The sequence below is a fragment of the Taudactylus pleione genome, unplaced genomic scaffold, assembly GCF_031769625.1.
Source record: "Taudactylus pleione unplaced genomic scaffold, aTauple2 ptg000102l, whole genome shotgun sequence".
Classification (NCBI taxonomy): Eukaryota; Metazoa; Chordata; class Amphibia; order Anura; family Myobatrachidae; genus Taudactylus; species Taudactylus pleione.
The window spans coordinates 88527-160615 of NW_028284504.1; the positions used below are offsets into that span (position 1 = coordinate 88527).

A 72089-nucleotide genomic window follows, 5' to 3' on the forward strand; every position below is an offset into this window, starting at 1 on the left:
CTCTCCTCTATAGCTGCTTTATATAGTAATCCAACTGCTAAGGGGGATTTATGGGGATTCTTACCCGATAAAATTAGAAGGATGATCAGGTATCACCATGAAAGTGTCCGCTATCTGTTATACAGTCCGTCCCTGCCGGGATTGTTGTGCGCTGTAATAATGCTGTGGCAGAGATTGCAGGTGTAAGCGGCTGCTGGAGGTGAACAGCTGAATCGGCTTGCGGCTGTGAATCGTGCAGAGCAAGTGCTGCACAAGCTGTGCTGTGATTAAATATTATCTATCACAGAGGTGACGGGTATGATGCCGGTAGTGCCGTGAAATATTGGGTGAGAGTCCAGATGGACGGGCAAGCTGTCTCGATGGAGTGGACGTGTGCAGCCATGAAAGGTTGACAGTCTCGGTGAGAGTGAAAGTCCTCACCGAGACAGTCAACCTTTGATGAGATACCTGCATTTGACCGGTGCACATTGGGGCTGCACATGTCCAATCCACCGATACGGCTTGCCCGTCCATCTGGACTCTCACCCGGCCGAGACGGACTGTATAGCAGATAGCGGACGCTTTCATGGTGATACCTGATCATCCTTCTAATTTTATCAAGTAAGAATCCCCATTACAAAGCCATTTATACTCATCATAATATATTTCAGCACACATCGACGGTACATATCATTCCCTTATTTGGGGATACAGGTTTTCCTAAAGAACTATTTTTTCATGCATATTTTTTTATTTTCTTCACCTATATATATCTAGGATTTATTGATTGTTTTATATGTGTCACATATGTGTTAACTTGTCTCAATTGAATGTATGCTCCAATCAGTAGGAATATTAAGGGTAACCATTTTATCTATTTATTTTAATAAATTTTGATATTATTTTAATCTGAATAGATTGAAGAGTCATTTTCCATCAGTCATATCAGTGTTTTTCATCAGCGCTCCTTGGTTTTCTGTTCTTTATTCATATACGCAGGATTGGCCTATCCTTCTAGGTGAGTTGCTTTTCATCACACCCATTATTTCTGGAGCGCCCCTATTTGTGTTTTTTCTTACGGGTTAGCCATTGAGCCCCTAGCTGCTTCTATCCGAAATTTGTAATGTTTCCCAGGAATTTCTGTAGCTTCAACGTTGCACAAACTATGTTTATTTGCTGATGACGTTTTACTATTTGTTTAGCAGCCCGGAGACCTCTTTGCCTGCCTTACATGAAGTTATAGATGGGTGCATCTTTCTACAAATTATACATCACCAAGACAGATTCAATACCCTTTTATATTTCTCAGATGACACTTGCCTATCTTCAAAATATTTATAAATATCAGTGGAAGAAGGAATCTCTCTTCTAACTTGGTATTCATATTCCAAACAATGATTCCAATTTTGCTAAGACTAATTTTTCTCCCATTATAATATATGTTGCTGATCTCTTAAAAAGTTGGATGGGCTTTGAGGTCTCCTGGCTGGGTAGGTTGGCAGCATTTAAGATGATGATTCTACCCAAGTTAATGTATCTGTTCTGCACAATCCCTTATTTGGTTCCACAGCGCTATATATCCCAAATACATAGACTTATTTTAAAGTATATATGGAAAGGAAAGACTCCACGAATTGCATATAGTTGTTTAACGCGTCATAGACATCGAGGCGGCCTAGATGTCCCAGTTGTCTTAGCATATCACCATGCATGTTTGGTGGCCCAGATTAGTGATTGGGCGCTTCCTAGCAACTCGAAACCTTGGGTTGATTTGGAGAGAGCTTTGTTTCCTCATTTCCAATTGGCAGAAATGATCTGGACCCCTAAACAACTCCGTCCAATCTCGACAGACTCTCCTAGAGCAATATTAGACTCCCTTACAGCGTGGGATGCCACTATAGGAATTTCTCGATGTATGATTTTACCTACCCATAATATATCTCTTTTGGCTCTTTCACGCTTAATTCCAGATTTGCGTATTACAACATGGCGCTCTAGTGGTATAAACACAATTGCAGAAGTACTTAGTAATAATTTTGTGTGTCCCTTTTCATATTTACAGACACAAAATAATTTACCCTCAAGTGAATTTTTTACTTAATTACGTTTAGACATTGGGTCTCTGTTATGTTTCGAATTACTGGTTCTTTAGCTCTACCTCCTTCCTCTATTTTAGCTAAATTGTCATCTGGTAATGCTCGAGGTGCTATTAGATTTTGGTATTCCCTATATATACACAAGATAAGACCCTTACTAAATCTTCTGCACAATTACAGTGGGAATCGGACTTACAGATTACATTCACTCCCCAGCAATGGGAAGTAATTTATTTAACGGCTCACCAATTCTCTAAATGCTCTAATCACTTAGAGATGCACTTCAAGTTGTTACATAGGTTGTATTTTACACCTGCTAAGCTACACAAGATATGACCTTCCCAGTCAAAATTTTGTTGGCGGAATTATTCGGAGCAGGGAGATATCTTTCATATATTTTGGAATTGTCCAAAAATACGAAAACTTTGGTATGAAGTATTTGCATTAGCATATAAAGTTCTTAATGCCCAGTTTCAGGAGTCGCCTACCATAGCCCTTTTTCATATCTATCCCTCAGAGATGTCCTCCTCTGACAAATATATTTTAGGTCATATTTTGATTGCCAATAGAGCGGCTTTTGCGCAAAATTGGAAAAGCCAGTCTCTCCCGTCCTTACATAAAATTTAGGTTAAATTCAATACACTTTCCAAATGGAGACTTTAGGTATCCCATACTCATCTGCGGCCTCCTCCCCCTTGGTAAAATAGTTTAAATGGCAGGAATTTGGTTGGTGAGGGCGCCACACTGCTCCTTGATGCTAATTGTTTCTTATTTATAGGCTGGCCTTTATTATTATTATTGTGTGTCTGATACTTTACTATTTTCTATACTGAGTAAATTGTCGATATTGGGAGCTCGCTGTATTTTGTATTTATATGTTTTTTTTCTATGCAATATTGTGAAGATATGTAGTTATTTTTTTTTTCCTCAATTCACTGTAATCATGATGTTTATTATATTGACAGCGATGTCTGATTCCTTCCCCCCCTCCCACCCTTATACCTCCCTTTTTTTTTTCTCTGTATCCTTCCCTTCCCTTTCCATTTTGTTGTTAATGGAACAAAACTTTAATAAAAACTATTGATAAAAAAAAGAATGGCACACATATACTTCATCAAATAAAAGTCTGAAGTAATGATGAAAATTGCAGACTACAAGAGGTTGGTGAAAAATCAAACTGGTACACTCATAAATATATGAATGATTATTATGACACAGACAAAAGTCAACTTAACACGTATGGTGCACATCCCAAAATTGGCAGAATACACATGGGTGCACCGCACCAAAAAAGGTCACTATTGTGTACGCCAACTACAGCTTCAAAGAAGAACACTACTAGAATCTACCTCTGACTATGACAAGGTACCTTTCTCTTTCAGCTGTACTCTCATCAGGGGCTTCTGTGTCTTCCCTGTGCTGCAGCTGCATCAGAACATTTCACTGCACACAGACCTGGCAGCAGATACACCGCTGATACGAACACTGAGCCTTTGTGCCTACCCGCGCATGCCCCCTCCAATGCTTTGGCAAACTGGAGAAAGTAGCAGTCAGAGACCTGTAAGACCTCAGTCTAACTCTGAAATGTAGTAATTAACAGAGCATCTAATTAGAATAGGCAAAGACTTTAATCCAACAAGTCTGATCAGTACATAAATCTGTTACTACCTTGTCAAATTACAACACAAATGTTTTATTTGTAACCATTATTAACAGTGTTTAACTTAACTATGAGCTACCAGCATAAATATATCCGAGATATAAATAACCTATTCTCATTTTTTAGTATAGTTGGTATTTGTAAATTCCAGCAAATGAAATGTCTACATACGTGAATATGCATTCATACAAGTCTGATGGTGGGGGGACTGCGCATGACCCATTAAGGACATGTACAGAACAGGTAATGCATGGTCACACGCAGTGCCCCCTAATCCACAGCCTGATTGACAAGCTGCGGCCGTTTGGAGGCAGGGACGGGGTGGCAACAGCCAGGAAACCGGTGAATGTCACCCCTGTTTTCTGGGAGTGCCAAGGCCAGGGTCTGTGTCCTCAGATTAATTGGCCTTGGCTATGGTTCTGAGACGGCCATCACTCCTTGCACATTCGGCCGCACAGATGTACAACAAAGAGTTTGCGTCTGTATTTGCATAAAGTCGTATAAGGGCAACAGCCAAAAGATGCTGCTGCGTGCGCTTCTGCGTCCAACTCAGAATCAGGCACATTATTGCCAAAATAACTACATTTTTGACTCATCTGACCACAAAAATCTTAGCCCACATTTTACCTGGGTCATTTTAATATTTTATACTAGATTTCAGATGTGCTTTGATGTGGATTTCTTCAGTAATGTTTTATTTCTCCCATACAGGCCAGTTGTATGCAGAGCTCTTGAGTTGGTTGAATAGTGCACCTTCACTCCACTCCGAGCCACGGCACTCTGTAGCTCCTTCACAAGTCTCCTTATGACATCGGCCTGCCAGCACCATCCATACATGTTTGTCACTATGGGACTTCATCAGTGGGTGTGTCTTGGTGTCTCACTAATCCATTTATAAATCTACTAGTTAATTGAATTGCTCAGTTCATATAGCACAAACATTATAAATAGGCTGCATTTATGATCATTCATTATACAATGATAAAACACAATAATCACAAGTGTCACGATTATAACCAAAAAGATAGTGGCGTCCAAATAACTTGCCTGTTTGCAAATTTAAATGATTAAAATAATAGTACTGACCATGAGTAGACCTCTATATGCAATTTTAGAAGGTTGTAATATTTTGATTCTGTTTTATCACTGCAAAATGAATGACCTTAAATACTGCCTGTTTAGAATGTTCATTAAAGTTTGTGATATTCTATTATATCATACTGTAACAAAAGAACTTTTTCCTGCTGAAACAAATATGTTGGCGTACTTCGAGCCAGTGTACGACCCCTTCACAAGGCCAGATACTTGTAAAATAACAGTGAAGAGAGCGCTGGATTTAAGAGTATATATTTAATTAGTAAAAGACCAGAAATGTATATAATTAAAACATCATTCAATATATATGTAAAAAACCAGGTTCCTAGAAAGCACAATAGAAACAATAATGTTTGTTGGATCGTCACTCTTAGACTAATTAATTAATGCAAATGAGCAGTCACACAAAGGCAGTCCATATCAATGGTAAATTACAACCGGCAGAACTTAAACTGGTTAGTATAAGCCTATATGTTCCTTTTAATCTCCACGCATGAAGCCGTTCGTATAGGGAGCATTCAGTAAAAAGCCACATGAAAGCGCATGCAGAGTCTGTGCAACAAAGCGGTTAATGAGTCTTATAAAAGGGAGAATAGGAAGGGAGAGCTAGTGCTGCCGTGGAGTTGTGTTGGTCAGTATCTTTACAGATAGATCAGCTTGTCCTGATGCAGCGGCTCTGAGTCCTGTAAGTGGGGGATTAACAGGGCTAGGCTGCGGTGCGCTAGCAATGTGGCTGCTCAGCGCCTCCAAGCTCTTCACGTCTTGATATGAATCACATAAACAGCGCATTTCACGACCTATCTCGTAGGACGTTCCATCAGGTGTGTAAAAAGTATTCGCCATCATCGTGAAAATAATTACGCTGCAGCTTTTATTCAAAGAGGTCCAAAATAATGCACGTTCCAAGCATTTGTATATCCTGATAGAAATATACAAACTCCTCACATCAAGTATGACCTGTAATATTTGCAGTATTAGGACTAGACTAGTGAAATCTTTGAGAAGTTTGTTCTTCTATAATGCATGGCTTTCTAGTAAGTGTGACGCTGGTAGATAGAGGGACTCCCTGGAAAAAATGATGGATCTGCTGGGGGCCATGATGGAATACTTATGTATCTTGGGAACAGAGTCTAATATAGGAGTAATTGGAAACTCCTGTACAAGTGCACCAAATAATTTATTACTTATGGAGACCTTGCTAATCAAGTTCCGTTTTGAATTGCCTAGTGGGATCACTAATCAATTTTTTATAGATTGTTTGATCTGCTAATTGATTGTTTATTAGCTGTCAATTGCAACCCCTTTATGCACTGGATAGATGACAATGTCCTTATGGCGGCGCAGGTGTTTCAACGCAAAATGCTGGTGTTAGGTTGAACTAAGTATTTTGTGTGGCATTTAGTTATAGAATCATCTAAAGAATCTCACAAAAAGGTAGTTATTGATGCAGTATTGGATCGAGTGTCATAATCTGAAATGCACTTACAAAAAGGTGCTATAAATGTTATCTTCATCCTTGAAAGTGTTGAAAATGTACTTTTAAACATAATTTTCTAGAAAAGAAATGAAGATATATGTTCCAGCCTAGATCACAGTGTACTGTATATTGGTGGGGATGAAAGATAAACCTTTGTTACAGGACGGTTTTTCCTCAGATGTTAACACTCATGAGGAGTGATTAAAAATCAGTTCTTTTTCCAGTGTGACCTTTTAGTTTGTTAGCTTGGGCCCTTGTATGGACTCCAAAAGGGATTTTCCTGTTACTAGACATCAGAGTCCATGACCACAAAACCACTATCGCTATTTGATTGTGGACCATGATACATGTTTTCCAGTCTTGGTCTCCACCGAGGTTTGGATCTTTGAAATCTGATTGTTTTTCTGTTGGGACGTGCCTTTGAGCCATCTATACACTCAAGTGTCCTCATACTTTGCTGTTACAGTTTGTAATTTATTTTAAATTAACTACTTATATATTTCACACTTCACTCTAATCCTCGAAAGCCAATATGTATTGATGTCATCATCCAATGTTGCCTTATGTTCTATTTTCAAAGGCTTGTGTTTTGTTGCATTACTTGTCATTCTCTTCCTACCTCCTCAATGACTAAATGCAATAAATCAAATGTACATTTATTAAGTATCCCTACCCAGTGTCTGCATAAGCAGCATTGTTTCTGCCTATAGTAGGCATGGTTCATATACGGAAGCCACAGGGGGTATTTTTTTTTTGTGTATACTAATCAGAGAAGGTGGTACCATATAGTAACATGAAGAAAAAAAAACAGGAAATCAAATACTTAATGAGTTGATACAATTCTTTTAAAGAATCATTAGTAGAAAGGGTTAAATCCTCCTTACACAAAATAGACACTGCTTCATTGTCTGTGAAGCTTAATATGTCCCCTTGTGGCAAAATTATGGTACTACAGCCCACGTACATGTTAGTAAGATGTTTGGGGCTCTCAGTGTTAGGAGAACTGAAATTGTGTACTAAAGATAAATACCAAAGACATTACTTGCTTGACTGCCAGAAAGTGCAAAAATCCGATGTGCTAAAAGGTAAAAGTTGTTACAATCGATTATGATAACTAAACTGGGTGCCTGGTCACAGCTGGATCGTTAAATGCTGGTAAGTGAACAATGTCAATAAAATATAAATCAGAGAAAGAGTGATGCACCCGAAAAGGTTTTTGGTGCCTTCCTCCAAATATGTGTAAAAAGCCATGTTTCCACCAGGTCTCAGCATAGAAACAAAGAAAAACTGGCTATGTTATTATTGGATATGTAAGGAATAAATACTATTGGTGTTTTCCAAAACAACCCTAGTGAGTGCCCCTCTTATTCGGTCTTTGAATTTGGATCCTTAACAAGGTCACAGTGGGTTTCAACACAATTGCTTATTTGGAATCTTATAGTTGTGAGTGTAGACTCTTTTTACCACAGACGTATAATATCCATCTAGAAATATATAGAGGGTGCAACCCTGACTACTGAGACAGTAGATCCAACTGGAACGGTCAGGAACGGAAGCTGACGAACTGGATGGCCTTGATCTTCCCCAAGAGGTGGATACAATGGGTGAATTGACTCCATTTGTGGTTTTAAGAACCACTCTGACCAATTTCTAACTCACCTGTGCCTTGTCCACTGGAAGAAGTGTCCAGAATCATCCCCAAAAACTGGAGGTGTTGGGGCAGCACCAGGTTGGACTTTTGGAAGTTGATGAGCAAGCAGATTCTAATGTGTGAGGGACACCTGATCCAGAAGCTTTTCCAACCGACAGCCTTGATCAGGTAAGGGACAATAGTCACTCTCACAGGGACCCCATATCAGTACCGCAATCACCTTGGTAAAAACCCTGTGTACAATCGCCAGTACGAAGTGCAGAACCCAAAACTGAAAATAAGACTCTGATGGCAAATTGGAGGAACACCTGATGCAGTTCCCAAATTGGAAAATGCAAGTAAGCATCCTTAATGTCCAAGGTTACTAGAAACTCCTCAACTTCCAGACCTGCAATGACAGAGTGTAGGGATTCCATCTTGAACCGGTGGAACGTTAAGTAAAATTTTAGCAACTTCATATTCAAAATAGGCCAGACTGAACCATCCGGCTTCGGAACCACAAATAGTTTTGAATAGAATCCCTGAGAGCGTTGAAGCACTGGGATCAACACTTCAGAGGGCAAAATATTGGCAATCGCCTGTTGCAACACGGCTTGTTTCTGCTGTGCAACCGGCAGACCTGTGGGAGGATAAACAAACTATCTTGTATACGTAAGATACGAAATTGCAAACTCAAACATCGAAACACATCCAGCACCAAACCTCCCTGAACTGAAAAAGACTAACACGCACTGTGGACCCCCCCAGGTGGGACGGAAGCCCATCGTGCCACCAGTTGTCGGCAGGCTTAGGGTTCGAATGACGGGATGCATCGGGTTGGCAACCCCTGGTTTGTCCACCTCTTACTGCAGATGTGGCACCTAAAGTTCTTCCTCAAAACTTGGTGGGGGCCCGAAAGGAGTCATGGAGCAGCCGCAGAAGAGGGAAAGAGCGTACTCTTGCCACCTGTGGCCAGGAAGATCAATTTGTCCAGCTCCAGCCCAAATAAAATAACCCTAGTGAACAGGAGGGCTTCCACAGCCTGTTTGGAGTCTGCAGCGGCCTGCCAGACCCGAAGTCATAGGGTGCGGCAGATTGCAACTGCTAAGACCAAGATTTTGGAACCTTACCTGACCAATGTCTCTGGAGGTATCACCCAGGTAAATAGCGGATTGCCAAATATGTTCAGCTAGGGGGATCAGATCAGCTGAGCGTATTAGACCTCAGACCTTCTACTAACTGTCCTGCACAGCTTTGTTTAACCAAGAGCAGACTAAGGCTGCCTGAGTAAAATACCAGATGCCGTGTACATGGATTTGAGTGTAGTTTCCAACTTACGTTCCAAGCCCTCTTGGAAGTTTGTGGCCCCTGGGACAGGCAGTGTCATCTTCTTTAACAGCTGAGAGACCGACTGATCCACTGGTGGTGGAGTCTCCCATATGACTCGTATCTGCGGAAAAAGGCAACAGGGAAAGAAAACACCTGGACATCTGAAACTTCTACCTGGCCGTTTCCATGCCACAGCCAACTGCTCGTCTAATTGGAGAGAAGTGAGAACTGTAGTAAATGTACCGCTAGTTGTTACTTTTAAGAGTTTTTAGAAATGGAGTTGTTGCCCATAGCAACCAATCTGGATTATGGCTCCAATAGTGCTCACTGGAACATTCAGAATTTTAGAAATCCTTCTGTATGCCATCATGTTGAGAGAGCTCTTTGCTTCTCCCTATCATGAGATGTTGAGTTACCAAGGTGTCACACAAGAAACTAGTGTCTTTCAATGCGTTTTTGCACCTCCATTTCTTCATGTGTTCCATACTATTTCCCTGTGTCATTACACATAAAACTTAAATTTATGGACATATATGGTTTGATTTCTTTGCATGTGTGGATTGCATGGGTTGTTGCTGACATTTGGCAAAAATTTCAATACAATAGCCCCATTACAAATGTATTTACTGAGAAAAATGTTGGTGTTCAATACTTATTTTACCTGCTGTATGTGGTGTTAAATTTAAACTTAGTGTGCAGTGTGTCAATATATTTCAGCTGCATTCCCCCCACATACATTAATTAGGAGACACTATATTTTGTAACCTCCAGGAATTTACCAAATAGGCATAGACCACGGTAGGAGAGATTAAGAGTATTCAAGGTCTCCATACGATAGTAATAAAAAAAATTAAAGTATGTGGATATTTGAAGTTTAGATATTTTTCAAGAATGCTTCTATAATAGTACGAATGGAATCGGTATAAGATGCCGGTTCAAATACAGATCGTGAAAGGCCGAATGGTGAAGATTTCGACAAGAGGTGGTAAGTAGCCTAACCCTCCCTTCCCACATCTTAAATGTAACCCTCCTGTGAGGGTGACCTAACCCTCCCCTGGAGGTAGAGAATCCTAATCCCCGTCCCAGCATGCATACTTACCGCCGTCCGGGATGCCAACACCAGTATACTGACATCCATCAGGCTATCGGCATTGTGCCGGGCTGCGGGATTGCGGCATCGGTATTTCATCTGCATCCCGTACCCACACCAACAGTACACTAGGATATTGGGTTAGTTGATTTGAACTACATAACATGGGGTACAATATCTAAGGAGCCATTACCATTTCTTGAGGGACACCTTCCTCAATTTAATATATAGGAAGGTCACTCTAGTTTGACATTTATTTTAAATGATTAGAATAAAGATTAAGTTTTAGCTTTTTGTCAATTCATATAAGAGAGTACACCAGAAAGCAAGCATTCTTTGGTTGGACCGATCTTGGGGTCCTTCACGGTATCAGAGTTCCTGCCTGTTTATATCTAGTATTCACTAATTAGCCTGAAACCATTTATAAACCCTGATTGTTTATGTAATCATTGTTAAGTGTGGATTTTGTTTCCTCTTGAAAGAGTAACTCATTTTTATAGGTATCCAGTTGACTGAAGTTTTTCACACCATATTTTTCAGCCTCATCAGACGTCAGTTGGGGAAGACTACTACATTCCAATTTGCCAATCTCCTCGTGGACTTTCACCAACTAATTACCCACATCCTCGGCTAACAGCAGGATTAGATCTGAGGAGCATGTATGAGAGTTAATTGGATTGAGCCCTAAATGTATCAAAAATGCACTAACAGGGATTTCAATGTTGCTTAAATAAGTGTAATATCTGACCAGAAATCAAAATTTAACCAGCATGACAATACAAAAATAGAATAACATGCAGAGATTACCTAATACACTCTACAAAAATATGAGATATGGTAAGAACTTACCTTTGTTATCTCTATTTCTACGAAGTCCATAGGGTTCCACAGGATACCTTGGGGTATAGGTGATGACGTCAGGCATCGGGCACCATAGAGTTAAGTTTTCAGCCTCCCAGGATGCACTAGGGTCCCTCTCCTATACCCCGCCCCCAAGCCAAGGCATTTCAGTTACAAACCAAGCCATAAGCCGGAGAAGGAAGAGAGAAAAAAGATCTGGACACAAGAATCACATTCCCACCAGAGAGAGACAGAAAACCCGGTGACCAGAGTAAAGCCCATCTGCAGCACAGGTGCGACAGGGCAGGAGTCCTGTGGAACCCTATGGACATCGTAGAAAGAGATAACAAAGGTAAGTTCTTGCCATATCTCATTTTCTACATCAGGGTCCATAGGGTATCCTTCTTTGGGGATGTCCCAAAGAAGTATCCTTCAAGGGTGGGGATGCTCCTGTGCTGAAAGGAGAATCCGCCGCCCGAACGAAGCATCCAGAGAGGCAAAGGTGTCAAAACGCATAATACCTCACAAATGTATGGCCAGAGGACCACGTGGCCGCCTTGCAGATCTGGACTGCAGAGGCACCACGTCGAGCTGCCCACGAAGGACCCACAGACCTAGTGGAATGAGCCCTCACAGAGGATGGAACCGGAAGGCCTTCATGAAGATAAGCTTCTGAAATTGCCATACGAATCCAACCTGCCAAAGTTTGCTTTGAAGCAGGCCAACCCATTTTACGGAAGCCATAGAGGACAAACAAGGCTTCCGACACGAAGAAGTGCGGGCAATATAAATCTTTAAGGCCCGCACAACGTCCAAAGTGGCCTCACCCACTGAAAGGTCAGGTGAGTTAAAAGCCGGCACAACGATTTCCTCGATATGAAAACGTGAAACAACTTTGGGAAGAAATTCAGGACGAGTGCGCAGCACTGCCCTGTTCCAATGAAAAATCAGGAAAGGGGGTCTACAGGATAGAGCCCCTAAGTCAGAAACACGTCTGGCCGAAGCGATGGCCAGAAGGAAAATTGATTTAGCTGTCAGCCATTTAAGGTCCACTGAGCCCAGTGGTTCAAACGGCAGTCCCTGGAGAGCCCTCAGGACCACAGCTAAATCCCAAGGCGCCACCGGTGGAACAAATGGCGGCTGAATTCGAAGAACACCTTGCATAAAGGTGCACACATCAGGGATTGTGGCAATCATACAATGGAACCAGACAGGGCAGACACCGGCACCTTCAAAGAAGCAAGGCGAAGCCCATGGTCTAGTCACGCCTGTAGGAAGGCTAACACTCTAGACAGACGGAACTCCCGAGGTGCATAACCTCTCGGCTGACACCACTGGAAGAACATATGCCACACATGATGGTATATTCTTGCAGAAGATGGCTTCCGAGCTCTTAGCATAGTTCGTACTACAGAGCTGGAAAACCCCCTGGACCTTAACATGGCCGCCTCAACAGCCACGCCGTCAAAGACAGCCGAGTCAGGTCCGGGTGAAGACAGGGACCCTGAGACAGTAGGTCCGGTCATAGCGGCAACCTCAGAGGAATGTCCACGGACAGACCCTGAAGTCTGAGAACCAGTGCCGCCTGGGCCACGCGGGAGCTATCAACAGGAGCGTCCTTCCTTCTTGTTTGAATTTCCGGATTACCCGTGGAAGAAGGGAAAACGGAGGAAAGAGATAAGCAAACCGGAACGTCCACTGGACGGACAGAGCATCCACCAGAGACGCCTTTTCGTCTCTTGTGCAAGACCTGTACACCGGCAACTTGTTGTGCCGTGACGGAATGAGGTCGATCTCTGGAAGACCCCCACCTGTCCACCAGAAGTTGAAAGACGTCCTGGTGCAGAGACCACTCCCCCGGATGAACATCCTGGCGACTGAGAAAGTCCGCCTCCCAGTTGAGGACTCCCAGGATGAATACTGCTGATATGGCCGGGAGATCACGCTCCGCCCAGGACCAGGATGCGGGACACCTCTACGAGTGCCACCCGACTTCAGGTTCCTCCTTGCAGATTTATGTAGGCCACGGTGGTGGCAGTGTCCGACTGGACCTGCACGGGGTGACCTTGGAGAACCCAATGTGCCTGCTGGAGAGCATTGAAAACGGAGGCGTTCCAAGATGTTTATTGAAAGCTCCTTTTCCGCCTGGGTCCATCTGCCCAGGAACAAGTGTGAACCCATGACCGCTCCCCTGCCCCGAAGGCTGGCGTCCGTTGTCAATAGGACCCAGTTCGCCACCCAAAACGGACGACCCTTGTTGAGATGGGTAGTCTGCAACCACCAGGCAAGGGACAGGCGAACCTCCGGAGTGAGCACCATCGTCTGGGATTTTAGAGTCTGAGGCAATCCATTCCATTTGGACAGGATCAATTGCTGCAGAGGTCTGGAGTGAAACTGGGCATTTTCCACCATGTCGAATACTGACACCATGGAGCCCAGTAACCTCATCGCCGAGTGTAGAGACACACGGCAACTCTGCAGACAACTGCGCACCCTCAACTGCAAGGCAGAGATCTTTTCCCCCGTCACAAAGATCCTCTGCTGACTGGAGTCCAATAAGGCTCCGACGTGTTTCCTCTGAGACGGGATCAGGGTGGACTTATGCCAGTTTATCAACCAGCCATGCCGTTGCAGTACTGCAATCGTCAGATCAAAGTGGTGTAGAAGGAGCTATGGAGACCCTGCTACCAACAAAAGGTCGTCTAGGTACGGCAACATGCAGACTCCCTGCAGCCGCAGGAACGCCGCCATGACCGCCATAACCTTGGTGAACACACGTGGTGCTGTCGCCAGGCCAAAAGATAACGCCCGGAACTGAAAGTGAGCATTGCGGATTGCAAACCTGAGGAACTGTTGGTGACGCAAAAGAATAGGGACATGCAGGTAAGCGTCCTGTATGTCCAGCGACACCATGTAATCCCCAGGTTCCAGCGCCAGAATGATGGACCGTAGGGTCTCCATCCGAAACCGCGGCACCCACAAGGACTTGTTGAGGGCCTTGAGGTTGAGAACCGGACGGTACGACCCATTGGGTTTCTGCACCAAAAATAGATTGGAATAGAAACCCTGGCCACTCTGGGAGAATGGAACAGGCACTATAACTCCAGCCTGGAGCATAGTGTGCAAAACCTTCCGCAGTTCCATGGCTTTGTTCTGGTCTAAGGGAAGACCCGTGGTGAAGAATCGGGACGGGGGCCTGTGCCGAAAGGAGAGGGCATACCCGTGAGAAACCACCTCATGAACCCAAGTGTCTGTCGTAGTTGCCGACCAAAACTGGGCGAACTGCAGCAGGCGGCCTCCCACTTTGGGATCCTCCAAAGGGAGGCCCGGACCGTCAGGCCGCAGGCTTGTCATCAGACTTAGGGGCCGGACGCCTGGTACTCCAGGCCTGTTTCCTGGGCTTGGCCGATTTCTTGGGGCCAGCCTGTCGGGGAAAGGACTGTGCTTCAGGCCTATCCTGGGCCCTATAAGGTCGAAAGGACGACGTACCCGAACTGGAAGGGACCACAGCAGACAGGAGACATGCAGACTTGGCTGCCGCCAGCGTGGCCACAATTTTGTAAAGATCCGGACCAAAGAGGACTTCTCCATTAAAGTGCAAAGCTTCCAATCACTTTTTGGAATCAGCGTCCGCCTTCCAGGATCGCAGCCATAAGGTGCGACGAGCAGCAACAGCTGCCGAAGAAATCCGAGATGTGAGGGTACTAATATCCAAGTCCACTTCATTGATGTAAGTGGCCAAATCCTGGAGATTGGCTGAACAGGCCGAGTTGGTAGGCAAACAGTCGGAATCCAAAGACACCTCCAAAAACTATCAGCCCAGCGCTCCATAGCTCTGGCAACCCAACATACGGCCATAGCCGGTCTGGATGCCGCCCCCCCCCCCCCGCGAGGGAATAAATGGACTTTAGGCAGATCTCCACCTTACGGTCCGTAGCATCCTTCAAGGAGGGCATGGGCAATGTGGCACTTCAGACTAGGCGTGTCACATGAGAATCCACCTGAGGGGATTCCCACTTAGAAAATTAATTGTCCGCAAACAGGTAAGCCACCGCTAAGAGTCTTTGAGGCTGATACCGTTTACCAGGGTGTTTCCACGTCTCCTCTAAATGGTCTACTAACTGATCCGAAAGAGGAAACACTGTGGCATCACCCTTAATATCCTTGAAAAAGGCATATTTGGACTTGGGACACCGGAGGATCATCATCCTCAAAAACTAAAGCTGCGCGGACTGCACGAATAAGGCCAGGAATATAAACCTTAGACTTAGCGTCCGACTCTTTAGTATGGAGAGGTTCTTGGTCAGAAAGATCCAGAATCTCCCCATCGGTCGTCACGTCATCCTCAAAAGGAGCGGACAGAGACACCACCGGCCGCTTGTGAGGCCGCAACACAAACTCCCTTTGTAACACGTCCGACAAATGCTGTACAGAACTTGTCAGTGAATTAACCCACGCAGGCTCCTGAGACCTCAGGAGGGGAAATAGGGAGACTGTGGGGTACCATCAGTTGTCTCGGGAACCCCTGCATGGGTGACACCACCACTGACTGCTGGGACAATCCCATCTGTGAGAACGCTAGTTGCGGAGCTAACTGGCCCACTAGGGTTGTAAGCGCTTTGGCGAAACAAGTCCAGGGCGGTTCCTGTACCGGAGCAGTGACAGTAATTGGTTGCGCCAATAAAAAAAACACTGCCAACATAGCCCCTCCGCGTTACCCTCCCCCTCCGCTATTGGTACCTTGCACGTAGTACACAGAAGCTGGAGAGGAAATTCACTCTCAGACATGATGGTAAGTATGTGACCCCTCTCACTGATACTTGTTTGCAGGGTGGTTCTCCCACTATACTATCACCGCACCGCAAGGGCTTTAGCAGAAGAAGAGCAGGGAGTGAAATGGCTGACAGTAGAAAGTGAAAGTACAGGCAGCAGACGCTAGCAGAAGTCACATACGATGCAAAGAAAGTAATCCCTGCACTATCGGCGCTGATCCTCAACTACGCAGAGCCTGGTAGGACACAGCGCTGCATACACAGACCTGTTCCAATGGAGAGGTATGCCGGGGGACCCAGACCACGATGCCACCAATCAGCAGCTTCCAGCAGCGTTCACCATGCTTCTGCAAAGATGGCCACCGAGGAGCAGAGAGGGGGCCGGCCTGGGGGAGGAGCGCTGCCACAGGGCCAATCGGCAGGTGCAGAGAGGGCTGTGTGCAGCGGGGGAGGCGCCGGCTGTGTACAGGGAAGGCGCGCTCCCCTGGCATGCAATTAACCCGTGGGACGCAGCAGCGCTACCGCCCAGCTGCGGTCCGCTGTCCCAGGGGGGTAGTGGAAGCGCAGGTTGGTTACCTGGCTCCACGCTGCAGCCAGTCCCCAGGAAGGCCCCTGCCTGTGGACTCTGGACCATGTGTTCAGCGGGGACCCACCGCGGGACCCTGCTGCTTACCTGCTGCCCCCTTGAATCCGGCCATGGTCCAAAACTTCTGGGGTCACAGCTAGCTGTGACCCCCAGATGCTTACCAGCAGCCCCGGATCAGTACCGGAGTTCTGGTACCGGCGGGATTGTAGGGAAGACAGCATGGACGTCAGTAGTGACTGTCCATGCTGTACTTCCAGATGGGCAGCCACAGCTGCCTTGAAGAAAACTTCAGGGGCTATCCTTAGCCCCCCTATAAACAGGTGCTCCGACTCCGAGCCGGGCACCAACGAAACAGATGCCTTGGCTTGGGGGCGGGGTATAGGAGGGGGACCCTAGTGCATCCTGGGAGGCTGAAACCTTAACTCTATGGTGCCGGATGCCTGACGTCATCACCTATACCCCAAGGTATCCTGTGGATACCCTATGGACCCTGATGTAGAAAAGGAAAATCTTAAACCTATGATTTTTGCACAATATGTCCACATATCATTACTACAAATTAAAAAAAAAAAATGGGTGTCAGACCTGGAAAAAAGGGGGCACTCAAAAGGAATCCAAGGACAGCAGAAATGTATTCCTTACATATGAAGAACGATATCAATGTTTCAGTCAGCATGTGACTTGTCAAGAAATACAACCTTTCACCAGGGTCAGCAAAACACCAAAGGTTCCAAACTTGCCCTGTACCAAACAGTCCCTCTCGGTGTGCCTAGTACCATGTGACTGCTAATGCCAGGCTTCTTTTTTGGCTGAAAATACATCTAAGTCTCAATGCAATATGACTAGGATCAGAGGTGGGGCTGCAGGAAAGTTCAAAATTCAAATAGGGGAGCCACAAAAACTGTCCTTCCAAACATCGCCGTCCGAGACTCACTGGCAGTTGCTGTGGCTCCTCGATTTGAATTTTGGACTGCGTAGCAGCCCCACCTCTTGGAGACTGTGCTAATTGATTTTCATATGCAACACTTGTAAATCACAGTCTCTCTCAGAGTGCTACGATGCAGCGGACACTGCTCTCTTCAACACCAGTTAACTCAGTTTATACATACACACACACACACACACACACACACACACACACACACACACACACAGGGCCTGATTCAGGCAAAAAAAAGTGGAGAATTGGGCTTTAGGGGTACATGCTCAAAAAAGAAAAAACCTGCACCCCAGGGAATGGTCCCTAACATCTGTTTACAAAAAAAAAAAAAAAAAAAAGACACCCCAGAAAAAAAAAAAAAAAAGATAGGGAACACTTCTAAATTAGCTGAATGGAGTCCAGAGGGGTTCCCTTATATGCAGCAGGTGATTTGTTCATTGTAGGAGTAGCGGCAGGTGCATTTTTGCTGAATTTAAAAAAAAAAAAAAATCATTTATATGGGACTTAAAAAAATATGCTTGCACCCATTTTCAAGTACCCCAAATTTGATGGGCATAGTTATTTCCCCCATAGTTATTTCCCCCCCCCCCAAAAAAAAAAAAAAATTCTAAACACTCTTCTGCATCACCTTCTTCAAAGCCACACCTGCCAGGGCTATTTAAAAACCCGACTTTCTTCTGCAGGCAAAAACGGGGGTACCCGTAGTGATCCCCCAGGTCTGAACATCTTTAGGGGGGGGGGGTCCTACATTTCCCGAAAATTCCCATATTATTCGCCGATCAAAATTTCACCTATTCCAGATTTTGCCTACTTTGGAATTGAATACGGGGAATAGTGGACACGCGCGATACTTGTCCGCCTGGAAAACATGCAAAAAGTCTGGACTTTTCGCCTCAAACTGAATACGGGCCTCAGTGCCCAATTCAGGTGCACGTATTTCCAATGAACATACATCTCCAAATTTTCTGTGTCTGCACCTGCGCAGGACTCGTTCTGCATGCAATTATGCTTGCAGGCTCCCCCAAGCCACAGGATGATTGACATGCTACAGCATGGCTGGTCACTGTTCCCGGAAATGAGGGGGTGTTGCCCCCATTTACCCGGGAGGGACGAGGCCAGGGTCTCAAGTCAGGGGAAGCAGATTCCTGGTCTCTTACGTGACCAGCACCCGGTCAGCCTGACCAAAGGAGCAACCATCGTGACAATCTGTCACATGGCGATTCCATCCTGCAATGTCGGTTGCTGTGCTGGGATTGCAAATGCAGCAAGGTGTCCGACACCACCTTCTGCATTTGCATCAGAGATGGACGAATTTGCACAGCAGCTTTTGTGCGGCTCTGCAAATCCTTCCATCTCTGAATCGGACCCTCAGATCTTGAAGTTGGTGTTGGAAACAGGAAAAAATAGTTGTAAGGATAGGAGAGACTGACAAGAGTCAAAGTGTAATGGCTAGACCACTTGGGGTGGGGATGGGTACGACTGTCTCGCTGCTGCACGATGCAAAAATATGCAAGTGATCTATGAAACGTCTGGGGACAAAAGACGCCTATTGCCGACATCGCAGATCCAAGAGCTGTGTCCGAAAGACGCAGCAACAGACCATCATTGCGACCATTGTCTGTAGCATTGGCCATTTCAGTGAACCTAAGGCTACTCAGAATAGCAGTCTCCGCTCCATAGCGAAGGCCAGTAAAGACACTTTCCTTGCCACTCACAGAAAATGGGACCAACACGCCCAGTTTTGACAATGCTGGCCGTCACCAGCTATTCCCTATAGGCCTTAGGGGCAGTGACCGTAGTCGCGGAAAGAGTTCTGCACATACGCAGTGCACATCCTGCACGAGCATATCTCCATAAAAAAATAAAATTAAATACGTAAGCAATCTGGTTTGCCCACATCTCCGAATCAGGTCATGGGTCAGAGAATTTCCAAAACCGCAGTTCTTGTGTGTTGTTCCTAGTATGGATGGGTTAGTACCTAAAGTGCTTCAGAAAGGGCAACCAGTAAACAAGAGACAAGGTCATGGATGTCCAAGGCTCACTGATAACCGTGGGGAGCGAAGGCTAGCCAGTCTGGCTCTAGCCATCAGAACAGCTACTGTATCAAATTGCTGAAAATGTTAATGCTGCTATGATAGAAAAGGTAAATATAGGGAAAAAGGGAAAGGGGGAACCCCAAGCACTGGTATGAACTGTGATTAATCTGTAAATGAGACAGACAAAACTCCTACAATATTGAGGAAGTCATATAAAGGGTGAGACATACCCAATAATTCTGAGGGAAGGAGGTGCACCCATGAGAGCAAAATATACAGCAAAAAGGGAGAAAGGTACTCTCTTGTTTCTGGGGCACAGAAAAAGCTGTCTATATAGTTTATAAAATGTAACTTTTAATTAATACAAGAAAAACGAATCATCATATAAGAAGGACTAACCACATAGAACACCACACAAAAAATAATCATGAGGAATACAGCTGGTATTGGAATATGAATCTCAAAGTTCCAAAGTAGTAATACCTGCGCTTTTATAGCTCACCATAGAGAAATTACCAAGTGAACTAATTGGTACAGTGGTTGTTGGAAACAATCTATATGTTACGAAAAAACTAACATCGGTTCACCGTAACATGTAATAATCACTCAATCATCTATATCATAGCTTGATGTAATAAGGTTTAGTGAATAAACAAGTGAAGAATAAAGCACCAAGTGAAATAATGGGTACAATTGTCGTTTGGAACCAATCTATATGTTGAAAAAATGCTGTAGCATCGGTTCACTGTAACATGCAGTAATCAATCATCGATATCATAGCTTGATGCAATAAGGTATAGTAAATAGACATATGATGATTGAGGCACTTGTACCAATACATATATGCTGACAGTTCTATATAATGTAATCTCTCTCAATAGATAGATGTAATGATGAGCCGATATATCGGTGGAATAGTCACTGAATCATATTATCCACATAAACATATAATCATCATTAATAAGACATGGTAGTCATAAATCAGTGCAATCGAGATTTGCAGGTGAAGAAAATTTTAAAACAACATATACTAGTAAGCAGATAAATGTCAACAGATAAATTTCTGAAAAGAATATATGTACTGGAACATAAGTCCGCCATAATAGCATGCAATAATCAAATCAACAATGTTACTCATCGCAAGATGTCAGTTACCCAAATATATAAAGGTAATGTATTAGAGTAATAAATCAATGTTTTTCAGCAAAGATGGATAGAAATAAATCATAGCACTCAGTGGATAATAAATCAGGTAGAAGATACCACTCACTTAAAAGGTAAGGGCATAGGTTGCTTCTGTATCCCATTTACAGTTGTATTTAATGGGATATGAGCGGACCCACCACATGTACCATGAGGGTATGAAATAATATAGAATTCGGCACCCACTAATCTCCCGTGTTCATCCACACATCAGTGCCCTTTGTGTTCTTTTGGGGTCTGGGATAGACCAGAATAGTTTCCTAAAGCCCCTCTCCCTACACTCTTTCACCACAGTTGTGTTCCCAGACAATCTTTTTCATCTTTGAGTCAATGCCTTGATGGTCAGAGCTGTTTTGGCAGCATGAGGGCATCTACACAATATAAGGCAGGTGGATTTAAGCGCTTCTCACACAATGGTTTAGTGTGTTGTGTGTAATGAATTTACTGTGTTTCAATCTTTAAAACTGAAACAGTGTGCGGCAACCGTCCTAGTCAGTGGTTACCACGGCTGTAAAATGGCGACCTTGCAGTGTGGAAGTTCTAATGCATTTGTAACTTCCGCTGAAGAACAACGGTAAAAAAAAAAAAAAAAAAGGTGTTTTTTTGCCGGACGGATTAAACAGTTGCGTGTGAAATAGCCCTTAATGTTATGGCTGATCAGTTTATAGATATAGGGCAACTCTGCTCTTTATCAATGTAGAAAATAATATCCTCACTTCCAATTCAAGTTACCAAAAAAAAAAAAAAAAAAAAAGGTGCGCGCTTTTATTCAGAATTTCCAAAGGTTATTCTGGTCAGGAGTGTGGTATCTTATATTACAGATTGCTTCACATTGTATAGAACTCAAATACAATTAAGAGTCTCACAAACAACGTTTACTTTTGTTTTTCGGTTTTATTTTTTTTTTGTTTTTTTATGTTTTTTTGTTGTTTTTTTTAAAGTTTGTTTTGTTCTCCTTTTTCAGGCAAATTTATAACCCCTTCACGGCCAGAGGGAGGCATGCCAAGCACTGCCTTGGCCCGTTGGCTGAGAAATGGTTGAAGATTTCCTCCAGCAACAACAGATAAGAAACATAACTTTTACACAAATAAAGAATGAGAAATGAAAGGGAAGACATAAAAAAGAAAAAACCTTGTTGAGGAAGAAATGCAATGCCAGGAAAAGTTATGAACTGTAGCCAAAGGAGTGGGATTGGGGAGAGCGGGGGGGGGGGTAGAAATGAGCAAAAAAAAATAAAAATTAAAGAAAAAATGTTTTAGAATATGGAGCCCATGGGATCTTCTATTGTTCAGCATCTCCTCAACCCATTCAGGAGATTACCAGGGATGAAAAGTGGCCCTGTCAGAAAGGGTTGAGAGAGACTAGTCCGGAAATAAAAGCTACCCATTCCCACCCCAATTGACCCCCCTGCTTGCCCCATGCCTATGTCATCTACCCCCCTCCGCTCTAGCTCTTCACAGGATTCCCACCACAGCAGGGAAAAGAGCACAGCTAGGGGGCAGCTCGGCTGACGTATCAGAGGGCTCAGGAGGACGTGCTGGTCTCTTTCTGTGTTGGCTGGATTGGGTTTCTCTGCACCCCCTTCTGACTTTCCACATCTCTAAAGTGTTTCTCAACCTAGAAAGAGAAACTAATTGAATACAAAATGTTTGCAAAATACTAAAGACCATCTACATTCTTATATAAAGTGCGCACACAAGCTAATTTACCGAGAGATTCAAAACTCTGCTTAAGGAAGGGGGGGGGGGGGGGATGGTACCAGTGATTAAGAAGGACCTATATTATACTTAGTAGAAGTAGTAGAAATACAAAGTTAATACAAATTTCAAAGGGAATTTGAGAGAATAAAATGCAGCACTCACTATTTTCCGAACATGGCTTAGTGCACTGCCCTCTTTTCCTTTGCAATTTTCAACCTGGTACGGGGGCAAGATAACTACTTCCTCCATAACTATTATGTTTTTCTCTTGCCATTTACAGTCCTTTATCCTGAGGAGAGAATACATAGTGACATGGACCATTAGTGAATAAGACCACAGATACACACATCATGGCCAGTTGACATCACTGATAAATACACACGCTCAGTGGCTACTTTATTAGGTACACCTTTCTAGTACTGGTAAGGACCCCTTGCATGAAGTCAAAACGGTGCTGAACACATTCCTTAGAGATTCAGGTCCATGTTGACAAGATCGCATAATGCAGTTGCTACAGATTCCTCAGCTGCACATTCATGCTGCAAATCTCCCATTCCATCACATGGTGTTCTATTGAATTGAGATCTAGTGACTCTGGAGCTCATTGTCATGTTCATGGTACCATCTTGAAAGGACATGTGCTTCGTGACAAGAGGCATGTTATCTGGCTGGAAGTAGCAATAATATGGGTAGGCTGTGTGGCCCTAAAGGGAAGCACATGGCCACACAATGCTAGGGTAGGCTGTGGCATTTAAACAACGAACAAATAGGCATTTAGAGTCCTAATGTTTGCCAAGAAAACATCCAACACAATTACACCAGTCTAAACCACTAACACAAAGAAGGATTGAACCATGGATTCACGCTATTGACAACAAATTCGGGTTCCTACAATTTGCATGTTGCAACATAAAACAAGAAACAGGCCAGTCAAATGTTCAACTGAATTGTGCATTCAGAGATGCTCTTCTGTATACAACTGTAGTAACACTTATTTCAGTTATTGTCGTCTTCCCGACAACCTAAACCAGTCTAGTCAGACTTAGGTGTTACACACAGGACTGCCTCTCACTGGATGTTTGGGGCATTATTCCCCGTAGACGCTTGAAACTGCCGTGTGTAAAATTCATGGGAGATTAGCAGTTTCAGATGCTAAAACTACACTGTCTGGCACCAACAATCATTCTAGTCAGTCATTGGTCACAAGGAGTACAGTGTGTGTAAAAACAAATATACACACACACATATATATACATACATACACAGGGTAAGTATTGACACTAACATTTCTCAGTAAATAACCCATGCATTCCACACATGCTAAGAAATCAAGCCATAGAGGTCCATAAATTAAGTTGTGTGTAATCATGTGAAATGACACAGGGAAAAATTATTGAATGCATGAAGAAAGGGAGGCATGGAAAGCCATGACATCAGCTTAAATCTATCAGCAATTAGAAAGCAATCTTGCCCCTTGTCAGTGCAAATTAATATAAGCTGGTTCAGTTCCAACTGATGACCTATAAAAAGGTGTCTCATTATCAAGGTGTCAGACAAGAAACCTCATGATGGGTAAAAGCAAAGAGCTTTCTCAAGACCTTCACAACCTTATTGTTGCAAAACATACTAATGACATTGGTTACTGAACGATTTCTAAACTTCTGAATGGTCCAGTGAGTTGGGTCCATAATCCAGAAGTGGAAAGATCATTTCATCTTAAATCTGTCACGACCAAGTGCTCCTCGCAAGATTTCTGACAGAAAGAATGATCAGAAGAGTTGTCCAAGAGCCAAGGACCACTTGTGGAGAGCTTCAGAAAGACCTGGAATTATCAGGTACAATTGTGTCAAAGAAAACAATAAGTAATGCACTCAACCGCCATGGCCTGTATGCACGCTCACCACACATTGCTGAAGAAAAAGCAGGTTGAAGCTCATTTAAACTTTGCTGCACAACATTTGGACAAGCCTGTGAAATACTGGGAGAATATTGTCTGGTCAGATTAGACAAAACTTGAACTCTTTGGATGCCATAATACACACCATGTTTGGATGAGAAATGGCACTGCGCTTCACCCCAAAAACACCATACCAACAGTGAAGCTTGGAGGTGGGAACATCATGGTGTGGAGCGGTTTTCCAGCATACGTTACTGGCATACTTCATATGATTGAAGGAAGAATAAATGCAAAAATGTACAGAGACATTCTTGATAAAGATCTGCCGCCATCTACCAGGATGCTGAAGATGAAACGAGGGTGGACATTTCAGCAAGACAATGATCCCAAACACAGCCAAGAACACTCAATTGATTTCAGATAATGAAAATAAAGCTGCTAGAATGGCCCAGCTAATCACCTGCCTTGAACCCAATTGAAAATCTATGGAAAGAATTAAGGAAAGATGCCCACGGAACCGTCAAGATTTGAAGACCATTTGCGTGGAAGAATGGGCCAAAATCACACCTGAGCAATGCATACGAATAGTTTCTCTATACAGGAGGAGTCTTGAAGCTGTCATTACCGACAGAGGCTTTTGTACGAAGTATTAAATACATTTCAGTAAGCGTGTCCAATACTTTTTCTTTGTGTCATTTCACTTGATTACACAACGTAATTTATGAACATCTATGGTTTGACTTCTTTGCATATGTGGATTGCATGGGTTGTTGCTGACATTTGGTGAAAATTTCATTACAACAGTCCTATTACAAATAATATGAGATATGGTAAGAACTTACCCTTGTTATCTCTATTTCTACGAAGTCCATAGGGTTCCACAGGATACCTTGGGGTATAGGTGTGACGTCAGTCGCAGGGCACCAAAGAGTTAAGCTTTCAGCCTCCCAGGATGCACTAGGTCCCCCTCCTATACCCCGCCCCCGGGCCAAGGCACCTCAGTTAGTTACCAAGCCATAGGCCGGAGGAGGAGAAGGAAGAGAGAGAAAAAAGATCTGGACACATACAAGAATCACATTCTCACCAGAGGGAGACGGAAAACCGGTGACCAGAGCAAAGCCTATCTGCAGCACAGGTGCGACAGGGCGGGAGTCCTGTGGAACCCTATGGACTTCGTAGAAATAGAGATAACAAGGGTAAGTTCTTACCATATCTCATATTTTCTACTTCAGGGTCCATAGGGTATCCACAGGATACCTTGGGGATGTCCCAAAGCAGTATCCTTTAAGGGTGGGGACGCTCCTGTGCAGAAAGGAGAATCCGCCGCCCGAAGGAAGCATCCTGAGAGGCGAAGGTGTCAAACCTGTAATACCTCACAAAGGTATGGACAGAAGACCACGTAGCAGCCTTGCAGATCTGAACTGCCGAGGCACCACGTCGAGCTGCCCACGAAGGACCCACAGACCTAGTGGAATGAGCCTTCAGAGAAGGAGGGACCGGTAGGCCTTCATGAAGATAAGCTTCAGAAATAGCCATACGGATCCAGGCTGCCAAAGTTTGCTTTGAAGCAGGCCAACCCTTTTTACGGAAGCCATAGAGGACAAACAAAGCGTCCGACTTCCTAAACGAAGAAGTGCGGTCAACATAAGTCCTTAAGGCCCGCACAACATCCAAAGAGGCCTCACCCACGGAAAGACCCGGTGAGTTAAAGGCCGGAACAACTATTTCCTCATTAACATGAAACTGGGAAACAACTTTGGGAAGAAACTCGGGCCGAGTGCGGAGCACTGCCCTGTTCCCATAAAAAACCAAGAAAGGGGGTCTACAAGAAAGAGCCCCTAACTCAGAAACACGTCTGGCCGAAGCAATGGCCAGAAGGAAAACAGTCTTAGCTGTTAGCCATTTAAGATCCACTGAGCCCAGTGGTTCAAACGGCGGTCCTTGGAGAGCCCTCAGGACCACAGCCAAATCCCAAGGCGCCACAGGTGGAACAAAGGGCGGCTGAATGCGGAGAACACCTTGCATAAAGGTGCGCACATCCGGGATTGTAGCAATCCTACGGTGAAACCAGACAGATAGGGCCGAAACCTGTACCTTCAAAGAAGCAAGGCGAAGCCCATGATCTAGTCCCGCTTGCAGGAAGGCGAGAATCCGAGACAGACGAAACTCCCGCGGTGCATAACCTCTCGGTCGACACCACTGGAAGAACGTATGCCACACGCGATGGTATATCCTCGCGGAAGACGGTTTCCGAGCTCGTAACATGGTACGCACCACAGAGCTGGAAAACCCCCGGGACCTCAGCATGGCCGTCTCAACAGCCACGCCGTCAAAGACAGCAGAGTCAGGTCCGGGTGAAGGCAAGGACCCTGAGACAGAAGGTCCGGTCGTAGCGGCAACCGCAGAGGAATGTCCACAGACAGACCCTGAAGGTCTGAGAACCAGTGCCGTCTGGGCCACGCGGGAGCTATCAACAGGAGCGTCCCTCCTTCCTGTTTGAATTTCCGGATTACCCGTGGAAGAAGGGAGACCGGAGGGAACAGGTATGCGAACCGGAACGTCCACCGGACGGACAGAGCATCCACCAGAGACGCCCCTTCGTCTCTTGTGCGAGACCCGTACACCGGCAACTTGTTGTTGTGCCGGGACGCCATGAGGTCGATTTCTGGAAGACCCCACCTGTCCACCAGTAGTTGAAAAACGTCCGGGTGCAGGGACCATTCCCCCGGATGAACGTCCTGGCGACTTAGAAAGTCCGCCTCCCAATTTAGCACTCCCGGGATGAAGACCGCTGATATGGCCGGAAGATTGCGCTCCGCCCAAACCAGGATCCGAGAGACCTCTACGAGAGCCGCCCGACTGCGAGTTCCTCCTTGCCTGTTTATGTAGGCCACGGTGGTAGCGTTGTCCGACTGGACCTGCACCGGGCGACCCTGGAGAAACCGCTGTGCCTGCTGGAGAGCATTGAAGACCGCACGGAGTTCCAAGATATTTATTGGAAGCTCCGCTTCTGTCGGCGTCCACCTGCCCTGGAACAAGTGTGGACCCGAAACTGCTCCCCAGCCCCGAAGACTGGCGTCCGTTGTCAACAGGACCCAATTTGGAACCCAGAACAGACGTCCCTTGTTGAGGTGGGTCGTCTGTAACCACCACGCAAGGGACAGGCGAACCTCCTGGGTGAGCACAATCGTCTGGGACTTCAAAGACTGAGTCAGCCCGTTCCACTTGGACAGGATCAGGTGCTGCAGAGGTCTGGAGTGAAACTGGGCGTATTCCACCATGTCGAACACCGACACCATGGAGCCCAGTAACCTCATCGCCGAGTGTAAGGACACCCGGCGGTTGTGCAGGCAACTGCGCACCCTTGACTGTAAAGCAGAGATCTTGTCCTCCGTCACGAAGATCCTTTGCTGTCCCGAGTCCAATAAGGCTCCAAGATGCAGAATCCTCCGAGACGGGATTAGAGTGGACTTCTGCCAGTTGATTAGCCAGCCGTGCCGTTGCAGCAGTGCAATGGTCAGGTCCAAGTGGCGTAACAGGAGCTCTGGAGATCCTGCCACCAATAACAGGTCGTCCAAATACGGCAACATGCGGACTCCCTGCAGCCGCAGAGAAGCCGCCATGACCGCCATCACCTTGGTGAAAACACGTGGTGCTGTTGCCAGGCCAAAAGGTAACGCCCGAAACTGGAAGTGGTCGCTGCGGATTGCAAACCTGAGGAACTGTTGATGGCGCCAAAGAATAGGGACATGCAGGTAAGCGTCCTGTATGTCCAATGACACCAAGTAGTCCCCAGGTTCCAGCGCCAGAATGATGGACCGTAGGGTCTCCATCCGAAACTTCGGGACCCGCAAAGACTTGTTGAGTGCTTTGAGGTTGAGAATCGGACGATATGACCCATTGGGTTTCTGTACCAAAAATAGATTTGAATAGAAACCCTGGCCCCTCTGGGAGAATGGAACAGCCACTATAACTCCAGCCTGGAGCATAGTGTGCAATACCTTCCGCAGCTCCATAGCCTTGTTCCGGTCTGATGGGAGACCCGTGGTGAAGAAGCGAGCCTGTGCCGGAAGGAGAGGGCGTATCCGTGGGAAACCACCTCCAGAACCCAAGTGTCTGTCGTAGTGGTCGACCAACACTGGGCGAACTGTAGCAGGCGGCCTCGGACCGTCAGGCCGCAGGCTTGTCATCTGGCTTGGGGGCCGGACGTCTGGTACTCCATGCCTGCTTCCGGGGCTTGACCGATTTCTTAGGGCCAGCCTGTCGAGGAAACGACTGTGGTTTGGGCCTGCCCTGGGCCCTAGATGACCGAAAGGACGATGGTCCCGAACCAGAAGGAGCAGCGGCCGACGGGAGACAAGCAGATTTGGCTGCCGCCAGCGTGGCCACAATCTTATCCAGATCCGGACCGAAGAGAACTTCTCCGGTAAACGGCAACGCTTCCAGACCTTTCTTGGAATCTGCGTCCGCCTTCCAGGATCGCAGCCACAAGGTGCGACGAGCAGTTACCGCTGCTGAAGAAATTCTAGACACCAGAGTACTAATGTCTAGAGCCGCCTCGTTGATGTAGGTGGCCGAATCACGGAGATTGCCAATCAACTCCGCCTGATCGGCCGGACAGTCGGATTCAAAAGAAGCCTCTAATGAATCCGCCCAGCGCTCCATCGCTCTGGCAACCCAGCAAATGGCCATAGCCGGCCGTGCTGCCCCCCCCTGCAAGGGAATAAGCGGACTTCAGGCAGATTTCTACCTTGCGGTCCGTAGCATCCTTAAGGGAGGACATGGATGGCATCGGCAATGTGGCACTACGGACAAGACGGGTCACGTGAGAATCCACCTGTGGAGGGGATTCCCACTTAGCAAAATAATTATCCGCGAACGGATAAGCCACCGCCAGGCGTCTCTGCGGCTGGTATCTTTTGCCAGGTTGTTTCCACGCCTCCTCTAAATGGTCCACCAACTGACCCGAAAGAGGAAAGACTGTGGCATCGCCCTTCACATCTTTGAAAAAGGCATACTTAGATTTAGCCGCTGGGGGAACTTCGTCCTCAATCACCAAGGCTGTGCGGACCGCCCGAATAAGTCCAGGAATATATACTTTGGACTTAGCATCAGCGTCCTTAGTATGGAGAGGTTCCTGATCGTAAGGATCAAGAATCTCCCCATCATCAGACGTCCCTTCGTCATCCTCATAAGGAGCGGACAGAGACGCCACCGGCCTTTTATGAGGCCGCATCACAGACTCCCCTTGCAACACATCCGACAAGTGCTGTACAGAACTCGTCAGGGAGTTAACCCACGCTGGCTCCTGAGAACCCGGGAGCGGGGAAATAGGGAGACTGTGGGGTACCACCAATTGTCGTGGGAACCCCTGCATGGGTGACGACACCACAGACTGCTGGGACAAACCCATCGGAGTAAACGCGGGCTGCGGATTTAACTGGCCCACTAAAGCTGTTAACGCCTGAGCGAAACAAGCCCAGGGCGGCTCCTGTACCGGTGCTGTAACCGTAATAGGCCGCGCCATGGACAAACACTGCCGGCAAAGGCCCTCCGCGCTACCCTCCCCCTCCGCTAACGGTACTTTGCACGTGGTACACTGTAGCCGGAGGGGAAAATCACTTTCAGACATGATGGCACCACGTATGTGACCTCTCTCACCAATTAAGTATTAAATAGGCGAGAGACCACCCTGCAGCACCGCACCGCAAGGGCTTTAGCAGAAGAACAGGGACAGTAATAAAGCTGACAGTGTAGAGAAGAAAAGTTACAGGCAGCAGCGCTAGCACAGTCACATACAATTCCTGCACTAACAGCGCTGATCACTCAACTACACAGACACAGGGCTGCATACACAGACCTGACCACAGCGGAGGAGAGGTATGCGGGGGGACCCAGACCACGATGCTTCCGTCCAGCGCTTCCAGCAGCGTTCACCATGCGTTCTGGAGAAGATGGCCGCCGAGGAGCAGAGAGGAGGCTGGCCTGGGGGAGGAGCGCTGCCACAGGACCAGTCGGCAGCATGCAGAGAGGGCTGTGTGCAGCGGGGGAGGCGCCGGCTGTAAGACAGGGAAGGCGCGCTCCCCTGGCATGCATTTAACCCCTGGGACGCCGCAGCGCTACCGCTCTGCTGCGGTCCGCTGTCCCAGGGGGTAGTGGAAGCGCAGGTTGGTCGCCTGGCTCCACGCTGCAGCCAGTCCCCAGGGAGCCCCCTGCCTGGGGACTTAGGACCATGTGATCAGCGGGGACCCACCGCGGGACCCCGCTGCTTACCTCTGTCCCCCTTGAATCCGGCCATGGTCCGGAGCATCTGGGGTCACCGCTAGCTGTGACCCCAGACGCCCACCAGCATCCCCGTATCAGTACCAGCGTTCTGGTACCGGCGGGGTGTAGGGAAGACAGCATGGACGTCAGGACTGACTGTCCATTCTGTTCATCCAGATGTGCAGCCACAGCTGCATGAAGAATAAGCTTCAGGGGCTCTTCTAGCCCCCACTCCAACAGGTGCACCCGACTCCGGCCGGGCACCAAACTAAACTGAGGTGCCTTGGCCCGGGGGCGGGGTATAGGAGGGGGACCTAGTGCATCCTGGGAGGCTGAAAGCTTAACTCTTTGGTGCCCTGCGACTGACGTCACACCTATACCCCAAGGTATCCTGTGGATACCCTATGGACCCTGAAGTAGAAATATTTACTGAGAAAAATGTTGGTGTTCAATACTTATTTTACCCGCTGTATGTATGCATGTATGTAATGCAGAGCAGGACAAGTTGTGCGAGTAGGACTTACGTTTTATGTATGGTTTGGAATAGCTGTTGTCCATCCACAGAAACTCCAGCACTAATGGCATAAGCCTGGCTCATCTTCTCCTCCTTCTCCAATCGAGCTCTGCTTGCCAGCTGCAGATAGAAATGGTGTGCACATTATCTATGGGAATGTTGCAGCAGTCTTTACACAACAAGCAGACATTCTATATATGTAGGGCTCCACCAAAAATGAGAACAGTGCAGACTGTCTGGATTGTGTTACATACATTAACATATAAAGGCTAAAGACAAACCTGCTAAAATGTAAAGGAAATATGGTCTAGGTATTCATAAGAGACATACTACTAAAATTTGCAGCAGACAACGCCAATGGTCCCAACTAGGTTACAGCAAAGACGTTTCTAGGTCATGGATCAATTAAAAGGGTTTGCACAAAACTGGAAAAGCAAAAAAAAAAAAAAAAAAAAAAAAAAAAAAAAAAGGTGTTTGATCACATCTGTCTCAGGCTACTTCTATTCTTTCGGCTGGAGTGGCTACAACTATGGCTTGCTTAGGTACTAGTACTCCAATCAGTTGTTTCTCTCTCTCCAAGATTTGTTAAATATCTCCCTTAGAGAGGTTTGCTACAGATAGCCCCACTTAGTGCTCCAGGTCCTGACACACGGCCACTCGGAGCATCTGTCTCATGCAAAACGTGCATCTTATTTACATAAACAAGCTAGGAGCGGCACTACATTACTAGCTTGCATTGATCAATTTGTTGTGCCATAGAGTAGAAATTTTATATTATAATTGAGAGATATATCTATCAATCAATATCAATCAGTGTAAGAAGGGCTCTGACGCAGCTTTATTTCAAATCATGTTCCGTTGTGCTTCATCTGACTTTGTACATTTTAAAAACGAATTCCTGTGCAGTTAAAGTCACAGCCCAGCATCTATAGTACACCAAGTGGTGTTTCGCTGCTTCTGTAATGCGAATAAAAGGTAACTTAACGAAAAAATACGGTACTACTCTGAGCATCTGAGACGCTAGGTGTATGAGGACACATCCTGTACCTTCATGTGTTTAGTAGGATAACCTCCTTCGTCTTTTACCATTATAACCATAGAAAGAAAGGGCAAATGAGTCTTTAAACAAATAAAAAACCATAAATCCTACTTTAACAATTAAAAACATTAAATGATAACGTGGAAAAACACCATTAAAGTTGCATCATCCCTTAGAAAAGCCAATTTCCTGAGATATCCCTTCCTCCAATACAGAGACCATAGGCTCCATTCAGCCATTTCTCTAGGGGCTACACCGCTTCCCTCACAGCCTCCACTGAATGCTTAGGAGTAGAGGGAGAGGATGTGAGCAGGAGTACCAGTTACAGCTCCACTCACAACAAATGCCAAAAAAAGTAAAACAATCTTTTGAAAAAGGCTGCATGTAGCAGCTAATCACTGTGTGTGAATACTGCTGGACAGAAAAGATGGTGAGAAAAGGAAGATTATAGATTTTAGTCAAGGTTGGGATGAGCACAGGAGACAAAACAATTGATTTGTGAGGACATAGGAGCAAAATGAGAGGTAGTAAAATAGAAAGAGTACTTTAAGGTTGTTGGCTGAGGAAGAGGATACCATTTCAGGACAGATTTTGTCATTGAAGTTGGAAAATAGAGATACATTATATTCTAACCAAACGCCCGTTTGGTATTGGTTTATGAATAAATACGAGGGTTGTTCAAAAAGTAATGCCTAAATGCTCATAACTCAAATAATATGCAACATTTATTTGAAACTTTTTCAATTTGCAGTTTAATATGTCTGCTAACTATATATGTAGTTTTGTTTAGGTAGTCCAAGAAATATCATGGATCCAAGATGAAACAAAGAGCAGTCATTGAATTTCGGCAAAAAGAAGGCTGCAGTGCTACAGAAATAAAGTATATGGTGAGCGTACAATTGACTATAGCAATGTCAGAATGTGGATGAAGAGTTTTCAATTGGGAGAATAGTCCGTGTGCGACAAACCTCGTGGTGGCAGACCATCAACTGCAGTGACAGCAGAGAACTGACACAAAGTCGATGCCATGATTCAGAAAGACCATTGTGTGACCAGAGATATCAGTGATGAACTGGAATGTAGCCATGGCACTGTAAAAACACTAATCAATGATTTGGGATATCGTAAAGTGTGTGCTAAATGGGTTCCAAAGCAATTAACCAGGGATCATAAGGCCCAGAGGGTGGAAGTGTGCAATGACCTTTGACCCACTTTGAAGCCAAACCTGAGACGTTTTTGGAAAATGTCATTACAGGAGATGAGACCTGTGTATTTCTTTATGACCCAGAAACAAAGGTCCATTCAAAGCAATGGAAACACCAAAGTTCACCTAGGCCAAAAAAGTTTAAATCACAGCGATCCGTAAACAAAGTCATGGCCACATTCTTCTGGGATTGCAGGGGTGTTATTCTCATTGATTACTTGGAACAAAACCAATCAATCGTGATCGATACATTATTACACTTAAGAAGCCATCCGCAAAAAAAGGTCAACAATTTCACTGTCAAATGTCATCTTACACCACGACAATGCCAGACCTCACACTTTGATGGCAACATCTGCGGCCATTGCCAAAATGGGGTGGGCAATAATGCCATACAGTCCTGATTTGGCCCCTTCTGACTTCCATCTGTTTGGCCCTCTCAAAAACTGTTACCGTGGTCAACATTTTGATGACAGAGGTTGTTAAAAACGTCATACGTACCTGGGTCAAAACACCAACCACTGGAATTTTTCCAAAGTGGATTCACAGCTTGGGTTGAGAGGTGGAGAAAATGTTTGAGGGCAGATGGTGAATCAGGCCAACTTCGGGGCTAATTGGATAGCCCCGGGCGAGGTAATTTACTGCAACAAATTGGATACCCCCCCAATAAGCTTAAATCTTTTGAGCAAAATATGAACCATTTCCTCGTTTTCCCTTTGCTAGATACAGTTTTGCAGTATAGATTAGCGCTGATATTACCTGTTCTGTTATTTACATATGGTATTATTGCTGTGCAGCTGATACTATATCCAAGTGCTGGCATTTTTGTTATGTTTGTTTATTATTCAAAATGTTGTCCTGGCTTCTATTTTTGAGGCCTTTACAAAAGGCCTATATGGCTGTGGCAAGTCATACCAAGTCTTTCGGGCATATTCAATTAGGTGCGAAAAGTCCCGTACTTCTCGCATGCCGGACTTTGCTGACATTGTTGGTTTTCCATGCGGAAAAGTATCGTGCTCGTCCCCGTATTCAATTAGAAATCGTCGAAAACGGGACCTGGCAAATTCGGATCTGCCAAAAAGTCCTGTCAGATTTGGGGAAATCAGCCTGAGACCCCCCCAAAAGTTGCACTGACTTTGTGGGATCACTATAGATACCCCCGAATTGGCCTGCTGAAGGTATTTGGGGTACTTAAATGATCTCAATAGCTGCTAATTAGCATCTTTGTAAAAGTGTTTAAGAATAGCATTTAAGGGTTTTTTTGTAGAAAATTAGTCACAGCAAATTTGGGGTACACGAAAATGGGTGCAAGCATATTTTAAAGTTGCTAAAGTGAAGTTTAAAAAAAAACGTTAAAAATCCACCTGCCGCAAGCACCTGCAATTTTAAAAAAGGACCTAGGGCATACTTAGGGACCCCCCTGGAGTCTATTTCGCTAGTTATTAAGTTTATCACCCAACTTTGTACTTTTTTGCCCCCTTTTTCAAAGTCATTTTTTGGGGTGTTCTTATGTATTTTTTAGACTTTTGACAGTTTACCTTTGGGGAGCTGTCCCAAGGGTGCAGGGTGGTTCCTGCAAGTTTGCACCCCAAAACCCCAATTCTGCACTTTTTTTCGACAGCTTTCATGGGCGAATCTTTATTGCCTATTCCAATGCATTGACTTTTCACAACAGCGGTCTTTGGAATTGACTACGGGGTGAAATGTCGTCACCGGCGATACTTTTCTGCAGAAACTGACTTTTCACACCTAATTGAATATGGCCCTATATGTGAACCTCTGAATATGAGGAGAGAGCATTTTACTGTAATTCAATAGTGTTTTAAGCAAATATGATCATGTAGGACTTGCAGAAATGAGGAAGCAGTGATGTGGCCTACAAACTTAAAGCTTTTGATCAATATTCTAATTACTCATACTTTCACTCAGCTACATACACCCAGCTTTGTATTGGGGCTAAGCACTGACAATACTTCTTGTTCTGTGCCTCCATTAGGTTAACGGTTCATTTGGATGAATAACTGGTGTGTGTAAAGAGTAAGACACAGATACAGTTGTGTCCTTGCACAGGTCTGCTGCAGTCGCAACAAACCGCTCCCCTCAGTGCGCCTGGTCCCATGAGTTTGTTAGATGCAGAGAAAAAAAAAAAAAAACCACGGCCGGCACCAAATCGCAATGCGATGTGGTCCAGGAGACTGTGTTGATTTGATATGAGACAGTTGTCTGTGTGAGACTGAGTCTCTAAAATCAGCATATGAAGTACTACGATGCAACAGCCACGAACAACCGTTGACAAAGTCTACCTAACAGATCTGCTTCTCCAGTCCTTAGAAGACATTTGCACCTGCACAAGTGGTGAAGGAAGCCCACTGGATTTCTACCCTAGGCAAACTTGTTAAAGAAAAAAATACCATTATGAGTGTAGCTGTTCTTTAACTGTCAAGCGATGGTCCTGCCACAACATGCAGATAGAATATGATAGCTATTGCTAGAACACAGTGAGCCAGGGCAGGCTGCAGCCTTCATAATGTGGGTACAACAGGGGTGGGGAACCTTTTTTCTGCACAGGGCCATTTTGATATATAACATTTGCGGGCCTGGTTTAGGCCATGCCCTCTCTTTGTGATGTCACATGTGGCGGGGCCACAATCGCCGGTGATTACAGCAATGCCCGGAGCATCCTGAGGATGTTTCGGGGAGCTGTAAGGGCAGCGGTGTGACAGTCAGAAGCACCCCGAGGACGCTCCAGGTAGCACTCCTGCATAGATACTGGCTGCAGTATGCCATTCTAGGCACCCTACTATCCAAATGAGGCTAGCAGAAAAAAGCTCTGAGGGCCAGACCAAATGATACAGAGGGCCTTATAAAGGGAAGGAGGTTCCCCATCCCTGTTTTAAAACAACCCAAATGCTTGTTAAAGACTTTATGCAGTACCTACACAAATGTACAGCTGTTTTTTTTTTAATCTTTAGATTTCCAGAAAAAACACAGTTTTGCTAATTTCTCCTCACACAACAAAGAATCTACACAAAAAGGCCAAAGTGCTCTTTGTCTTTTTCTTGCTATGAAAAGCAAGGAAAAAGGGCACAAAAAGCAATGATGAGTTGCTTTTTTTCTAACCAGCATCAGGAAACACTTTGGCATTAATCCACCTTTCCAAAACAGCAAAAAGCTGTATTTTACATAGAAGTTTTTAGGGAGAAAACAAATCTGCAGTTGAACAGAAAGTTTTTTTTGTATGTTCTTTGAATGCAAAGTAGAAAATGTTTAAAGAATAATATGAAAGACCAACAAGGCATACCATTTTGAAAAATAGACAACCTATTGCAGCATCAAATAAGGGCGATCCTGTTTTTATTAGTGCCAAAATGGGGGGAGATCTTGCCATTAGAATAGCTAGACATCCTAATGCTTACTGGGAGGGAATTCAATTGTTTGTGCGCGCCCGATCATCCGTCTGACCTGACTAGGCAATATTCTCGTGTCAGTTTCTTTGTGCATGTAGCACCCAAATAGACCGAATTTAGACACTTCAGGAGGCTGCAAGCAGAAAATTAAAGTTATGGTAGACTTGCCTAGATAACTATTTCTTTGAGGTCCATAGGGTCCACAGGGCTACCATGGGGATTATGATGGTTGGAGACCAGGCTCCAAACAGTTAAAGCAGCTCCCAGGATGCCTCGGGTCCTCCTCCATATATACCCCACCCCTAACCATAGCACTTCAGGTTAGTTAACAAGCCTCAAGGCAGGAGAATGTACAAGAAGGAAAGGTTATCGTACACCAGGAACACAAAATGAGGGAACCTGTGCCCGAAAGAAAAATGTATCAATGCAGCCAGGTGCCTCAGGGTTGGTGCCCTATGGACATCGAAGAAAAGGAGTTATCTAGGAAAGTACCATAATTCTATATTTCTTATTTGGGGTGAATAGGGATCCACAGGGATACCATGGGGTTGTCCGAAAGCAGTTACCCTAGGGCGGGGCAAACTCCTGAGCAGAAAGGAGAACTCGTTGCCCAAAGGAAGTATCCTGAGAGGCAAAAGTATCAAAGGCATAAAACCTAAGAAAAGCGTGTACAGAAGACCACGTGGCTGCCTTGCACAATTGTTCAGCAGAAGCACCACAACGAAATGCCCACGATGGCACTACAGACAGTAGAATGTGCTGTCACCGTGCTTGGGCCAGGGAGATCAGCCCGTGTGTACACCTGAGATAGTCATCTGTAGCCATCTCGCCAGAGTCTGCTTATTAGCTGGCCATCCTCGTTTGAGAAAAACATAATACAAAAAAAGCATCTGATTTTCTAACTGAGTTTGTGCGCTCCACATAGATACGGAGAGCACAAGCTACATCCAGGGAGGCTTCAACTACAGAAAGATCTGGAGCCTGAAAAGCTTGAACTACAATTTCTTCATTTACATGAAAATGGGACACTACCTTAGGAAGGTAACCCTCCTTTGTATGAAGTACAGCTTTATCCTGGTGAAAAATGAAAAAATGGAGAAAGCGCTGCCAAATCAGAGACTCTGCGAGCAGAAGAGATAGCGACGAGAAAAAGCATCTTCATTGTCAACCACTTCAAATCTACAGAGTTTAGAGGTTCAAATGGGGGAGCTTGTAGCACCTTAAGAACCAAAGACAAGGCTTCCGGTTCCGGCATGGAGGAGTGAACAAGTGCCTCCGAGAGCTCAGTCTTACCCGCTCGTGTTTCCCTTCTCTAGGCTGCTCATACAGCCTCCCGACTGCTAAACCTTTCTTCCGACCCCTATCTAGCAGGATTTTGACAGGTTCATCGAAATCCAGCACCCATCGAAACACCCGCACCCGGTCTTACCACCGCGACAGGAAAAGCGCCGGGCAGGCCCAAATATGACGTCCGGAGCTGAAGCCAGAGTGGGGACGCCGGCGCCCAAGAAAATTACAGAGGCAACGGCAGAAGACCCCGACCAGCCTCAGGTAGGTAGGGCACTAGACTCCCCTGTAAACTATGGGGATATAGTTGATGCCATCAAAACCACTATGGTCCCTCTTTTGAAACAAGCTATGTCTGACATTACCATGCAGCTGCAGGGTCTGTCTCGTCTCAGATATTGAAGAGACTGTGGGTAGTAATTTACAAGATATTTCTCTACTGAAAACAATCGGCATCTAAATTAGAGAAAATCTACGTGTATTCAGCAAAATTGCAGATATTGAAAATAGGTCTCGGCGAAACATTCGCTTAGTGGGGCTCCCGGAGACCATTAAAAGCCCCGCACTCTCACACTTTCTGTATAACACCGTACCTACATTGTTAGGTATAGAGGCCGTCTGCACAGACTTAGTGATAGAGCGTGTCCACAGACTAGGACCAAATCTAAGCAACACATCTACCCGTCCAAGAGTCCTTTAAGTGTTTAAACTACTTGCACAAAGATCTGTTCTGGTTGGCGTCTCAAGAAATTCCCTTTACACTGGGAAGGACACTCTCCGTATATTTCAAGACTATTCAGGGCATGCAAAGCCTTTGGTCCAATGTGTTTCGCTCACTAAATCTAAGCGAAAGTTTGCTTTGATCTATCCAGCGAGGTTGAGGCTGTTCAATGCCTCTTCGTATAAAGATTTTACAAACCCAGATGATGCTGCAGCATTTCTCAGAGAATAAGCTGATGAAGCAAGCCACGATATTGCAGATGATCCCTCTTTAAACCAGATATGGTACCTTGATGGACGTTTCTCCCTCCCTTCTGCTCCATATGTTAGATGACCATTTTCTGGATTTACTTTTCTAGGACTCTCCCCGACCTCATCCAAGTTTTGATGTGGTGACTATACTTCCCACACATTTGTTGAATCTTAAAAAAGGTTTCTTTATAATACAGGCTTTTCTATGCCTGTTCTTGATATGTGGTCACAACCAACAGTTCAATGGTTCGACCTGAAGCCTTTTATGCAACTAATTTGCTCATTTTTTTTGTTTTCCTTATTACTGTATAATTATCCCCCGATGTCCCTCAATTGTCTTCCCGTGTACTGTCTTTCCTTCTGTTATCCCTCTCGCCTACATGTTTTGGTAGTAGAATTGGGCAGATGTGCCAAGTCAGTTTATGATTTACATTTAATACATGTCTACGCTACGTATAGGGACACTTAATGTAGGCGGCTTTAATTCACCAGCAAAGCACAGAAAGATTTTATTTTACTTAAATAGACAAAATATTGATCTAATCTTCTTCCATGAAACCCATCTAGTTTCAACAGAGACCAAAAAACTCCAGATGTTGCAATGGTTCTTAGTAGCCGCTGTCTCCTATAATTCCAAATCACGTGGTGTGGTGATTTTGACAAAAAAACACCTAGGTGTAGAGGTGGTGTCTGTTGAGGCCGACCCAGATGGTCGTTATGCAATTGCCACAGTACTAATATATGGAGTTACCTACCATTTATGTAATATCTATGTGCCTAATGCCTATTCTAAAAAGTTCTATAGTTGATTACTCACTAAACTTTATCAATTTAACCACTCTTCTCTAATAAAAAGCGGCGATTTTAATTTAGTCTCCTCTTTATACTTAGACCGCTCGCATCAAGCAAATCACTCATCCTCTTTCCCGAAGTAAGGAGTCCCACGATTAGCAGTCTAAATCTTAGATGTATGGAGAGCTCTCCATCCTATAGAAAGAGAATTTACCTGCCTTTCCGCTGTCCACAATACTTTATCTAGAATTGATTATATTCTTCCACACTATCTTTCCTAGACTACAAGACTAATGCTGGGTACACACTGGCCGATATATTTGCCGATCAACTGACCTGCCAATATATCGTGCCCCTGTTGGCAAGTGTGTACAGACGAAATGTCTGTACTACGCCGTTCAGACATATGGTGGCACAGCCCCCCCATCCACAGCAGCCCAGCAGACGCTGCTGTGTGCTGGGCTGCACTGGGAGACTGTCCGAGGCTGCTGCAGCCCTAGCAGTCTCCTATGCCAAAGGGGGGGGGGAATCGTGCCCCCCTTTGGCTGTGCACCGGGGGCGTGGCAAAGATGCTCGCCATTAGGCCACGCCCCCTATCCGCCCCCAGTCCGGCTCGACCCGCTGCAGCAGATGGTGGTCGTTCAATGTGTATGAACGACCATCACCTGCAGTGCTCGATCTGCAGATATATCCGTCAGGTGTGTACCCACCTTAACATTGAAGCAATCTCTATATCTGACCACGCCCTGGTTTGGGTTGATTTTCAGGTGAAAGTAGATAGTGACGCTCATAAAATTATGGAGATTCCCATCCCACCTCATACAGACAGATGGATTTCATAATAAGCTCGAAACAGCTTGGGAAAACTATAAAACTAGCAACTTAGAACATACCGAAGCTAAACCAGATTTATTTTGGCAGACAGCTAAGGCAGTCCTACGAGGTGAAGTTCTCTCCTATTTAAGTCAGATTTAAAAAAAAAAAAAAACACAAGCACTTACCTAGATCTACATCAGAACTTATCAATAGCCTTTCAAAAATATAAATTCTCCCCAAATACACAAAATAGAGCCTTATACACTAATGATAAACTGCATTTTGATGAATACCTTCATTTAAAAAGGAGATAAATACTTATTTGCATTTAATTATAAATTTCATAGGTTTGGGAACAAGACAGGAAAGCTACTTACCAACTTGTTACAAGGCACCAGGTCCCAAATGGTTGCATCTCCCATTAAAACCCCCTGAAGGCCCAATTAACTACCTCCAATATCCAGATCACCAAAATGATGAGATCTTTTTATGAAAAATTGTATACACCTCCTTCCTCTCCTGATGCTCACAATAACTCCCCTATGTACTCACCCACTCTTACAGAAGAGATTTCCTCTCCACTGTTTTGGTCCAGGCTTTCTTTACCTCATCTATCTGGTAAAGATAGCTCTCAATTAACTGCCCCATTACACTGAAAGTAGTATCTGATACCATTAAAAATGTAAAAACGGTAAAGCTCCAAGACCAGATGGCCTGACTGGAGAGTTTTATAAATTCTTATCTCCTAAGATAAGTGAATCGCTAGTATATTTCTACAATATGATGACACAACAGACCCTCCCTTTATATTTTAATAATGCAGTCATCAAAGTCATACTTAAAACTGACAAAAATCCCTCTTTGCCTGGGTCTTACAGACAGATATTACTGAATCTTGATTACAAGATATTCACGAAAATCTTAGCTGAATCGTCTAAAGTTCCTACTCCCTTCTATAATCCACAAGGACCAAACAGGGTTCATTACAGGAAGACATTCTGTGGTGAACGTGAGAAGAGTACTCTGTTATTCACTCCGCCTCCTCCGTATCAGATCCAGACGAGGATCCTATTATCTTATCACTTGATGCGGAAAAGGCCTTCGACCTTTTACTTTGGCCTCACCTATATAACACACTTAATTTTAGATTCCCTGAAGGATTTATAAACATCATTCGTACACTTTACTCTTCCTAATTTACAAGTTTCTTGCAATGGATTCCTTTTCGCCCCCTTTCTTATAAGCCGAGGAATGAGACAGGGATGCCCCCTCTCCCCACTACTATTCGCAATAGCAATCGAGCCCCTTGCAGTCGCGATTCGTTCTTATTCCCAGATCCAAGGGATATCAATTGGTGGAATAGAATTACGGATTGCTCTATTTGCGGATGACACCTTGCTCTTCTTATTCAACCCGAAACACTCTCCTAGTAATGGATCTCATAGCATTCTTTGGTATGGTAGCAGGATATAAGATTAATATCACCAAATCTGAAATCCTGATTGAGAAATTCTCCTTCAGCGATAGATCTTTCAGGCCGTCCCCCCTTTCAGATAGCACCTTCTCAAAGCACTTATTTGGGGATTCACATTAGCTCAACTATTTCCAATATTTACAAACTTAACCATTTCCCAATGATCTCCAAACTTGCCCAAATGCTAGATAATTGGAAATAATTACCCTTATCAGTTTTGGGAAGATTGGCAGTGATTAAAAGCATTGTGTTCCCAAAATTTTTTTATCAGATACAGATGCTCCCGCTCTCCCTAACACAGACAGACATCTCTAGATTCATATGGAAAAACAAAAGACCAAGGATACCTCATCAAAAACTTAAGACTTTGAGTGAGGGAGGTGTAGGCGCTCCAGATATGAGAGCATATTCTTTAGCAATACTTTTTCGTTACATAAGTGACTGGCTATTGGAAACTAGAATTTACACTGACTGCCTCTTAGATGTAGCTTTATTTTCACCTATCTCCCCAAGTGCCCTCCTTCACTCAAAAAGCTCGCCGATTCCGTCCCACATTATGAATCTCATCTTTAAAAAAGATACCTACCTTGCGTGGTTATCCATCAATAAGAAATGTAAGAGTTCCTTCCTTCACTCAAATGATCCCGCTGTGGGGGGTAACCCATCCCCATCATCCTCCCCCCCACCCTGGTGGAAATATATACTCCTTTACAGAACTCCAGCAGAAATACAACCTCCCTAAACACCATTTCTAGGTCTATCTCCAAGTGAGACATTTTCGTATCTCCCGATGTAATATATCTCAGACTCCCACCCAACAGGCCTTGGAATTGGAAGCGCTACTGAAAATCTTAAGAAATAACCCATATAACATTAAATATCTTTATTCCCTGTTGGTCCCCTTAAACTCCACCCCCCCAAATGATAAATATTACTTAAAAAATGGAAGTTAGATATCCCCGTTATAGAAGAGCTCTCAGATATTACATCCTCTTATGCAGACTCAATAAAAATATTGAAATCAGCGTACCTACAAGAGGTCCATATCTGTACTCTTCATAGAGCATATTTTACCCCTGCACAGCGAAAACATATGATATCTGAGGAAACGTGTTCTTGCACAAGATGCGGAATTGCTAACACTAATTTTATCCACTTATTTTGGAAATGTCGTAAAATCAGGAAATTTTGGTATAAATTGCTTAAGTATATTAGTAAACTGTTTTCTATATCTTTCAACCCAGACTCTTTGGCCTGTTTATTGCTCAATTTTAGAAATTGGAACCTAGGACCGTATTAAAAAAAAAAAAAAAAAGATATTATTCCCCTTCTCTATCATTCTGACCATAGGGAAAAAGCTCATATTAATACACTGTACAAAAAAAAAAAAAAAAAAAAACTGTGCTCCCGCTCTCTGCGAGATTCACAAAAAAAAACTCACTCAACTTTTATACTATGGACAGACTAACTAGTTTCCTGGAGTTTGATAAGACTGGTCATAACTTTCATGCTAAATGAAAATATTATCTAACTTCATTGCCTGAGTCGGAACAGGCGAATATAAAATAAAAATTTTGACTGTTTAGTTTGAGCTTCAATCCAGAGTTCTAACGCTCTGTATCCTGATATTTTGTCTTACCTGCCTTGGATCTCTGCTAGACACCAAATTCTTATCTTCAATAGTACTCTCTGCCATATCTATTTATGTGAAAAATCTATACGGCTTTTCACCCTTTACTACTGTGTTTTCCTTTGTGTCCCCCCCCCTCTCCTTTTATATCCTTTGTTTTAGATTTAAGGTATAGGTATTGATCTCCTATGCACATCTCTTCCAATTGACATGAAACTAGAGGTTAACTACTGTATAATCTGTTTACTGAATGCGGTCTACTAAATTTGGTTTTATAGTTATCGCTCCTGAACCTGGTTTCAATTTGATCTTCTACCCATCAGACGCAGATCACGTTAATTTTTATACCCCTCTCTATGTTGCTAGATATCTATCCTTTTATCTTCTTCAAATCTAGCCCAACCCAGTAGGTCATAGAAAAGGATAATATGTATATTATAATGGAGAATTTCTGACAATCTAATTATATGATCAATATTGGAATTTAAATGTTCATGCCTAGAAATTTCTTCTAGGCCTTGAAATATATTGTTTTATTTTCTCTATGTATGCCATCATATTAAAACTCAAACAATTTAAAAAAAAAAAAAAGAAGAACCACCAAAGAAATCCCACGGTGGTAATGGTGGAACAAAAAGGGAGGCTGAACTCGCAGAACTCCTTGGAAAAAAAAATTAACATCTGGTAATGAGGCAGTCTTCCTCTGGAACCAGACTGACAGTGCAGAAACCTGCACTTCCAAAAGCAGACAGGCGGAGACCAGTCTAAACCTGCCTGGAGAAAAGCCAGTATCCTGTAAATCCTAGACTCTTTAGGATCATACTTTCTGTGGGAACACCATTGACCAAAAAAATGCCAAACTCTGTATTAGAAGCGGCAGGCTTCCGTGCCCTAAGCATCGTTTGAATTGAAGAATTGGAAAAACCTTTTGCTCTTAGGATGGAAGATTCAAGAGCCACGCCGTCAAAGCCAGATGATGAGGTAAGTCCGCATGCCGGCAGCGGCCAGAGTTAGCAGATCCTGCCATAGAGGAAGAGGATACAGACTGTCTATTGACAGATTCTGTATGTCGGTGAACCAATGACGTCTGGGCCAAGCTGGAGCCACCGGTATTACTGTTCCACCTTCCTGCTTGAATTTCTTGAGAACTCTTGGGAGGGAGATCGGAGGAAAGAGATACGCCAGCTTGAAGACCCATCTTACTGCCAGTGCATCGACAAAGGTTGTTGATGGGTCTCTGGACCCGTACCTGGGGACATTGTGGTTGTGACGGGACGCCATGAGATCTCTGGTAGACCCCATTTGTTTACCTGGAGCTGAAACACGCCCAGATGGAGAGACCACTCTCTGGCATGTATGTCCTGGTGACTTAGGAAGTCCGCTTCCCAATTGAGTACTCCCAGTATGAATATTGCTGAGATGTCCGGAAGATTACGTTCTGCCAAAATCAGAATCCTTGTCACTTCCTTTATGGCTGCGTAACTTCTTGTGCCTCCCTGATGATTGAGGTAGGTCACTGTTGTCGCATTGTGGGACAGGATCTGGCCCGGCTCACCCTGGAGCAGGTCCTGTGCCATGACAAGTGCTTTGTATACTGCTCGCAGTTCCAGAATGTTTATTGGCAGATGACTTTCCGGATTTGTCCATCTTCCCTGAAAGGTGTGATGGCCCATCACTGCTCCCATCCGCGAAAACTGGTGCTGCTCACCACAGACGCCAATTTGGAATCCAGAATGGGCGCCCTTTGTTCAGATGAGCCTTTCTCAGCCACCATAGGAGGGAGTGACAAACCTCTGAAGTAAGAAGGAACCCCTGGGACTTTATTTGATGATACTGCCCGTTCCACTTGGAGAGAGTCAAACTTTGCAGAGGCCTGGAATGGAACGGAGCATACCCCACCATGTCAAAGGTGGATACCATTGATCCCAGGACCTGCATTTCTAACAGAATGGATACCCTTCGCTTGCGAAGCAGCTTGCGTATTCGCAAAGATAGAGCCTCAATCTTGTCCTCTGGCAGAAACATAGTCTGTGTCTGAGAATCCAGAAGAGCTCCCAGATGTTCCATCTGCTGTGTTGGAGAAAGTGATGATTTCTTCCAATTGATGATCCAGCAGTGCTTTTATCAGAAGGTCGTCCAGATATGGCAGAATTCTGACTCCGATACCTGAGATAGACAGTCATGACAGCCATTATTTTGGTAAATACCCGGTGAGCCATAGATAGGCCAAAGGGTAGTACCTGAAGTTGGCAATGTTGCTGAAGGACAGCAAACTGTAGAAATTGCCGGCGGGATGGTATAATAGGAACATGCAGATATGCATCCTGAATGTCCAGTGAAACCATGTAATCCCCCAGCTCCAATGCCAAAATAATTGATCAGAGAGTTTCCATATGAAACTTGGGCACATGGATAAACCGGTTGAGGGTTTTTAGATTTCGTATAGGGCGATAAGCCCCATTCGGTTTCTGAACAGAAATAGATTGGAATAACCCCTTCCCTGCTGCGACACAGGAACCGGGACTATTACCCCCGCCTGCAGCAGGGAGTGAATGGCCTTCTGAAGGGCCAAAGCCTTTAACACATCTGCTGGAGTATCTGTGCAAAAAAAAAAAAACACTTCTGGGGAGGATGCCTCCTGAAAGTGAGGGATTAATCCCTGAGAGACCACATCCCAGTCATCTGTTTGACGCCAACAATCCACAAACTGAAGAAGTCGGCCTCCCACCCTGGGGATTCCTCCAGGAGGAGGCCCACCCCACCATGCAGAGGATTTGTCGTCCAGCTTAGAAGCTGGACATCTTGCCAGGCCAGACCTCTTAAGTTTGTCGCCTTGATATTATTTTGAAAAAACTAGACGTCTTAGAAGAAGGCTGTTCACTTGCTCGTACCAGAGAACGGAAGGGCCGAAAAGACACCTTTCTAGAATTTTGTCGCCGTAATTGGCAGACCTGCTGACTTTGAAGCTGCCAGAGTAGCTATTATTTTATCCAACTCTGCTCCAAAAAGTACTTTTCCATAGAAAGGTAAAACTTCTTTGATACTATACCAGCTTTCCAGGATCTTATCCAAAGGGCCCTTGCGATCTACTATTGAAGCTGCTGATGCTTTAGAAGCTAAAAAATTCCAGCATCTACAACAGCTCCTTGCAGATAGGAAGCCGCTTCCTGTATATGGGAGATATACATCATCTGTTCTCTGGTAGCATTTGGTAGAGAGTCTTCCAATGCCCCTATCCATTCTTCAACAGCTTTGGCTACCCAGGCTCCAGCCATAGACGGATAATGGCTCCATATGATCAAAAGATTGTTTGCTTCAATCTCTTCATCCGTGGAATCCTTCAGGGAAGATGCCGACAGAATAGGCAATTTAGCATTTCTGATTAAATGCGTCACATGAGCATCCACAGTAGGGGGTACCTCCCGCTTAGTACATATACAGAAGCCGGGAAAGGATACAACGATGTTATGCTCTTCTTCACATAAAAACATTTGTCAGGTTTACCCCATGCCTCATCCATAAGCTCAGTGATACAGGAATCTTCGTTTTGACCACCTTCCGGTGGTGATTAAACACTGGAGCCTTCTTACTATGAGCTGGATCATCCTGAATGTCTAGGATTGATTTAACCACCTGCATCAAAGTAGGAACATCCACTGTGGGTGGATGGTCCTCCTCCCCCGAGCTAAACCCTGGAAAGGAACCTTGCGCATCATCTGAATCCTCGGATGATGCGTCTGAATCCATATGTTGAGCAGACTGATAAAAAGCTAACCCGTGCTTAGGCACCTTAGTAACTACCAGTCTGCTATCAACATTAGATGGTGCCATACTCTGACTAGAATGGCCAATCAACATCCTTCCAGGAAGGATGCATAGGAGGTGCAAACATAGCATGCTGTGGACACCCCATCCAAGGAGGCATAGTGGGAGCAGTTATACGATCCACAAAGTGCTTCATTACCTGGGACAACAAAGAGGATACCCCAGAAGGTTCTTGTCCACGGACAAAAACTGGACTGATGAGGTGGCTCTTTATAACATACAACACACAAACCATCCTTAATGTTCTGAGGGGACAAATCCCCCTCCTGTATTTCTTTATCTTCTGACATGTTCAATATAAAAGGCAATAGTTGCAATGTTATGCGATAGCCTTCACAAAATCTTAACAAATGTGATGTACTCAGAAAAACCTCCACCCCAGAGGATGGAGAGAAAACCAGTGATCGTTCTAATTGACAGACAGCAATAAAAGTGTCAATACAGCAGCTAGCAAACAGTCACATACAATGCATATGTAATAAAATTACAATCAACTCTAAATCAACTACACAAAAGGAATGGTAGGCTATAGAGCACTATATACATTAACCAAGTGTCGAAGCTGGATTATTGGCTGAGACAAGATCAGTTTAAAATTGAATTGCAGCGACGCCATCTTGCGACTGGCCGCAAGACGCCATCTTGGAAATGAGATCGCAAGACGCCATTTTGCGAATGACCGCCCAAGCGCCATTTTAGATAAACTCACATTTAAGTACATATGGCGATATTACTATTAGCACCATGCGATTGCATCTTTCACCATTTCTCATATACACATTAATATGCACAATTGCGCTGTTAACTAGTTGCATATTAGCGAATGCATAAGATCCTATATGAAAACGCTGTTTAGTAGCTAAATGCGCACGCATCTGTCCCAAGTTAACTAGCGTCCTTATATCAAACCCTGCATACTCACACATTACATATCCACATACAAGTTTCCATAAGCTTTAAAGTACAAGATTTAAGTTTGTTCATTTAGTATAAATGCTGTGAAATAAAGATTATTTGGTAACTAAGGTTTTATACATACTAAGTAAGCAGTGTTTTGTTTTGTACTGATGCGTACTCTTTCCACAGTATTCCGGTATCATCGGCGTGGAGACTTCAAGCAACAAAATGTATAATATATGAACAACTGTTAGGATGTTGCATGAGGCGGTAATCCAGAGACCCCCAGTTGTTAGAGACTGGGTTGGGTCTACTTGAATCAGCCTGCTAAATGCTCTGTAACAGATGCATCCCCGTTGGGAACCAATGGCATCAGCAACAAACTTTATTGTGTTGTCTATTTCTGGGGGGTATAAATATGTGTGCTTCAACACTGGGTTTTTAGTCTTCGTGCTGAATGCTGATTGACGAGGGGTTTCTTGCTGATGCCTAACATCTGGTCCGGAAGCGCTGCGTATGTATACTGTACTTGGGTCTGTATAATTCCTTTGCGCCTAATTGTGTCTGGATCAATAGTGTGTAACTGACTACTTTTACTTGAATAATACTTGTGCTTTGGAACCACAGATTCCAGGTCTGAAGTCTTTATTTACTGTATGACTGCGTACGCAAATTAGCGTCATCCTTAGAAAGTATAGGCAGGATATTTTAGAAGGTATAGGCAGGATATTAGAAGGTATAGGCAGGAGTGTATAGAGGTTCTAATTCAGTATCGTTACAAGGGAGAGGTATACCCATCCTTGTGTATCAACACCTATTTCCCTATAGATTGTAAGCTTGCGAGCAAGGCCCTCTTACCTGTATGTATGTCTGTCTTTTAGAACCCAGTATAATGTTAATTCAGATTGTAAAGTGCGACGGAATTTGCTGCGCTATATAAGAAACTGTTAATTAATAAATATACAGGGAGACTGATCCAAACCCTCCGGAGACCAAAATCTACAGGGCGCACTGAGCGGGAACCGTGAGCGTCTCACAAACACGTGGAGGGTAGGCGGAGCAACCCAGACACGCGAAACCCTTCGTAGGGACTGCATCTGGGTCAGAGCTGCCGGGGTAGCACCTTCCTCTCTTAAGCTGTGTTAACCAGCTGGCCTCGTGGTAGCAGAAGCATCTGCTGCCGATCCAGGGTGTCAGACGATATGGACCCGTGAGGATGCGGACAATCCCAGGCCCTGACTGCAGCGGCTTCTGGTGAAGTCTCGGACACCGGAAGCAAGGACTGCCGCTTGCGATTCCCCATAAGCGAGGAACCGCCTTACCAGACATCGCCGTGCATCCAGTTGCAGTCCGAGTCACAGCATTGCAGCTAGCAAGCTCAGCCGCGACCTGCCAAAATAACCAGCCCAGTTACTGGTGTTGCAGCCCAGCGGAAGTAGATTGAGTCGCAGTATATGCGTCTTAATTCAGACGCTTAGTACTGCCAACCCAAACATAAAAATTAAATAAAATATAAAATAAAAGCTTAGGACTGCCTGAGCAGTCCCCTGTTACAAAGATGCGTCTTGAACCTCCCACACCAAATGAACAACTGAAGTCCTATGGGTAGGGTATATATGGCGGAGGACCCGAGGCATCCTGGGAGCTGAAGCTTTAACGGTTTGGTGCCTGGCCTCCAACCATAATATTCCCCATGGTATCCCTGTGGACCCTGAAGAATAGTGTATTGGTGGCGGTTAGCAGAAACAACTGAATAGCTCCAATGGGTACGCAAACAGATAGCTGTGCGCAAAAATTATTTACTTTCCCACCTCAGTATTATAAGGTGCCAAGTGTCTGGTGAACCCTCTGACAATAACTTCTAAAGGGGCACCTTGTTTGAAAATGAGACTCACTACTTTCCAACAAGGCTCTCTCAGGAGATAATGCATATTAAGTTTTTTTTCCCCCCATCACCAGTATTTCTTCAGTGCAGATTTATATTGGTTGGTCACCAAATAAACATTAAGGAGGCCACATCATTTGAAAGAGGGGACTATTTGCATACAAATAATGGTGTGAGTTTACTGAGGCTGGGAAATAGAGCACTCAATGAGACAATGAGAAAGCACTTCTCTCTTTTCCTGCCTCCTACACATTTCTACAGTGTTTCGCTTGGAGTGGAAAGGACTTTACGGCGTCATTATGTTCCCGAAGCAATGACGTCATCAGGCCATGCCCCTTCAGCTCTAAGCGACAGCAACTATAAGAGGTGGGAGACTTTGTTAAACGCCCCCTTATATTTGAACCCCTACATTTAGGTGTCAATTGCCCTTCATAGTGAAGGGGTTAATAAGATTTTGTTACAACATACATAACATAGCAGGAGGTACAAAGCAGTATTATGTGGTTATGGACCCTGTCTGTCTGACATGTAAGCAAACCTTTCAGGCCTTTTCGGACTGCAATACCTTCTGTGACTGTTGGTAAAACTATGACAACTTCTAAATCAGGGATTTTTTTTGCAACCACATTACAAGCTGCATAATTCGACATTTAATTGTTATATTACAGCCAATATTGCAACAGAACATTACATGTAAATTAACATCACATGAGAAATGTCACATACCACCTACCTTGTTGATGTTGAGGGAAGCTAGAGGAGGTGGTGTCTGGGTGCGATTATTCAAAACCTTAACATCAGACACATACTGCAGGTTGAGCAGGAGAATATCAGCATGGTTAGGTTTTCCACTAGAAGAGGGACACTCTGTGGATGGTGAGGTTAAGGAAAGTACACAACGGCTGCACACACAATAGACAAACTCAATATTCCTACATAAGTACTGTTCAGTTGAACATTAACATTTTACAAGCAACTAAATGCTGCATTGAGCTCCCAAATAGAAATATCATCACAGATGAACTAAAGTGGATTGTTTAAGTCACTTATGGCTAAATGCTATAATAGTAGGCCAAACAAAAACAAAGGCAAACCAATGACAACCACAACTGAAACGAGTTTCAATGTACACAGTATAAAATGAAAAAAAAAAAAAAAAAAAAAGATCACTTAACCTACACTAAACCCAGTTCTAGTACTGTAATAACCATCTGATGGCAATCTTCGTTATAAAACTATTCACCACATTGGGACTGCAAAGTAATGCTGTCCATCCACTAGAAGACCGGCAAAAGACTGCACAATTATAGACATTGTAATCATGCAGTTGTTTGTCTGTCTGTATTATGTGATGTGCCTACACTGAACGAGCAGTCGTTCAGTGTAGGAACATCAATCATCTGCTAACATGCTGTCTTCAGTTTAACCAGCTTGTTTGCACGATGATAGATTTGTCTAAAACGACCAGCAGGCACGCGCATCGCTGGTCGTTTTAGACATTTTAGTGAACGATCTTCAAACGATTAATGAACGATTACGACGTCATTATCGCTCAATTTAATCGCCTAGTGGATGGGCACCTTAAGTCATGCTCCTACGGTTTGAGAGCACTGCTCAGATGTTTTCACATTGAAGTAGACCATTAGGAGGATTGTGAAAAAAAAATCATATTTATATACAAACACTAAATAGAAGAGTAAAGTGACCACAACAGTATGAAAAGGGCAAGCGGGAATGTACATAATGATTTTCATTGAGACACCAGTTACTGTAGAATTTAGAGAGGTACATAAACATTTTAATATTACTGTATATAATAACAAAGCACACTATTCTGGCCCACAAAAAATTAAGACACTTGACCAAATAGACATAACGATAAACTGGAAAAGAAAAAACAAAAAAACACACCACCACCAACCTGAATAAGAGCATCCAAACTGCAAATAACAGCTTCAGGCAGACAGAGCATATGGCAGTCTTGACTGAAACTGAGAATTTCAGTCTGTTCACATTCTAAAACATATTTACTACAAACTATTTAGGGTCAATTCAATTAGGTGCGAAAAGTTCAGCATGGTACTGCCAGGCCATGAGTTCAGCTCTGCCGTTTCTACGCCATTGCAACGTCAACTCATTGCTAATTATATTGACCCCTTTAGGTCTCTATTCTGATTTGTAGATAGACCTGGAGGAACCAAATTTAACTAAAAAAGGTACCTTGAGTCCTAGCGTTTCTGCTAGGCCGTTTCAGCGGGGTGGCCTGCCATAATTTCTGAAGGGCAGAAAGCACCCTGCCCTCCAGCGCTGCACCCCGCTGAAACAACCTGTGGGTTCTGTCCACTCCCGCGGGTTGCAGTATCCCACGGGTGGGAAACACATCTGTGCAGCGGTCACCGCCGGTGAATGGATGCCGGGCACATGCGTACGGCATCCATTCACAGTGACCGCAGCACTAGGGGGGTGCCCAGCCTGTCCGTAAGTGCCGGGCATGCCCCCAAGAGTGACTAAAAGGGATGAGTCATAAAGATACATCCCTTTCCTTGGTCACCCCCTTTTCGGGCGCACGCAAAAGTGCTCTCTCTCTAGGTCCGGGCCCTGCCTGCGGCTGGACCTAGAGTGAACACTACGTCCTATTTGATAAAATAGCTATATAAAATTGGCTTAACTCGATATATCCGTCGGGCTCCCAAACATCAGTTAAATCTCCCCCCCCCCCTATTGAGACTAGTGATGAATGATCTTTCTTCGGGGGGAATTCAATTCAGTGCGTGGTTGGTAGCACCGTGGAGCTCTCAGAGCTATTCAATGCACCGTTTTTTCCGCCCCTTAGAAGTAAAGTTGTAGAAAGCCGGTTCTCCCGACTTAAGCTGAGTGTTTAGTCTCGAGAAAGGGCATTTTCCGAATAAAGTGCCGGCCGCTGCTAGCGCCGCTCTAAGACGGAAAACAGCCTTGCAGCCAGAACTTTAGTTGGATTTCTCCTCGCACCCTCAGGAGGGTGCAAGAAGAAAACGTTTAGCGTGCTGAATTAAACAGCTCCAGGAGCTCCCTCCTGGCGCTATCAACAGTGCATGAATTGAATTCCTCCCGAAGATCATTCATCACTAGTCACAATGGTGGAGGGGAGATTTAATTGTTGTTTGGGAGCCCAATGGATATATTCAATTGTTGCCCTGATCGGCCACAACTGTCGCAGTTACCATGCCCAAATGCGGCAGATTAAGCCACGTAAAGCTGCTAAACCTATGCAAATTACTATGTTAAGCACTAAAAACAGCTGACTTTTTGCGGATTTCTGCTTACCACCTCAGAAAGGTGCGAGCAGTAATCTGGGCATTCGCGGCACTCACGCACGATCAGAGCAACAATAGAATAGCTCCACTGGGCGCCCAAACATCAACTGAATCTCCCCCAATGATGTGAAAGCATTAGATGCAGTTGCTTTATATTCCCACAAATGGAGTAACCAATCTAAAAGGGCCTATCCATTTAAAGACACGAAAGTCTGAACGTCCAGCGTTCAGACTTTCATGTCGCTGAGGTGCGGGCACCGCACTGAAAGACGTTCACTGAACTTTTTCAGTGCAGGATTCCAACCTCCCCATCTATTAACATGCCGAACCCGACGACCGTCGTCAGGTTGACGGGCATGTCCGATAGATAGTCGGGGTCGCCAAGGACCCAGCGAGCACGCACATCGTTGGTCCTTGCCGGCTGTCCATTTGCAGACCTTCTGCACTTTGCGACCAAAACCTGCTGGTTTTGGTCGCATTGTGCAGAAAGTCGGCAAATGGATAGGCCCCTCAACTAGCCTAGATGGTGCAAACCAGTGTGCCTGGGCAGATTCAAACACATCAGTTGGTATTCAGTTTGACAACGACTGCACCTAGCATTGTACACGGTCAGCATACAAAGTTGCATCAGGACCGGTAACTTCAAATTTGGCCTAGACTAATTTTTAATTTTACGAATGAAAAATACTATTTCCCTTGATCAGATATAAGATTGAGAATGAACAATCACTTCAGATATATTAACCATATTAGAATACAAAGGCTTTAAAGTACTTCAAATGTTTCACCATTTCAGATCATATCAATTGGCTCAAATCTACATCTGATCATAGGTAATGAGCAAAATATATGAATGGATGCCATAAACAGAATAAATCTCATAGTATATACAATTTACCTATGTAGGCTACATGTTACAGTCAAGTTTGAATGAAGGTGTATGACTGTCGGACACTACATAATACAAACAAAGATCACCACCACATTACATTTTTTTTTTAAACAATCATATTTTTCACAAGTATGGTCAGCCCTGTTGAGTGGTATGCTAGCCATAAAAAGTAAGACCATGCGACTAAACGGTACGGGGCTGCCTCTCCATACATTGAAAAATGTATGGACACGTTTTACAGTTCACAGCATGAAATCAGCAAACGAAGGTCAGGACGATCAAATGTTTGATAATCAAACCCATTTTTTTTAGCCATTTTCAAGCACTGAATGATTACCATTCATGCAAATTAGGGATGTGCAGGCTCGGATAGGTTCGAGTTTGCACGTTGAGTTCGGATTTTTCCCTCCAAAAAAACAGAACTCAGAAAGAGGCAAAACATCATCTTGCATGGACGATCATCATCATTCCTGGACTTGTCCTGCACATCCCTAATGCAAATACACCTAATAATCAGAACTTATGTGCATCAGTCATATCTGTACCATTGTATATATAGCTAGCTTTACTGCTATTCCAGGCACAAAGGGGGAATTCAATTCCCTGGTATTGATATGCCATTCAAAATATGGCACATTACTTCTGCTGGCATTGCAAGTTTCTCCTTGCATCACCTAAAGGAGTAAGGGAAAACTTGCCATATCAGCACTACCCTAACTAGCTGATGTGTGCAACATACTGCACAGAATTCCCCCCCACCGACTTTTGCTGGAGTGTTAATGTGCATACACACGGGACGGTCAATGATAACATTGTACAATCTCCCGGGTGTGTTGGATGGTCGATATCGACAGGGTTGGTCTGCATGCACGGGCGATGGATGATATAGTTATCGTCCATTCGTGCCCGCGCACCGCAGGTCACGAATGCACAATATGAACGATAGGATTATTGTTCTTATCCATTTTAACCGCACAGTGTGTACGCACCATAAGCAAACTACAAGAGGTAGGTCGTTAAAGGCAAATACAACATAATATCTGCCAGGTTAGAGGTATGCTAAACTTCTCTGCAGCAAACCAAAAAAAAATATTTTTTTGAGAATGTGAACCATTAACCAAAACAGGAGTCATCCAGGACAATTTACTATTACTGTAAACAATAGCAAATAATGCACACATTATATTTAAAAAAATGTACACACCTTGACAAAGGTCCATGTTAGGACCAAAACATTTATGAGCTGTATCACAGCATCTATCGAATAAAACCTGCTGATTGCTTCATGTCTGGTGAATGCACCCGTTTTGATCATTTGCATTTGAGTAGCTACCCCAGCAAAACATTGGTTCTAACTTCTTTACACGAGTGTGGAGCTATTGGAACACACACACACACATACACATAAGCAGGGCCATCTTACCTCTTTGTCTATTACCCAGATTTGATTACCATTTGTTCCCAATTGTGAAGCGCAACAGAATATGCTGGCTCTATATAACTTAATACACACAATGCTTCTTACAGGTATATATGCTTTGCTGATCAATCAATACAACAAAATAAGATAATCCCCAATCTCCTTCAAACAAAACGATAAAAAGGTGCCCATGGTAATGGCCACAGACATAGCTCTCCTCCCCACACACGGTCAGCCTGCGGTCCTAATACCATCAGCAGCTTTACCAGCAGCCAGGGTCTCCGCTCTCTACCTCCCATCAGCCATTACAGGTAATAGCAATCGCACAACACAAGCAGAATGAATGGAGGACTCTCGCTGCACCCCGGTTCCTCAGCCTCCCTCCACCTGCTGGCTGCACACTGGCAGCACCTTGCTGGGTAGTGTCCCCCCACCCTCGGGCCACTCTCGTGGGAAAGGATACTGAGCGCCAGCATCTTGCTCTGGTAGTCGAAGGCCACCACCTCCCCTTGCAGTCGCGTCTCCTGGCAGGTCAGGCATGAGACCTGGGAGCCAACGCTGAAATATTCCCCCGGAGCCGCCATCTTCCAGCCGGCCTGCGTGACGTGCTTTACTGCCCGACCTCAGCGCGCAACCTTAAAGTCAACGTAACCGCGGGTGCTGCTGGGAAATCACCTTGGTGACGCTATTGCCACACCTCGTCTCGCGGTAAACTGGCTCTGCCATATTGGAGGTGGCGCTCATTTACATAGACCGAGAGTGCGGCCGCCATCTTCACACGGGACCTGCCACATTATAAGGAGGACTGGGTTGTAGTTGGCCCACACTTCCGTACTTGCGGCTGACTTCGCCATTTTGAAAAAGGGATTCATTTTGCTAAACTTTATTGAAAAGGGTGACGGTTCCTACAGACATTCCTACACAATGCAGAAATGTTCAGCCATATGATCGTAGTATGTGTGGGTTCTTTCACTTAGGAGTAAACATTACTATTCTTTCAGGTTTATTTTAATAGAGGTCAAATTAAATTGTTGGCATATAATGTGACATATATTCGAATACAGCCTGTTGCAAAGTAAAGGCACTGCACTAGCAATATTTGAGCCAGGCAGCAAGGGTAATAAATAATTGATGATGCATGACAAGCCTACATGTTTCTAATAATGGATAATTTCTGGAAACTTATACCCCTTTTACACCAGAGCTAAAACCTGGGTTATTGCAGGGTTAACCCCGGTAGCTCCTTGGTGTAAAAGGGGAAAGTGTTGGATTGCAGGTCGAGTGACTTGGCAATCCAACAAAGGTAACTAGCAGGGTTTAACACAGGAATAACCCGTGAAACCCTGCAGTGTAAACAACGCAATCCGGGTCACAGTGACCTGGATCGTGCCGCATGCCTGACAATTGGCCGGCTTCAGTGGCGCTTGGAGATGACGTCATCGTCAAGCGTCCACTTCAACGCCAGAAAAGTCGGGTCTCTGCAGACTCGGCTCCGGTGTGAACGGCGCTGGCTCAGGAGAATCCTGGGTCGGCGCCGGCTAAATTCCGGGTCTGATCCGAATTGGAACCCTGTTCCAACCTCTGGGTCAGACCCAGAATTTAGGTGTAAAAGCAGTATAAGACACAGTGATTGTGTGGTTTTTCTATTAATAAAAGATAGCAGTACTCGCCTAAAGTCATACTTTCCTACTCCTGGAATGGCAGGGAGGCTTCTGAAAGTCCAGTTCTCACACTCGGCCCTCAGAACCCCAAACAGGTCATGTTTTCCAGGTCACCTAGCAGGTGCACAGGTGTTTCAAAAGATCCACAGGTGGAGCTAATTATTTCACTTGTGATTCTGTGAGGAGACCTGGAAAACATGCACTGTGTGGGGTCTTGAGGACCGAGTTTGAAAACCTGTGTTCTAGGATTATAAATGTATTTAAGAAGATTAGTCAGGACTTTTAATCAATGGGATGGCAATCAGGTGTGAGTAGGGGTGACTGCTATATTTAAATAAAATAGAAATTGCAGTCATCGATTCAAGTCTTATTTCCTTTACAATTCACTTTTCTTATTATAGCGGTGCCTTGGGGTGGCTTAGCTGGGCTAGTTTGGGGGTGTCCTGCTCTCTGGATTTGAACCCTAATATGTTAGGGACCTCTACCCTACAGAGGTTACCCGGATGTGGTGGGTAGGCCCATAACCTTGGCCAAGATTAAGCCAAAAACCTCTATTTACTGCAAAAATGTATTTATTATTTATATACAATCAGTTACTCTGGAGTTGTGCACTTGTATTTCTCTTTGTGTATATATCAATTGTCTACACAGGTAGCACCTCCAAATATATATATATATATATATATATATATATATATATATATATATGTATATTATATAGGGTGTGCAGTCTGAGGCCCATTTTCTGTATAATAAATTCAAGTCTGGTCTTCACCACACAGGTACCTGAACACAGGCTATGCTTAAAGAATATTTTTGAGGAACTCAGAAAAAGTTTTTGATTCTTTCTAATCTATCTGGAAAATGTTAGCAAATGGTTTATAAAAGACTTTTGTCCTTCACTAATTAACTGTAAAATAGTATACAAAAGGAGACAATTCAACACCATTGTTACTCTCCCCAGGAGTTGCTGCCTAACAAAAGTCTCTACAAGAGCAAGGCATATAATGTACAGGGAGTTCACAAAAAAACCCAAAAAACATTTACACCAGAGCTAAAACACGGGTTATTGCAGGGTAAACCCAGGTAGCTCCTTGGTGTAAAAGGGGACAGGGTTGGATTCCCGGCAATCCAACCCAGGTAATTTGCAGGGTTTAACACGGGAATGACCCGTGAAACCCTGCAGTGTAAACGGTGCGATCCGGGTCACGATGACGTGGAGCGCGCCGCATGCCGGCTGACTGGCCGGCTTCAGTGGCGCTTGGAGATGATGTCCTCTCCAAGCGTCCACTTCCACGCAGACGCGGCTCCATTGTGAACGGCGCCAACTCGGGAATTTCCTGGGTCGGCGCTGGCTAAATTCCAGCTCTGATCCGGTTTGGAACCCTTTTCCAACTTCCGGGTTAGACTCGGAATTTAGGTATAAAAGCAGTATTACACATCAAAGGATCTGCAGGCCTGTCTTGCAATGGCTAATGTCAGTGTTAAAGCTCAACAGAAGGTGGATCTTGCAGAAAAACAATGACAGTAAATAAAGGCACACATCCACTAACCGATTAAACAGAGCGATTGAACGATAACAACATCATTATCATACAATCGTTTGTTAATTGGGCACAAATCGGGCAGCTTAATGTCAAAAACGACCAGCTATGCGCGCTCCCGCTGGTTGTTTTTGACATCTATCATCGCCCGAACATGCTGGTCAATCTGCCGATAACGATAGATTGGCCATGTTCGGGGATGAGGGAGGGTGCCTACACTGAACGACTGATCGTTCAGTGTAGGCACAGCACAGACTGTGAAATGACTGCACGATTATAATGTCGTAATCGTGTAGTTGTTTCACAGTCTGCTAGTGGATGTGCCCCTTTAGCACACAGTCTACAAAAAAATTGGTTACAGCAGAAGAAATGTTTTTTTGCTGCAATGTGAAAAAAGCCCACAGGAAAGCCCATCAGCATCCATATGCTGGAATGGGAAAATATTCCTTCAAGCCAATCTGTGGGACTTATCAACAATTACCATATACTGTATATAATATTATATATGATTGAAGTCATTGCTGCTCAAGGTGGTCACACCTGTTACTAAATCCTAGAGGTTCTCATAATTTTGTTGGATCATCATTTTGATCAATATGTTAGTGAAAGAGTATACGTTGTTTGTGTTATTTATTTTATAGGGCTTTCTTTATCTATTGTTATGACTTATATGAACACATTTAAGATCACATTGATGCAAAAATTCAGAAAATACAAAAGGGTTCGTAAATTTTCTAGCACCACTATTGGCAGAATGTAATAGGATATGAGGGCCTGATTCAGAGTTGTACGCTATACCGATATTACGCACTTGGGCGATTTTTTGCTTCTGCACACATGAGAGCTGTAGTTTTACACAGCATTCGCAATGTCTTCTTGATCACAAAGTCCTGAGCAGACCACTGCCACTAGCACACGTAGGTGGGGTTTCTGAGTACCCAGAAACCCCCCTGACAGACTGGAGAGCAGTTACCATCTTCTTAAGCCCCGCCCCCTCACGGCAAAATCCCGGCGCCAATATGACGTGATTCCATTAGAATTGCATCATTTGGCTCCGCACCCGCCTGATTGACCTGCGAATTGGGGCATTTTGTCGCTAGGGGGAGGGGCCTAATGACATGATGCCAATCTGCCAGGTCCCATCCTCATCACAGGTCTACAACCCGCAGATGCTGCAAGGTAAGTGTGTGTGTAATGTATGTGTGACATACAGTAGGTGTGTGTGTAAGGTATGTGTGACATATGTATATGTGTGTATATGTATGTGTGTGTGTATATCTATGTGTGAATATATATATATAATATATATATATATATTATACACACACAGTATGTGTGTGTAAACCCCCCCTGTAAAAATCCTGCATTTGCCCCTGACTACAATCTATGGATGTTCCTGGGTGGAGTGGGGGAGGTGGCCAAATGTCTTCCCAAATGGAGGCCAGTCCGTGGGCGTGTTATGAGAGTTCCAAGGGTCTGCGATCACAGCTGCGTTACCAACGTAGAACCACAATCTCCGAGGCCATTTTTAGACAGAAAACTGACCCGGAATCTGTGCCATCCAGGACTTAGTTGATGAGTCAATATTGTGTCGATGATAGTGTGTTATCAATCCCTGGAGGATCTGAACACAAAGCAGTTAGGGGATGTGTGTATAGCAACATTTGCTCAGTCCAATTCACACTATTTCAGATGGGGAGTCAGTTAGCAGGCATTAGCATATTTTTGCATATAAAATCCGGGTGTGTTCGTAGCTGTGAGCGCAATAGCGTACAACTCTGAATCAGGCCCTTAGCTTGTAAAAGTGGCAATTGTTGTGTGATTTTGTAACTGGATATAAATCACCAATATTTGGTTGGTTTTGCCTTTATTTAAAAAACTTATAATAATAATAAAGAAAAATCACCACTTTACAGCTGACTGCAAAATCATTGAAAAATCTGCACTTTTACAAACTATTACCTTATTACATTCCCCCTTTATGGGGCTCTATTTACTACAATCCGCATTTGTAATGTAGATTGCAGTGTGATATTACCGACTGAATTCGCATTGCGAATTCAGGCAATATCACAGGGATTTACTACAAATCCCTTGCAGGGACAGAGCTTGCGATAAAGCTCTGTCCCTGAGAATCCCCTCCGCACACTTATCACGGTATTTTCGCAAAAAATACAGTGACAAGTGCCGACGCATGCGCCGACCGAAAGTCGCTAAGCCCCACCCCGGCAATAAGCCCCGCCCCCTGCGATCGCGGACCGCCCCCGCAATCCCCCCTCCCTTAATTACACTTACCTGCAGTCATCGGTGGTCCGGTGATGTCCTCCATGGCTCCGGTCAGCTGAATACTGCACTGGGACCTGGTCAGGTGATGACCGGGCACCAGTGCAGGCTGGGAGACCAGCTGACTGGAGGGGAGACATCACCGGAGCCCCGACCACCGGTCCCTGGACTCAGGTAAGTTTTTTTTTTCACTATTTTTTTTTTTCGTTTTTTTTTGCAGTGTATCAGCGTGTGGTCTGTTTAGACCACACAGCTAATCACTGGAGCCGGCTCCAGGCTCTGATCTGCCTGTTAGAGCAGAGCAGGAGTCCGGTAACCGGGGGAGACCCTGGATAATGCCACCTCCAGGTGGCGTTATTATCACAGGGCCTCCCCCGATATTTTTTCACAATGAATTTTTAGTAACTTTGGCCAGATCACATTTCCCATTACAATTATGGGAAATGCGATCTGCTTACTAAAAATAAGTGATAATTAGGGGTGAGCGGGTTCGGATTTCTGAAATCCGAACCCCCCCGAGCCCCCCCGATCCGAGTCCGATCCGAGTCAGGCTCGACTTTTCCCGCCTGACTCGGATCTGAAATCGAGGCAAAACGTCATCATCCCGCCTTCCGAGTCTCGCGGGTTTTGGATCCTATATAAGGTACCCGCGTCGGCGCCATTTTCTCACTCGGCTGTGGACAGTGAAGAGGGAGGGTGGGAGTTAGGGCTGTGTAGTGTAGTGTAGTGTAGTGCTGCTGTTGTCCACTACTTCAAAGTCCATAGGGGCTGGCTGTGTTGTGCTGTGCTGCTGTTGTTAATAGGGGCTGTGTCCACTACTTCAAAGTCCATAGGGGCTGGCTGGACTGTGTTGTGCAGTCAGTTCTCCATAGGGGCTGTGTCCACTCCAAAGTCCTGTGCAGTGTCCCAGTCCTAAAGGAGTGCTGTAGTGTTGTCCAGGGGGTGCTCTGTCCATCAGGGGTGCTCCCCCCAAGTGCTAAAAAAATAATATATTTTCTGTGTTTGTGAATTGTGTGCGCAGTAGCCGCACGTGCATCAACAAAGTAGTGCCAAGCGTGCGCCTGTGTCATAAGTAAAGGGCCGGCTGGCTTGACCGTTAAAGGGTGCTGTAACCCCCGAAAGTACACTCCAGTCCAAACCAAAAAAAAATTATTTTCTGTGTTTGTGAATTGTGTGCGCAGTAGCCGCACGTGCATCAACAAAGTAGTGCCAAGCGTGCGCCTGTGTCATAAGTAAAGGGCCGGCTGGCTTGACCGTTAAGGGTGCTGTAACCCCCGAAAGTACACTCCAGTCCAAACCAAAAAAAAAATAATTTTCTGTGTTTAGCCGCACGTATATATCAAATCGATATAACATAAATGGAGGACCAAACTTTCTCCGATAAAAATAAAATAGAGAAAGATCAAGAACCACTTCCTCCTAGTGCTGAAGCTGCTGCCACTAGTCATGACATAGACGATAACATGCCATCAACGTCGTCTGCCAAGGCCGATGCCCAATGTCATAGTAGAGGGCACATACAATCCCAAATGGCAAAGTTCAGGAAAATGACCTTGAAAAAGACATTTAAATCAGCTGAAGAGAAACGTAAACTTGCCAATATGCCATTTACGACACGGAGTGGCAAGGAACGGCTAAGGTCGATCCCTAGTATGTTCATGACTAGTGGTTCAGCTTCACATGACGATGGAAGCCCTCCTCCCACTAAAAAAATCAAAAGAGTTAAGCTGGCAAAAGCACAGCGAAGAACTGTGCTTTCTAAGAAGATATCACAAATCCCCAAGGAGAGTCCAAGTGTGGTGGTGGTTGCGATGCCTGACCTTCCCAGCACTGGACGGGAAGAGGTGGCTCTTTCCACCATTTGCACGCCCCCTGCAAGTGCTGAAAGGAGCACCCACAGTCCACTTGCTGATATGCAAATTGAAGATGTCACTGTTGAAGTACAACAGGATGAGGATACTGGTGTAGCTGGCGCTGAGGAGGAAGTTGGCGAGGAGGATTCTGATGGTGATGTGGTTTGTTTAAATCAGGCTCCGGGGGAGACAGTTGTTGTCCGTGGGATGAAAAAGCCCATCACGGTCATGCCTGGGCAGAAGACCAAACATTCCACCTCTTTGGTCTGGCAATATTTCTATCCAAATCCGGACAACAACTGTCTTGCCATATGTACCATATGTAAAGGTGAAATAAGTAGGGGTAGGGACGTCAACCACCTAGGAACATCCTCCCTTATACGGCACCTGCAGCGCGTTCATAAAAAGTTACTGTCAAGTTCAGAAACTTTGGCTAAGACCGTAAGCAGTCCAGGGACACCTAAATCCCGTTGTCCTGTTGTATCCAAGCGCCTGCAAACCACACCGTCAACTCCCTCCTCGTCAATTTCCTCCTTAGTCAGGATCGGAAGTAGTCCTGCAGGCCATGTCACTGGCATGACTGACTCTCCTATCCGGGATTCCTCTGGAGGATCCTGCATTGCTACGCCTACTGCTGCCGCTGCTGCTGTTGCTGCTGCTGGGAGTCGTTCATCATCCCAGAGAGGAAGTAGGAACACCACTACTTTTACTAAACAATTGACCCTCCAACAGTCCTTAGCGAGGAGGATGAAGTACGACAGCAGTCATCCTGAAGCAAAACGTATAACTGAGGCCTTGACTGCTATGTTGGTGTTAGACGTGCGTCCGGTATCCGCCATTAGTGCAGTGGGATTTAGACAATTGATGGAGGTAGTGTGTCCCCGGTTCCAAATCCCGTCTAGATTCCACTTCACTAGGCAGGCGATACCGAGACTGTACAGAAACGTCAGAAAAAGTGTCCTCAGTGTCCTGAAAAATGCCGTTGTACACAATGTCCACTTAACCACGGACATGTGGACAAGTGGAACAGGGCAGACTAAAGACTATATGACTGTGACAGCCCACTGGGTAGATGTATCACCTTACGCAGCAACAGCAGCAGCGTCACCAGTAGCAGCATCTCGGAAACGCCAGCTCGTTACAAGGCAGGCTACGCTGTGTATCACCGGTTTCAGTAAGAGGCACACCGCCGACAACCTCTTAGAGAAACTGAGGGAAATCATCGCCCAGTGGCTTACCCCACTTAGACTCTCCTGGGGATTTGTGATATCTGACAACGCCACCAATATTGTGCGGGCATTACATCTGGGCAAATTCCAGCACGTCCCATGTTTTGCTCACACAATAAACTTGGTGGTGCAGAATTTTCTGAAAAGCGACAGGGGCGTGCAGGAGACGCTTTGGGTGGGCCGAAAAATTTCTGGCCACTTTCGCCATTCAGCGACTGCGTGCCGAAGACTGGAGCGCCAGCAAACACTCTTGAACCTGCCCCGCCATCACCTGAAGCAAGAGGTTGTGACGCGGTGGAACTCAACCCTCTATATGCTTCAGAGGATGGAGGAGCAGCAAAAGGCCATACAAGCCTATACATCCACCTATGACATAGGCAAAGGAGGGGGTATGCACCTGACTCAAGCGCAGTGGAGAATGATTTCCGTGTTGTGCAAGGTTCTCCAGCCCTTCGAACTTGCCACACGTGAAGTCAGTTCAGACACAGCCAGCTTGAGTCAGGTCATTCCCCTCATCAGGCTTTTGCAGAAGCAGCTGGAGAAAGTGAAGGAGGAGCTAAGACGGAGCGATTCCGCTCGGCATGTGGGACTTGTGGATGAAGCCCTTCATTCGCTTTGCCAGGATTCCAGGGTGGTCAATCTGTTGAAATCAGACCACTACATTTTGGCCACCGTGGTTGATCCTAGGTTTAAAGCCTATGTGGTGTCTCTCTTTCCGGCCGACACAAGCCTGCAGAGGTGCAAAGACCTGCTGGTGAACACACTGTCAGCTGAAGCGGAACGTGACACGTCAACGGCTCCTTCATTTTCTCCCGCAACTGGGGCTGCCAGGAAAAAACTTAGGTATCCTAAGCAACCCGCTGGCGGTGATGCAGGGCGGGCAGGACCAAGTTTGGACATCTGGTCCGGACTGAAGGACCTGGCAACAATTTCTGACATGTCTACTGTCACTGCATATGATACTGTCACCATTGACAGAATGGTGGAGGATTACATCGGTGACAGCATCCAAGTAGGCATGTCAGACAGTCCATACCTGTACTGGCAGGAAAAAGAGGCAATTTGGAGGCCCCTGTACAAGCTGGCTCTATTTTACCTGAGTTGCCCCCCCTCCAGTGTGTACTCCGAAAGAGTGTTTAGTGCAGCCGGGAACCTTGTCAGCGAAAGGCGTAGGAGGTTGCTTCCACAGAATGTGGAGAAGATGATGTTCATCAAAATGAATTATCAGCTCTTCCAGGGAGACCAGCCTCCAGAAGGTACAGAGGGACCTGTGGTGGTGGATTCAAGTGGGGACGAGTTAATACTTTGTGAGGATGAGGATGTACACACTGAAGAGGGTGAGGAATCGGTGGATGAGGAGGATGAGGATGACATCTTGCCTCCGTAGAGCCAGTTTGTGCAGGGATACATTAATTGCCAGCTTGTTTTGTGGGGGCCCAAACGAACCAATCATTTCAGCCACAGTTGTGTGGCAGACCCTGGCGCTGAAATGATTGATTTGTTAAAGTGTGCATGTCCTGTTTATACAACATAAGGGTGGGTGGGAGGGCCCAAGGACAATTCCATCTTGCACCTCTTTTTTTTCTTTGCATTATGTACAGTTTGGGGCCTAGTTTTTCAATGCCATCCTGTCTGCCACTGCAGTTTCACGCCTAGATGGGTCACGTGTTTGTGCCGTCCACTCGTGTCGCTTAGCATAGTCATCCAGCTACCTCGGTGCAACCTTTTGGACATAAAAACACTATTGTGAGGTGTGAGGTATTCAGAATAGACTGGAAATGAGTGGAAATTAAGGTTATTGAGGTTAATAATAGCATAGGAGCAGAAAAACCTTCAAATTCTGTGATTTTAGCTGTTTTTATGCTTTTTTTCAAAAAAATACAGATCCAAAACACAAAACCCAGAACCCAAAACACGGAAGGGTGGTTTTGGCAAAACCAATCCAGATCCAAAACACGGAGAAAGATCCAGATCCAAAACCAAAACACAAAACACGAAAAGTGGCCGGTGCACACCCCTAGTGATAATTAGGGCTTGTAGTAGAATTTTACAAATTCTACTCCAATTGCCCTGCAGTAACTTTAGGTGATACTAAAATAATGTGAAAAGGGTGTGAAAACACCATTTTTCACTTTATTTTAGTAAAAATAATGTTAATAAATAGAGCCCTTTATGTGATATCCCAAATGCCATAGATTACATCTCTATGTTGAGGAATCCACTATCTTGCTTTTGTTCCAAACACATAGATAACTAGCTTGTCCACAGACAACACACTTGATTTACATATCAATGTGCTGGACAGGGCTCAACCCAGAGACAGAACACAACACAATGGAAACATACAGAGTTTCTGTCTCTTTTTTTTCAGCTGGACTATCCACCTCATAAATGTTCACATCCCCGCCCCAGTCTCCATGTTATTGCATTCAACATTAGTTACCCATTGCTTTATATGGAATATCCATTTTTTATTACAGTTATACCATTTAGTTTAAATCAATCCAATGTGTTAAAATGAATATATATGAAGGATGTTTAAATATATATTTATCCTCATGAATGCCAATTTTAAAATATATCTTCCATCATATTACACATGGAGGTTATTCTTGGTTTCAATAGGGAAATTAAATCTCTACAGAGCTAATGCAGCCAGGATCAGGATTAGCAAGATCAAAAACAAGAGACCCATATAGACAGAACCAGGGCTGGATTATAGGCGGGGCGGACGGGGAGGTCGTCCAGGGGCCCCCACACATAGAGGGCCCGGAGGCAGCACCAAAAAAAAAAAAAAACGCCCTGATTCAGAGCAAGCGCTCTTTCAGAGTGTCCGGCTTTGAATCAGGCCCTCTGTCCTTTGCTCTCTCACTCTCCCTCTCTCTCTCTCACTTTGTCACTCATGACTTCTCTATCTCTTGGGGGGTATTCAATTAGCCGTGGCCTCTCTCTTGCTCTCCCCCCTCCCTTTCTCACTTCCTCTCTCTCTCACTCCCTCTTCTTCTCTCTCTTCCTCTATCTTGCTCTCCCTTCCCCTCCCCCTCCCTGTCTGTCTCACTCTCTCCCTTTCTCCATCCCCCTCTCTCCCTCCTTGTCCCTCCCTCTCTCTTTCCCTCCCTTTCTATCCCCCTTCTCTCTCTCTTACCTAAGGATTCTGAATTTAAACCTGTATACGCTCCTGCCTATACCTTCTAAAACCTGCCTATACCTTCTAAAATTGATGCTATTTGCGTACGCAGTCATACAGTAAATAAATGCCTTCAGACTTTGAGAAAATGTGTTCCAACGCACAAAGGTTATTATTCAAGCAAAGTACAGATAGTTACACGCTGTGATCTAAATACAATTTAGCGCAAAGAAATTATACAGACCCAAGGTACAGTTATACATACGCACGAGCTCTGGGACCAGTTACCGGCATCAACAAGAAACCTCCATCAACAGCATCAGCATGAAGACTCCAGATTGGGGTCAGAACACATATATATATACCCTTACAGAAATAGACAATACGATAGAGAGGTTTGTTGCAATCCCATTGGTTCTCCATCACGGTGCTTCTGTTATGGGACATTTAACAGGTTGATTCAAATGGACACAGACCAGCCTCCGACAGCCTTTTGTCTCTGTTTTCCCGCCTCATGCAAATCTAAGCTGTTAGTATTACAAAGTACATTTTGGTGTTTTAACTCTCTACGGTCCATAAGTTGAGAACGCATGTTGCGATCTTCACACCGATGATACCGGAAAGCTGTTGAGAAAGTGCAGATCAGTACAACACCAAACACAGTTTACTTATCATGTATTAAACCTTAGATACCAAATAGTCTCTATTTCACAGCAATAGTACTAAATTAATAAACTTGAATCTTACACTTTGAAGTTATGGAACCTTTTATGTGAGTGTGCATTGTGTAAGTATTAGGGGTTTGGGAAAAGATGCTAGTTAACTTGGGGCAGATGCGTACGCATGAAGCTAATAAACAGTGTTCACATGCAGGATATTATGCATTCGCTAATGTGCGTCATGTTAACAGCGCAACTGTGTGTATTAATGTGTGTATGGGGTATGGTAAAATATGCAATCGCATGATGCTAATAATAGCATAGCCATATGTACTTAAGTGTGAGTTTAGCTAAAATGGCGCTGAGCGGCCATTCGTAAAATGCAGATCTCATTTTCAAGATGGTGTCTTGCAGGTATTCGCAAGATGGCGTCGTTTCGATCTAATTTTAAGCTGATCTTGTCTCAGCCAATTATCCAGCTTCGACAGTCCACCCTTTGATAGCGAACAACATGCTATCATACTCTGACTTAAAAATTAATTTAGGCTTACATTTTCATATATTATTTAATGTTATTATGTGATGGCACAAGGTGGTTCTTAATACATCAATAATGTGTCTCTGGGAGGGGACATAAAACTACCATTATACGCACACCGCAGATCTTGGAAGATCATGGGAGTGATGTGGGGATGCATCAAATCCTATAAAGGCAGTCTTGAGGGGGAATAGGGACTTACATTATTTGAGATGTTTTTAGGATAACATTTTAATAATACATTTTGTGCACGTCTAAATATAATACATTATATGATGGTATTACCTAGTTCAGGGTTGTAATGCAGTTCTATATTTACCTCAGTATTCATATTGTCATTACTGACCACCATCATAATTTCGTTCTTTCGTTTTACCTTACATTTTCCACACTTCACCACAGTAGGAACACACCGGACACATATGCCAATTACTATGATGACAACCAGTATGAGGATCAGGAGTTTACCTATGCTTGTGATCATTTCCTGGACCCATTCTCCTAGACCTGAGAACTATTTCACGGGGTTCAACCATGAAACCCATTCCTCTACCTTCTCCTCTACTTCAGCCACTGAAGCATTATGGTTCTTCCAAAATTCCCATTTTAGCTGCAGAATTTCATCCATCTTCTGGTCTATCACCTCCTTGGGTCGCTGGTATCATTGGTGACATAGGTGCAACACTTCACCCCAAATTCGGTGGCCAAAGTTACGCAGTACCCTCCAGTGACAGTGGTTAAATAATTTAACACTAACCTGTGTTGCACCAATTCTTTCTTGCACGCTTGCAATTCCCTACCTGTATACCTGAAGGTGTCATCATACATCTCGGTGATATTATCTATCAATTTAGCAAGGTCCTGAATATATCTAAAATTTAATGTACCCCGAGCGATCCTGGTGGGATCCAGTGCTACTAAAACTTGAAAGCCAGTTGTCTCACTAATTAACTGAGTGGCTTTATGCACGTCACCAGGTATCATATTTCTTTTGCCTCTGTGTTCATACTGCGTGTGAAGATATGGTGATGGTGTGTTTTTATGAATACCAAGCATTTCAACATGTGTGAGGGTCATAACCTCTGGGACTACTCTTCCCAGGTAACACAAACCTTCAGAACTCGGGGAGAGCCACTTATACGCTTTTCTTCTACATATAAAATATACATTATCGGGGAGAACATAAGGAATAGTATGTATCATTATCATTAAACACATTTCCCTTGCAAATAATCATATCTCAGGTTCTTCCATCTGGTACATGCAAGTTTCTGGTTGTATTATCTTAGCACAATATCCATCTGGTACCTTACCAATAATTTCTTTGGTGGAACTTAGGGCCTGATTCAGAGCCGGATGCTATTTGCGCTTGCTCGTCCAGAAAATAGGGGTGGCTATTCAAATGAACCGTTCGCTGTTTGCGGTCTGTTGACGCCTCTAGGTCTGAACGAGCAAACAAAACTTGCGGTCGTTTTTTGGGAAACTACGCCCCCTGGCCGCTCGCATCCTACGTCATGTCCGCTATTTATTTGATTAATCGAGTACATCGAACAGGGTATGAGCTGCTCGCTATTCTTGTGGTTGGTTTTTGCTACCACAATTTTGCGAGCAGTTCTGGCTTAAAAAAAACCCAGTGACGTGGTCAATGACGCTGCTGTTTTAAATATGCACACCCATAAAACGCCCGTTTTGACCTTTAAGCACACCTGCGATCGGATCTCCACTCCCCGTTTTCAAGCACCTTCCCCTGTTACCACCCACATACGCCTCATTCTGTCACTCAAATTATCAGGCATTCGCTATTTTGCGAGCACATGAATTTCGGCCGCACTGACTGGTTCACGCATGCGTATAACGATCCGTACGCATGCGCAGTTGGGAAAATATCGCTCGTAGCGAACGAGCTGCCGCTTACGAGTGGCTCTGAATCAGGCCCTTAATGTATACCGATACCTAAAGTGTCTCCCATTAGATCTAATTGAGCGTAAAAGATCATGATTCATAGACTCATTATCAGCTCTCAGTGAGAAGGTCATCGTCTGATTATTCCCCGCCACTTCCCAATTCCCTGGTTTATTGGGGTTGGTTATGTTTAAACACAAAAGTGATCTATCTACCTGGAATTGATAAGAGTTTGAAATGAGTGGTTTGGATGAGAGGAATTTTCCATCCAGTGTTTTCCCTTTTTGCAATTCTAAAATTTCCGTAATATTCAGCGGAAATGGCACCAACCCTACATTATGCTGACCCTGTGGTACGTGTGAGCACACCCAACAATCAGTCTGGTTTAATACTTTGCCTACCATGCTATGATAATCCTCTAAAGGATACCCACTCCAGTACGGGTTATATTTAGGCTGGCACCGTTGGATACAGTTCTCATCAACTAGGGACCCACAAAGCTCACAAATACAGGAATCTTCAGACGATAAACCTCCACACTGTCCCCGAGTATCCGGAATAGCAGCTCTCTTAACAATTACAGTACTAAGATTGGTCAGACACTCCCCTGGTTGGCACAGCACTCCTCCTCCTGACTCCACTTCATCACACTGCCATCAGCTCCCATCTCCTCTATCGGTCCCCCATCACAGAAACCGGAAATTCCCGAACCAGCCAGAATGGGGAAAACTCTGTAAGAGAATATGAAAATGAACGCAGCAGGCCAGTCCATTGCCACAACAAAGACCTGCAAATTCTTTTAGTTCAGGTATCTCAGTACAACCTTTTAATCCTCCCGGAACAAGCTCGCGATCGACAGGTCCACGTAATCAGCCTTGTCTCCGCCTTGTTTCTCCAGCGGTTGGTTGACCTTTTTGCAGTGAGTGGAATGGACCCAGGTATCTCTCTCAGCCACCTTAAAGGATATGGTACTCATCAGCAACACCTGGAACGGGCCTTCCCACCGATCAGTCAAACAACCTGAATGCAAGAAATTTCTGATCATAACATATTCTCCTGGTTCAACATCATGACAGTTTCAGGCATATCATGGGACAACAATTTCAGTTTCTGCTGTTGCTGTTTTAACTGTTTACTCATTGATATAAGATACTTTACAGTTACCTCGTTGTTACCCTTCAAGTCTTCCTGTGGACTTATAATCAAATGACGTTGTCTACCAAATAGTGTTTCAAAGGGGAACAGATTTAGAGGGGGTCTAGGAGTGGTCCTTATACTATGTAGGACCAACAGTAATGCTTCGGGCCATCTAAGTCCCGTCTCTGCCATGATTTTACTTAACTTATTTTTAA

The 72089-nt window shown here is 44.6% G+C and overlaps 1 protein-coding gene across 1 annotated transcript; it reads right to left on the reverse strand.

The window, feature by feature from the left end:
* Nucleotides 1-21607: 21607 nt before the first annotated feature.
* LSM12 (LSM12 homolog) lies at nucleotides 21608-56643 on the reverse strand. Its single transcript, XM_088470722.1, has 5 exons — nucleotides 56405-56643; nucleotides 51070-51203; nucleotides 31119-31228; nucleotides 22596-22722; nucleotides 21608-22350 (listed from the first exon to the last, which is right to left on the reverse strand). Exons 1-5 carry the CDS (start codon nucleotides 56523-56525, stop codon nucleotides 22258-22260), a joined length of 585 nt encoding a protein of 194 aa, XP_088326848.1. The 5' UTR covers nucleotides 56526-56643; the 3' UTR covers nucleotides 21608-22257.
* Between the last annotated feature and the right edge of the window lie 15446 nt (nucleotides 56644-72089).

Excerpts from the sequence above, each read along its gene's own strand:
- LSM12 (XM_088470722.1), bottom strand. The coding sequence starts at position 56,525 with ATGGCGGCTCCGGGGGAATATTTCAGCGTTGGCTCCCAGGTCTCATGC. Across the intron at positions 51,204-56,404 it reads GAGCAAGATGCTGGCGCTCA|AGTGTCCCTCTTCTAGTGGA; the intron begins GTATCCTTTCCC and ends CACCATCCACAG. Across the intron at positions 22,351-22,595 it reads TAAGCCATGTTCGGAAAATA|GTTGAGAAACACTTTAGAGA; the intron begins GTGAGTGCTGCA and ends TTCTCTTTCTAG.